General features: G+C 35.8%; 1 protein-coding gene across 1 annotated transcript; it reads right to left on the reverse strand.

The window, feature by feature from the left end:
* Positions 1-9,581: 9,581 nt before the first annotated feature.
* On the reverse strand, positions 9,582-60,531 carry LOC148942778 (guanine deaminase-like). Its single transcript, XM_089102352.1, has 3 exons — positions 60,330-60,531; positions 59,288-59,437; positions 9,582-11,600 (listed from the first exon to the last, which is right to left on the reverse strand). The coding sequence occupies exons 1-3, from the start codon at positions 60,529-60,531 to the stop codon at positions 11,392-11,394; spliced, it is 561 nt and encodes a 186-aa protein (XP_088958478.1). The 3' UTR covers positions 9,582-11,391.
* Between the last annotated feature and the right edge of the window lie 7,086 nt (positions 60,532-67,617).

Genomic DNA, 67,617 nt, shown 5'->3' on the forward strand with positions numbered 1-67,617 from the left:
GAGCGATTTTTCAAAAATGATGTTAGAAATTGCTATTGGTCAATGGTTTTGGATGAGGAGTCTGCTGATTTAACCACTTTCAATACCTCATTTGGAAGAAAAAAATTCAAAAGATATCCTTTTGGGCTAATATCAGCTCAGGATAAGTACCAAAAACGGATGAAAAAGGCATTTGAAGATACTGACATTGGACTGATTGTTGATGATGTTGCTGGAATGGCTAGCAGTACAAAAGAGCATGATAGGAAGCTGAGGAAAGTTCTGGAAAGGGTTTGTGAGAAAGGCATCAAGTTCAATAAAGAAAAGTGTCTGTTTGATGCTGAAGCTATCCTCTATTTCGGTCATATACTGACAAAAGGAGGTATGAAATCTGATCCTTCCAAACTTAGAGCAATCAAGGAAATGCCAGCTCCAAAAAGCAAAGATGAGTTGCAGACTCTTCTAGGCATGTTCAACTATCTGTCAAGATATATTCCTGCCCTCTCTTTCCACTTCGGGAATTAGGAAAGGCCAAGGAGTTTGAATGGAAAGTGGTACACAACCAGGTCAGAGCCAGAATCCAGGAAGCCATTTGCAGCAATCTTGCATATTTTGATACTGAAAGCACTGTGGTAGAAGTGATAACAGATGCATCACAGCATGGACTTGGTGCTCAGCTGATTGCGTCAATTAAGTAGACATAAAATCAAACAATAAAACAAACTTAAGCGATTTAAAACTAATGTGAAGGAGTAAACAAAACCTAAAACAAACGTAAAACAAATTAACAATAAATATGAGCCTAAGACAAACAGCAATTATCAAAAATAGGAACTTGGCTTTTAGCCCTCTCTTTAACCCCCCAAAATACACTAAAAGATATATTCCATTTGAATATGCAAATCAAGCTTGAAGCGAGCAAAAATCACTACAAACAAGAGTTTGGGTATCGCCTCCTCCTCTCACTGTAAGAGTCTAAAACCTTCTGCGTCATTGGCGATTTACTGAAAACTATATGTGTCTTGAACAGTCTTGGAAACTATAAACGTTTAATTTTGAGTCAGCAGAGAGTGTGCGTCAATTGAACGTAAAATTCAATTTGTATTCAAAAGAGTCAATCTTTACTTACTGCTAATCAAACAGTTCCTGGTAACGAACTGTAAGTAAGGAGCGACCCGGCTCAATGGCGACCGAAACTCTAGAAAGCGTGTTTTTGATAGCAATAGATACATAAAAAGAATCAGATTTAAATGCTGAATTCAAATATACTTTTCATCAAGTTTAGTCCTATCCATCAAAAGTTACGCGCCTGAGAAAATTTGGCTGATTTTCGAAAAAAGGGGGAAAGACCCCCTGAAAATTACAGAACCTTAAAGAAAATCAAACCATCATATTCAGAGTATCAGCGAACCCTACTGTAGAGGTTTCAAGCTCTTATCTACAAAAATGTGAAATTTTGTATTTTTTGCCACAAGAAAGATCACGGATGCGTGTTTATTTATTTATTTATTTATTTTTTTTTCTCCCAGGGGTGATCGTATCAACCAAGTGGTCCTAGAATATCGTGGGAGGACTCATTTGAACGGAAATTAAAAGTTTTAGTGCCCTTTTTAAGGGACCAAAAAAATGGAGGGCAACTAGGCCCCCTCCAACGCTCATTTTTTTCCCAAAGTAACCCGATCAAAATTTTGAGATAGCCATTTCGTTCAGCATGGTTGAAAATATAATAAGTATGTCCTTTAGGATGACTTAATCCCCCAAAGTCCCCGGGGGGAGGGCTGAAAGTTATGAACTTTACCCAATGTCAACATATAGTATTTGTTATTAGGAAGTATACAGACTTTTTCAAGGGGGGATTTTCTCTGGTAGTAGGTGGGTGGGTGGGTCGGGGGTTATTTGGGAAGATCTTTCCATGAAGGAAGTTGTCATGGGGGAAGGGACATTGCTATGAAGGGGGTGCTGGATTTCTCAGCATTATTTAAAAAGAGATCAGAAATTAAATATAAAAAAACAAGTTTTCCAACATAAAATAAGGAGTAACATCAAAACTTAAAACGAACAGAAAATATTACGTGTATGATTGGGTTCACCCTCTAGTCAATACCTCGCTCTTTAAGCCAAAGATTTTTTAGTACTTTCATAAGAGCTATTTATTCTAAATAACAGTCTTTGTCATTAATGATTCATTTTTAAAGAATTGGAACTAAATTCGAACCTTAACTTAAAGAGTCAGGTATTGACTAGGGGGCGAGCCCCCTAATATACGTATTAAAAATATATGAATATAGAAGATCGTTACGTAAGTTAATTCGTAAGTTACGTATATTTATTACTAATAAAAACGTTCGTAAATAAAATTAAACAAGTTTCGAGAAAGCCATTTAACCAAATAAAAGTAAAATTAATATGAAAATTTTGTTTTAATTATTCATTTACGGTGAGCCAAAATCAAACCCTGCATTAGTTCAAAAATGTTCAAAAATTAAATAAAAAAACAAGTTTTTTTAACTGAAAGTAAGGAACTACGTTAAAACTTAAAACGAACAGAAATTATTCCGTATATGAAAGGAGCTGTCCCCTCCTCAACGCCTCTCTCTTTACGCTAAAGTTTGCCTATCTCACAACTCTTATTTTTTTTAAACAATAAAGAACTTTAGCGTAAAGAGCGAGGCGTTGAGGAGGGGACAGCCCCTTTCATATACGGAATAATTTTTGTTCGTTTTAAGTTTTAACGTCGTTCCTTACTTTCAGTTAAAAAACCTTTTTTTTTATTATTTAATTGCCTTAAAAAAGAGGCTGTCCATTGTCCACCACCTGTTGGATTTTAAGAGCTTTACTTGTTCTGCGTGCCTTAAAAAACTTCCGCCACTCGTGGCGTGCATCACCAGGAGTACCGGATTTTTGAAAGTAGGCAATCTCTTGCCATGAGAGGTTTGAAGTTTCTTTCACCAAGATAGTAATTACAAGACTTTGGTTAAACATCCGCTTTTATCAGTTAATGATGTTTGTTCAAATAAAACCTAATTGCACGAGAAACCCAAACATTGTTCTGCCATAAATAACAAGATATTATTTTTTATTTCTCTTGGTCAAATAAAAAAACATAGTTTTCTACGAAAGATTACGACCAAATTTAAAAATTTAAACGACCTTTACCTACCAATATGAGATATTAAGTTGTTTGATCAATCACCTTGAATAAATCAGTTCAATGTCTGAATCCTTCGTTGGAATTAAATACAAAAACAAGTTTTTTCAACTGAGAGTAAGGACCACTATTAAAACTTAAAACGGACAGACATTATTCCATGTATGAAGAAGGCTGCTCCTTCCTCAGTCCTAGCTTTTTTTGCTAAAGTTTGACAATAAAGTTTGACACTTCGTGTCACAATATCTTAAGACAGACTGCTCGAACACAAGACAGTTGAATTTGGATTAGAGTATTTTCGAAGAACTTCAAGACCTTAGCGTAAAGAGCGAGGGTTGAGGAAGGGGCAGTCCCCCTCATATATGGAATAATTTCTGTTCGTTTTAAGTTTTAATGTTGGTCCTTACTTTAAGTTAAAAAAAACTTCTTTTAATTTAATTCAAATAAAGGATTCAAAGATTGATTTGATTGAAACATTGCATTCAAACAAAATGCAGCCTGCTGAGTTTTCTGCTTAAAAATTGATAGGGAAAAGGATGGGATGATACAAAAAGCCACTGGCCCACTTTTTGCCTCAAATGATCCGAATCCAAAATTTAAGAACGTTTCCAATCCCTACAAAATGCTACCCGCCTACCTTTTTGATAAGAAGTTGGCAAAAGGGAAGCATTGCAAGTGCAGCTTTTCCATACTAATACAGTAGTCAAATTTTTAGAATTTCCATAATGGCGTATCTCATAATTGTATTTTTTGTATAGAAAGTTCAATGTCTTGTGCTTGGATCGGCTCATCAGGGCTATTGGTCAGTGTTTAAAAAAACAAAAAAAAAGCGAATGTGCTTATTCAAAATAATATTTTTTTGTCCATGGATCCACTTTTTAAAATCACTACTAATTACGGAGATTCAGTTAAGCTCCAATTTCCTTAGCAAGCTTAGGAAGCACAAGAAATACCATTCATCCGCATCTGTCCTAAAAGTAGAAAATGCAATGACAAACTCAACCAAAAATACTCACAGCTCTTGGAAAAACTCTCCTTTATGAGCTTCTAGATTTTTCAATTGTTCTAAGTGGTAATTCTGGTAAGACAGCAAGGAAACCATCCAACATATTAAGCAATATTAAATACTACTCTAACATTAACTGAAACTGGTGCCTGTCTGCTTCCCTGCTAGAACAAAGCTTTCCACTCAAAAGCAGAAACATGGATCAAAAAGAAAAAAACAATGAAAAGCTTTATATATGATAATTTCCTGATGGCTCAAAAACAACTACTCCAGCTCACTCACATTGTGCTCTGGTTCAAGGACAATTAAAACTATCCTCTTTGGTCTAAGGTCAAAATTATATGTATCTTTCTTTAAATGTTATGCCCTATTCATCAATGCATTTGAGGTCCAAATTCTTCCTAAAAAACCCTGGGTTGGACCCTTACCACTTTTCTGCGAAAAAGAATTGACGGCAAACAGAAAAAGGAATAAAGGAAAAAAAGGACAAAACGAAACCTCTGTACTGTAATAAAGTATTTTACCGGAGTTAGAAAATCGTAAAATTACCTGTATAATCTATTTCTTAAAATGGAGAGCTTCTAAGAATCTTAAGAACGAGTTATAGTCAAGTGAGTCCATAACATATTTTACTGATAGGTAACGGAAGAACGGCGGCTTTGCCACCGGTCCCTGGGACGACTACGTGACAGGCCTGTATATATTGATTCTCATTGTCACTTGTCTTCTAACCGCAGACAATTTGAACTTCTTCTTGATGTCATGGCGTCACCATAGGTTTGAAACAACCACCCCGGGGAAAATACAAATTCTTCCTTAAGCTTGTCACCTATTTAGATCGTTCTTGAGGCCGGAAATGTCAATATGCCAGTTTTAAGAAAAAAATATGTAACCGATTTTAAGAATAAAACACATAGATACACAATTGTTGCTCGTTTAGTTAATTTAAAACAGCATATAATTCTTACAATAAGAGATTTTGTTGGAGGTTGTCGACGCTTCCTTCCACAGAGCAATATGTGTTTTTCATTAATTTTTAGGTGGTAGCAGAACTTCTTAGCAACGTTGCTTTTTATAAAGATCAACTGCCACGTACAATATAACACGATTAAAAACAGGAGTACAAAGGTCGAGTCAAAAACATTTGAAAGTTTGACCTTGTGACTTACGTAGTGTCATTGCAAGTGCAGGTCGTAGCAGAAATTGATTTTGTTGGACAATATATTCAAGCTGACATTTACTGGAGTCGACCGTAACTCGAGAAATAGGAACTTCGTTTCCTAATTTTCCCCAGTAGCCTAATTATATTCGCCTTAACTATGTTGTTACATAATTCAGTAACAATAAGGTGGGTTCCATTCCAAATCCCTTCTGAAATATCCAAGTTACGTAAAAGCATAACTATTGTATTTTTCCTTATTTTTGAGTCCTGGGGTGGCAAATCTACAGAGTAAATTCGAATTCTGGGATTCTAGAATGAATTAGATTCCTCCGTCCTGTTTGTCTTTTACAGAATCGTGACTTTAATAAGATTTATGTTCTTATGGGAGAAGATCGATAACTTTCACATTTATTTTACTAGCTTCTTTGTTGAGCGAAGCTAAAATAACGCGATCCTTCATTAAATTGAAATTTTGGTATGAAAGTCATTCTCCAAATGCTTCCTTAATTAGATTGCCACTGAAAATTGAGCCGTATATAATCGAAACAATCTGGCACAGTGAAAAGGAGTTGCACGTTTTGTGGCTGTTGTCTTAGTGAAGCAGCACGCTGATTAAAATTATCCCCCTCTTCTTACTTTTTCATGTAGCCTTTGGCATGGTTTCTTGTGTCTCGCAATATTTCTTCGAAGAAATCCATTAGATTACGAGAGATCTCGTAATTTCAAGGACATGCGAAACGTTCTTCAACAGCTTTATTGAGGTCTAAAAAGTATATTTGACCATGTGAAGGTGGTTTGAAATCACCTTTATTGGTTTGAGATGGATGTGTCTTTAAATTGATTTTGTGATACCAGCTATTTTAAAAGCTAAAGACATTACGACTATAGATGGTACGATCATTGCTTACTTTGAATGAAGCTAGAGCAAAACATGAGTTCAAGTTTCGGATTCGTTCGTGGAACTATCTAGATAGCAAGTGACATCCTAAAAAAAGGTAACCCTACTCATTAGGAAATTATTTAGGTGGCAGAGCAATTCGTCCATACAAGCAGCAATCTCAAAATGAATTACCTTTGTTTGTTACTCTTTCCTCGGGAAACTAAAGGAATCCACAGTGAATACATGCGCTGTTGAAAAGTCCCAATGACTTGTAATTAACATTTGTGAAGTTTACGGGATCTTTGTATGTTTGTACTGGTTTTCTTACCATCGGTAGTTGGCTTCGAAGATTGCAACGACGTTATTCTTCTAATCTAATATTTCTTTCTTCTTCACTTTCAATTTTGAATCGTTCTGACTCTCACTGTCGCATGTCTTCTAACCGCAAGTGTCTTTGTTCTTTGCTTTAATTATTTACAAGTTCTGATTATCACTGGCACTTGTCTTCTTACCGCACGAATCGTTGTTCTTCAATTTCGTTGGTGACATGTTCTTATTCTTCCTGTCTCTTGTCTTCTAACTGCAAGTGCCTTTGTTCTCACTTTCATTTTTAATTCGTTTTGATTCTTGTTGTTACAAGTTTCCTAGCCGCATTGTTCTTTCTTCTTAATTTGTTTTGATTTTCATTATTTCAAACCATTTTTCAATACCCTTTACTTTAGCTGCCCATATTGGTCTAGTCTCATTTGATAGTACAGGCCGTTCATTTTCACCCATTGTAAATTTATGTTGTTTTGGTCGTTCTCTTGGACTTATCTCCTTTGATAGTTCAGGTGGTTGGACAAAAATTTCTTGTTTTTACTATCAAATCATCATTTATAATGATTGTAGGTTTGCGTTTTTGGGTCGTCCTCTTGTCATATTTTTTTACAGTTATTAACTCCTTAGAGCACTGGTCACCAACCTGTGGTCCATGGACCACTGGTGGTCCACGAAAATGTTCAGGTGGTCCAAGAAGTACAGGGTCTATTATTAAGCAATATCTATTTTTTGTATTTCATAAACATAGCCTAATAAAAGGAAAAAAATTAAGAAAACTTATCATAGAACAAAAATTTTAAAGTTACATTTAATATTATAAAGAATTATTGTGACTGAAAAAGGCTAAAAAAAATTGAGATGGGGGTTTGTTGGCACATTCAACGAATTTTGCTGCTGTACATTCTTGATTCAGCACTTCTATGGCCGGATGCATTTCCTTTTGCCTTTCTATTTCTGTGAACAAATTTCAGCGAAAAAGTTTCATTCTGTTTCAACTTTCAATCCAGTCTCCAGTATTAGTTTAGTTCCTAAGAGACCTATACGTGGCTGATTTTCTGCGGCCCGGCATAATATCCTTGAAAGTAAACTAATACTTATGTGAGCAAGTGTTCTCAGTGTTGAAACATGTGGAGTACACAGCCATCAATTTGGAAATTATTTAATTATTAGACTTTCCTGAAACTATTGAGTAAGACCCATAATGAGTGAGAAAAGGCAAGTGAATATTTTGCACTTCTTTGGAAAAAATAAAGATAAAGTGATGAATATAGCAATAATACTCAGCTGATCAGTGAATTAAACTTACCAGGGCATCCATAGTCCTCGTCAGACAACATTGCCAAGAATATTCAAAAAGGAGGCGAAAAGAGAAACGCAAAATATCAAGAAACTTTGGTTCAGACTACCCGAAATTTGGATCTATTCAAGAACCTGGTAGTGAGCTGGACCCAAGGCTTGTTTGTGTTATTTATCAGGAAAGTTTATCTAACGACGCCGTGAAATGTTAAAAACTTAAAATTCCCTTGCAATCAAAACACCCAGATTTAATTGACAAACCACTTGAATATTTTTAAAAATCACTTGAAGGTATGAAAAAGCAAACAGGGGCTTTAAAAAATATGGTTGCTGAAGATAAGTCCCTATTAATGGCTTCCTAATTGATAGCACCCTAAATTGCATAGAATAAAAAACCATATACGGCAGGAGAAGACTTAACATTGCATATTACAAGCGTGTGAACATGTTTTGAGAAAACAGGCTATCCGAGAGTGAAGTTAATTCCTATATCTGCTAACACTTTAGAATTGAAGAAATTGCTGAATATATGGAAAATTAAGTTATAACAATGGGGGAAAATGCACCAGTTTATGCAATTTAACTTGATAAATTTATAGACGTCAGTAACAAAGCAACTGTCCTTAGGTTTACAAGGGTTGAGTTTCAAGGAGAATTACAAGAAGAACGTTTTTTCGAAGCAAGAGTAACTAGCTTTGAAATTTTTAAAGCACTTGATAATTATTTCCTGAAGCACAAAACTGAGTGGAAAAAATGAATTGGCATTTGTACAGACGGTCTTACAAACATGATGGACATTACTAAGTAGTTGTTGCAAAAGTAAAAATGTTAGTCACCCAAACATTTTGTCTACCCAATGCATTACACACCGTGGGCAGCCTGGGATAAAAAAAAGTCCTTAGAAATAAACATAGGATTATCCTGTGCTATAAAACCTGAGAATGAAATTAGATATAAAGCTCTGAATTCTTGGATTTTTGAAATGCTCTGCAAAGAAATGGGTTCCCAGTATATTCACCTTCTTCTTCACGCTGATGTAAAATGGCTATTGAGGGGCAAAATAATAAGCCAACTGTTTGTCATGCGTGAAGAAATTGGATTACTTTTTCAACAACAAAATAATCAAAATTTTAAGGACTCTTGTCCGATGATGAGTGAGTAGCCAGGCTGGTTATGCATGGCAGATTTTTCTCTCTCTTAAATAAGCTAAAGATATCTTTGCAAGGAAGCATAAGGACGTGTTTACGTTACGAGGCAAGATAGACGGTTTTCGAAAAAAAAATCACTGAGGTAAACCCGGTTGGTAGATGAACATCTAAAAATGTTTTCAATTGTTGATGAATATATGGAAGAAAAAAATCTCAACCGTCAAAGGATATCCATGACTATTCAACAGCACTTACAGTCACTGACATAATTTTTTCTTTTTTATTACCCAATGGAAGAAGATCCCTGACCTGGAAATATGTAGATAATAGATCCACATGTATCTAACATTCAAGAGGACAAATCAAACATTAAGGAAACAGAATGTCTAATTGATCTTTCTTGTGGCGATAGTATAAAATTAAAATTCAAGTCATCTTTATCAAGAGCTCATTTTTGGGTCTCTCTAAAAAGCTACATATTTATGTGAAAAAAATTTTCATCCGTGACAGTAATTAAAGCTCGGTACCACTCTCGGCTTGAGATTGCTGCAGCTCTTCGTCTTGCAGTAATATCATTGGAACTGAATCTCTATATCATGATGTCAAATATACAAGAGCGACAATAACACTAAAGACGTTGGTATTTTTCTATTTTAAAAAATAAGGGACCTTTTTCGAGAAAATACATACATAAATAGTTAGATATACGATTATTGCTCGTTTGAAGAGATAACATACACAACAAAACTCACTATTAATAAATGTCTATTAACTAACCATTTTGTTTATTATAGAACGATTCAGACCGATATTAATCCATTGGATGTGTCCAGTTTAATTAGGTTTAGGTACACAACTCAGTCTCATATAACGTTTTGCAGGGTGGCTTTTAAGAAGACAAATAAATTTATCAATGCAAGAATTTACTATTGGCAGGCTTATCAGCTTTTTACTGGGATGAAATCTTTTCTTGGTATAACCTTGATTTTGTGATCAATGTTTAGTTGAGTTGGTTCTTGTTAAAAGAGGTGTTTAGAAACAAAAAGGGTTTTAGAACAGTTGGTTGGTATTAGTATTTTGTCGACAATAAAGTTTGGCTTAGATGCGAGTAGCTTAAAGCGAGACATCAAGTCTCACTGTTCTAACTTAAATACCCTGAGAACATTTAATTTTGGTCACTAATTAATTATTTTGTTTTTAAGATCTTTAATTCTTATTTCAGTATCGAAGAATGAAGCAAATGTTAAGCTTATATTATAAGTTATAAAATCTCTTTCAATAAAAAAAAAATGTAATTATAAAGGTAAATTTGCAGGTTTAAACTTAAATTAGCTAGCACAAAAGTGAATCTGTCACTTGGTGTCTTTTCTTATGCTCTTTCATAATTCAATAATCGTTACTGAGGAAAATTCCACTGTGAACCTTTAACTGGGGCTCAAAAACGTAAAACAGCCCATAGTAGCCAACAGTTTAATAACATGTTTCTAAAAAGAACTATCTAGTGAGAAAAAATTGCCGTTTGTAGCTGATTCGATTATGATAATTTTGATTTGCCTTAGTCATAATAATAAAATGTTCCTGGGAACAAATTTGTAGGAACTTCCAAAAAGAGCCCGAAACCCCCAAAAATGACATCACATAAAAACTGACGTCATTCTTGGAGGATTTCTAGCTCTTTAAAATATTTTTGCAGACTTGTCTTCGAAATAACATTTTACTATCAAGACTAAGAAAAACCACTATCACCATTCCGGAATCAGCAACAAACGGGAATTTTTTTCTCACTAGCCATTTATTTTGGAAACATATTCTTCAACTTTTGGTTAATATGGGCTGTTTTGAGCTCTGTTAGGTCTTTAAGAGCTCAAAATGTTTTTTACATAAAACCAAAACAGTAATTCTTTTAAAAATGAAACTTTTACTTTTTCCTTACTCTTGTGTTGTGTTCATTTTATCTTTAGTCCCAGCAAAGACGGATATAGAGCTAAATATTAAGGCGCGGGGCAATGTGACAAAGGTGCCAGTAATGAACCGAATTGACAAGTTTAATTAGATAAAAGTAAAAAAAGAAAAAAAGCAACGAGGGCGCCAGAAAAATCTATGGGTGGGGGGCAGGTTCTTCTCCCCTGTGACCCCTCTGGATTAACCCCTGAGTCCCAGGAATGGGTTATTTCTAGTATTACGATTTCTTTTCTCAATAAATACGCCGAGTTGAAGGTCTGCCCGTGGCTCCAGTTAATTCTCCAAACACTATTTAATCCGGTCGCATCTGAAATATGGCCAGTCTATTTGAATGGATCTCAAGTTAGCTCTGTATAATCGCCAATAACCAATTAGTTAAGGATTCCAAGTAAATTTCGCGAGAACAACCTTAATTCTTAATGTTTAGAAATCGTAATTTTCTTTTAGAAGTGAAGGGAAAATAATATTTATTTGCTAGGGATACAGCTTTTAAAATTTCTTTATTACTCTCCGTCCAGCTACGTAAACTTCACGGATATTTCTGTCATCTCCAAGAAAGACAAATTTTTGGACCAGCTCTTCCATAGTTTCAAATCCAAAGATGTCAATATTTCCAGCTTTTGATGACAGATTCACTCGTAGGGCGTCAAAATCTTTGCCAACTTCAAAGTTTCCAACTTTGTCTGAAATGCCGAGTACTGAAAAAAATTTATGTCGGCTTTTATGTCGGTTATTCATAATTCGGAACGAACTGATGGCTTATGGAAAGACAACACTCAATACAAACCAAAAATAAGGGCGAAACAGTTATTTCGATATAGTTCAGTTGGAATACATAGCTTTGACACACTTATTTTGACTTTTCTAAGAAAGAGATTTTTCTAAGATTAGAATTGAACCAAATTAAACCAAAGACGAGTAGAAAATAAAGTCATATAATAATTCTAACTTAAAATGAAAAGAATTCCATATCAATAAATAAATGAGATAAAAAAATGAACAGGAATTAATGCGAATAATTAAGTCAAACTTAAAACAAAGATAAATTACCTCAAACATGAATAGCATCAAAGATGTCAATACCTGCTAAGCCTTATGAAACCCGCAGCATCCCTTGCGCTTTACTGAAACAATCTTTATTTCGAGAAATGTTTTTACATTTGTCATTACATCAACAATGACTCGTTAAAAAAATTACACAAAAGAACAATGAAGGTTTACAAATACGAGTGGTGTTCCCTGTCTCCATCCCCCCTCTTAACAGCTATAGATATCTTAGATTTTATTTTAAACAATATATATTTTGAACAATTTGATTAACACTTGTTAAACCATCAGCAACAACAAAAATAAAGAAAATTACCATAAAAAGAATATTTGTGTGTGTTTTGTTTTTTTTTGGGGGGGGGGGGTATCTGCTTAAGATTTTGTCCTGTTATAAGGAAGAAAAATTTTTGCATCAAATGTTAATAATATTTTACAGTAAAATTTTTGATGGAAGGGGAAGGGGCAATTTATCGAAATGGTTTGAAAATATAAGAAACGTAGTATCTTACATCTTGCTTTGAACGCTTGTTTGTTAAAATAAATGCACTTTAACATCACTTGCTAAATAGGTTGTTGTTCTATTGTTAAAAAATCAAAACGAAAACAGGATTAGAACACCAAAGAGTCAATAAAATCAAAATAATCAATGCATCCAGATTTGTTTTCTGATTAGGGATCGATCAGTTCAAAAATTTTAAATAAAGTGTCTTCATGATATCAATTGTTAAAGCAGGCCGAAATGGAATATTCCAAATAAAGTGGAATGTTTCGCACTAAGAATGAATAGATCCTTAGTTTTCTTCAAAAATAGTCTTAGTCCTTGATAAATCCCCTTGTTCCACCCAAGTCAAAATTTTAAACAAATAAGCCCCCTCTAAAATCCGTTAAAATTCAACTTGGTCCCTTAATCTGTTAATTTTCGTTTGCAAGATATTGCCAAACAACTTACAATTCAGTGTCCACTTGCATCCCTAGAATTCGCTAAAAATTTTCACCTTAATGTCTTAAGCCGTCTCTAAGATACAGCAGGTACGCCACTGACAGACTGGACGGACATAGTCCCAATTCTGGTCCATCTAGTATAGATACTTAACCGTGCATAAATTGTAAGTCTTATATAGGCTTATATTGCAAAAATATTTGTACCGTGAGAAGAAAATAAAAAGACTTAAGTATTTATCTCCTTAAATAAAAGAAACTTTTCCTTTCATAAAGATAACTTCCCTTCAGTCTTAACAAGAAAGGAAGAGGCATGGTGATAAAAATATCCCCAAATATTTCACGGAAAATTCTATCGTTTATCTTATTTCCCATTTTAAACTTCTTTCTAATTTCTAACGAGGAGAGAAAACCTACAATTTATACTTATCAGATACTCCTTTAAAAACACCAAAAAAAAGAGATGATTAATATTCGCATACCAACCTGATGAGTTTTAAGCAAGAACAAAAGTCCAACTTTGTATAGCTATACATCGCTTTGTTTGTTCCTGTGAACAAAAGAGATTTTAGCATTTCCAAATGTTCTTGACAGATTTCAAGAGCGGAAAATACTAGTTGATTTTGCAATACAAAAGAAGTGCGTTCCTTTGATATCTGAAATCAGAGGGATTTGAATATTCCCAAAAAGTACTTGACAAATTTCGGAGCATTGTTTAAAACAAAGCATGGAATTCTTTACGAATGTGAGGTTCAAATGATTGATAATTGTGATAAAACTATTGGACTGTGGTACAACTTAATAAGAATATTTTGTCAGCATAATGAGAGAGTGGGGGTGCCCCAAAAGGAGTTGGTCCAATGGTGAATTAATTCTTAGTGATCAGAAGCGAAATCGGTGAAATATCTTAGTGAAAGTATAATTGGTGAGCAGACTTAAATCAGACTTAAATCAGACTTAGATCCGGCGTCATTATGAAATCAGACTATATTCGATGAATATAAAGCATTGAGGTACATTTTCGTCAGAGATTCGAAGTTCTTGTCGCATATTTGTACGCTGCTGTCCATATCAATGCAAGTCACAATAAATCTATTACTTTCTCAATTGTTTTTTTCTTCTATATATGTCAGTATCTCAAATTTTAGTAAGTTTTTAGTTTTCCGTGTCCCCCGCATCACTCTCAAAAGGAATCTGATCTTCATGAAACATTAAAGGAACTTGGTAAAGAGTTGACCCTAGATATTATGGCTACGCTTCTATATTAGGTGTTCTTCAACAGTAAGATCAAGAGTCGATCATTTTCCCTCATTATTAAATAAATGATTTAAAATCTCACCGGAAGATTAGACAGAGTTGCATTTTCCCCCCATTAAAACAATCTAATAAAAAAAAACCCGGTAGATTTGGCAACTCATGATAAAATTTCCCCCCACTAAAATAAACTAGTGAAATCCCCCGGTAGATTTGGTGCTTTCCCTGTAAACTTGGAGGTAAACACGAGAACTAGTTATACTACAAAAGAAAAATTTAATCTAGTGAGAGACAAGGACTTATAAGAAAGAGTGCCATATTTCTATGCCTAGAATCCTTAAGCTAATAATAGAACACCCTCTTAGAATATCTCACATAGGAGATAAATAGTAGTTTTCCCCTTAGTAGGCTAAGTAAAAAAGGTTAACTGATTGTCTTGTGTAATTTTATAAAGTTACAGAACAAATTAATTATTTAAAAAAACTGTCAATAAGTTAGAAGAACTAAGCGAACTATTAATAGCGCAAAAATAAATCGCTAAAAACGTAGAAATAACAAAATCTATTCCTCAATATGACGGATTATCAGATATTGACGAGTTCAACATCCAATTGGCCCACTTTGTAGAGATAACTAAATACAGAGCTAAAACCACTAGTAAACATGCTGCTCTTAAGACTAAGAGGGCAAGCCCTAACCTTCTTAAAGCAAATCGAGAATACTATAGGGGAAGATAACAATCTCCCAATGAATTCAATAGACAAATTACTAACAGCGTTCCGAGACAGATTTATCGAAACTAGTTCAACAAACAAATTAAAACACGGAACAGTATGCTTTGATCAAACATAGCAAGTAAGTGAATATCTACACAGTGTAAGGGTGTCAGTTGAAGCAAAATTTGGAAAAGAATCCGGTGAATTATATGACAAAATTATTCTTCGTGCTTTCAAGCAAGGGCTTAACCCTAAACTTTATCACTTATTAATAGGTAAAAAATTGAAACAATAGACCAAGCTGTACAAGAAATAGAAAGAGGCAGTAGAAATTGATGTGATAGTCTTACAGCATTAAAAATCAACAATCAATAATATAGAAGAATCAACTACAAAACTGTCACGTGAAGTTTCCCCTGATTTCTTTTCAAGAGATAATTCACCAGTACCAAATAAACTGGATCACAAGAACCCATTAGGCAAAGAACAGTACGCTTTCAGCCTACTAAACCAATAAATTATGGAAACAATTCAACAATAATGAGATGATATACGTATAACCGTCCCGGGCATATCGCAAGGGAGTGCTAGAAACAATTACGGCCAAATAACACCAAATTATGACAACCGTTTGTTCGGAAGAATAAACTCAAATGCCTACAGGTCAGGAAATTATAGAGGATTACCCCGCAACGCCTACCAACAGGGCTTGGTGCATACAAACCCTTTCCCCAACAGACAAAATAACTATCGTTTCCCGAACTCAAATACTGGGCAAAACATATACCAGTATAGTGCAAGGACAGCACTTCCTACTAGATTTAATAGGAATACGGGCAACAATAGTGGAAATATTTTCATGTCTCCATCGAGAAACTTTCCGTCGGTGCGAAATGAAAAAATACCTCAAGCCACCGGCGCATGAAATACCAACCCGCGTAACAATACATGGCAAGCTTGAAAGACAAATGTCAATCAGTTAGCTAGGGAAATGCCTTCGGAACCTCTATTGCGAGTACCAACATACCAAATTCACGGGGAAACGAATCAGGCCCCCTAAAAGAGTAAAAGGGACCAAGGGAACCAGAATTTCTTATAATTCCCATCCAATAATGGTACCGTCTTTTAGTAATAATAATAATATGTTACCCATATTCAATGATTTTTGTGTGGCAAATATTTATTTTAGAGCACTGGTAGATTCTGGTACGACAGTTAACATTATAAAATCAAGTGTATTCAACAAATTACCCTCGTATATGAGGCGATGGAAGGATTTTAATATTCCCAATTTAACTAGTGTAACAGGGCATAAATTAGATGCAAAAGGTTCAATTTGCCTAGATGTAAAAAAATATAATAGAATTTATCCTACTGACTTTATAATATGCAAAAATTATCTATATGAAGCCATAATCGGCACCAATTTTTTAAATCAAATAAAGTGCTATTGGATGTAGCGAATGATAGGCTCATATACCAAGCAAATTTTTCTCCCCGACGAGTGGAGGAAGAGGATGCAACAGTGAATAGAATAAAATCTTTTGTACCTCATTTCTCGCCTCATAGAGGATATTGTGTCTCCTGAAATTTACCCCCCTACGAGAGTAAAGAGGTGAATTCGAATGACAAGTTGATTGAATATAAAAAAGCAAAAATACGCGATATGCAACAATATAGGTCTAATGAAATTAAGAAAATAGTTGAATTATGGAAGAAAGTAATAAACCCCAACTCGGTTCATGCCCAACCAACATTACTTGCTTCGGATATGACGCAACAAAACGCAAGTTTGAATGTAGTATCTACCGTAAGTAGTGAACTTGAACTTGAAGAAAACTATTATGGGTTTAAAGTACAAAAAACGAAAGTCCCTCCAAAATCAATGCAAAAAATTCAAATATCGCAAATGGTAGAACCAATAAATGATAAATCCGAAATATGGTTTGCGTCCGCGTCGGATGAATTTCCCGAGAATCTGTTTTGCGGAGAACAGATCATATGCTATGAAAAAGGAGAAGGTTTCATTTGGGTAACTAATACCCATGAAAATGATAAAATTACGATAAAAAGGGAACCTGCCAAGTCCAAATTCAAGTTATCTCGGAACGTGATTTAGAAAAGTGGAAAAACCCAAAAGAAACCTAGTTAACAGCATTAATACCTCAAATGACAAATACCCCCTAACTAAATCACAATTTTTAAACAAATTTAACATACTTTTTTAAATTTTACAAATTTAACAATATTACTGACATGGAAGTAAAGAAAAAATTATGTGAGTTATTATGGTATTTTAAAGATGTGTTCTCCACATCTGAAGAAGATATTGGACTAATACCGTTTTATGAACGCTCGATTAAAACTACAGGATTACCGGTCGCAAAATAGCCCTACCGTATCCCGTACAAGCATAAGAATTGGTTAGTAAATAAAATTCAGGAATTAGAAAGAAATAATATTATACGCCCCAGTATAAGTCCGTATTCAGCACCCAAAATCTTAGTCCCAAAGAAGAATGGCAACCAAAGACTTGTAGTAGACTATAGTGCCCTTAATAAGCAAGTGGTTAGAGATAAATTTCCCTTGCCAAGTACAGATGAAAGTCTTGACTCTATCTCAAGTAAAAACAAAATTTTCACCTCCTTAGATCTTACCCAAGGCTATTACCAAGTAAAAATTGCGCAGAAAGATGTCTATAAAACTTCGTTTTCTACAAATGAATGCGGATCCTATGAATACTTAAGAGTACCTTTGGACTTAAGGCAAGTTCAAGTGAGTTGTGTAGACCCTTGTTACACCTATTAAGAGGATTAAAGAATATCATTCACTTCGGGGACGATGTGATATGCGTAGGAGAAAACGCAGAAGAACCTTGAGAAACATTAGCTTAAGCGTTCTAGAAATTCAGAAAGGGCAATTTAAAATTCCGGGCCGAAAAAGTAAATTTATTTCAACATAAAATCCAATTTTTGGGAGTAGTTGTGACGCATGGTAAGATATTTCCAGATTCTGACAAGATAAAACGTGTTGAAAATATTAGACCCTCACGAACTAAAAAACTATTAAGAGGAATCTTCGGCCTTTGTGGTTACTTTAGAAAATTTATACGCAATTACGCCTAAATTGTGAAAACCCTAAGGGATTTAACTGAAGGAAATCCTCAAAATATTACCTGGTCCCAAGAAGCTCAAATTTTTTTAGACCGTCTCAAGAAGGCACTCACTTCTGAACCAATATTATCGCTACCTGACTTCGAAAATGGACATTTTGTGGTAACGACTGATGCCTCATCGAAGGAAATTGGAGGAATTCTATCTCAAATAATTCCTGTAGAAGATTTTGACCCTCCACAGGGAATCTCTGGTCAGAAAGAAAAAGAAAGAGTTATATGCTACTCAAGCAGAACTTTTTTGAAGGGTGAAAGTAATTATTCTGCCACAAACTTAGAATTACTATCTATAATTCACCACCTGGACGAGTTTAGACACTATTTAGTGGGGCAAAAATTTAAGCTACGTTCGGACCATAAAAGCCTGCATTACTTGCGCATTTTCGAAAACCCCACGGGAATTCTAGCTAGATGGATTATGATGGATTAGCTAGATGGAACGCCAAGGAGTCCAAAAAGTTCATCCTCAGAAAGTTCAGAAGAATTGGATTGTAGATTATCCCCAAAAACCCAATTCTTTGCTGATAGAATTTTTACCCCTTGTCCCCTCAAAAGATTTCCAGACGACATGGTCTCACCAGAAACCCCAATAGAAAGACCCCTATAGTTACAGGAGGAATCAAACAGAGCTATATATACACCGAGAGACATTATAAAGAAAACTCCTCCAAAGGATCCAAGAAAAATAAATCTGCGAGATGCTATGGATTTAATAAACTTCTCAATAAAAACGAGGCAAAGCCCATAGCCTTGGAAACCCCAAACTCCCAAGGACGCCCAACAAGAAAAATATCACGACATCACCGTATCTAAACTTAAGCTCAAAGAATTGTCTTCACGGAGACACGGGTGCAACAAATTGCACATCCCCCTGAAGACATGGCATTTAGACAATGGAGGAACCCTGCAAAAACATTTGATTCCTCTCAGAGCTCTCAAGAATCTTTCAAGTCTCCCAAATCGAAAATTCAAAAAGAGGAATTAGAAAGTAAACCTTCTAATTCTAGTGGAGGGGAAATATATGAAGGAAGAGCAGGTTCTACCTCAAAATTGTAAGGTGCCACCCCTAAAAGCTCTAATGTGGAATCAACAAGGGCCAGTTCTGAGGAATCTGACGGGGAATCAGACCAGAAGGCAGCCAAAGAAACATGGAAATTAAAAACAACCTCAGTGGCCCAACATGCGAAAGAAACAGAGTTAAAGGGTCGAGAATACATGAAAAAAACAATACAAAAATTTTGATCTTATATCGCTGTCAAATATAAAAAGAAAAACCGCAAGAAGCCGATGAGAAAGTAACCACACAATCGGGTAGGACGGTTAAAAAACCTGATAGATGGAAATACCCATAGTTAAGGCAGAATCAAAAAGTTTCTGGGGGCACGGGATGTCTATTTCTACTGACGGTTCAACCCCAAAATTTACTATAACCTAGAGAAAAATCCAAGGTGCGTCAAATATAAAAGTGTGCACCACCCCTTGCTGGTAATTCAATATTATAAGCAATTCTTATTCAACCCTGAATCTGAAGAATACAGACCCCTAGGAAGTAAATTATTTCTGAAACGTAAGAAAACACACCAGAAAAAAAGAGACACCCATAAGAGTAAAAATAACAAAATTAACATAACTAACAGAAGATTCTAAATTCTAACCTAACACGTTAAAACCAAAACCCTAAAAATTCCAATTCCCCTAGGAATCTCGATAATAATAAATTATTTTAAATCCTACAAAAATGTACCATTTGTTAAAATTAAAATTAAAATCACACATTTGCAGATACGCCAACCTCTGACGACCTCTTGCGTATCGTCATTGCCGGCCGAGCGAAAAATCGGAAAGAGGTAACCTACTTGGAACATTATTAACACCACTAGGTAGAATATTAACTTATTAAGAAAAAACAGGATAAAATTCCCCAGTTGTCCACAATTAAATAAACCAGATTCAACATCCGAAATATTGCGTTTTATGTCCCCGCAATACTTCTGTAGCGATAAAAATTTATGACTGAGACAATTGCGGTAATGAAGCCTGGGGCCACAAATGTAATATTATGCTTTAAGGCTGTGAACTTACACCTTATAAGTCCTCAGATAGCGCCACTTATAGCGCTAAGGACTGTGCCATATGTAATATTATGATTTAAAGCGGTGTACCGATCGCTCCAGTTCTTCCGGGGTGATTTTCTTAAGCTACTTAATAGGCTAGGTAAGCTTTAAAAATAATGAGAAAATTAAGTTTATGATCACGCCATAGCAATGGGGAGTGAAGTAAACTTATGACCTCGCCAACCTCAATTACGTAGAGAAAATAAAATGTGTAACTATATAAATTTAACCTCTTTTCCTCGAGCTATCTGGAAATCAATTACCTCTAATGTTATGTAGAAATCAGATCCCTGGGAACGTACCTTGGAGGCATACGAACTAATTATCTGTCATGCGACTAGGTACAGACATATAAAATAAAATAAACACATGTAGAAAGGCAATAGTTTTATTGTGACTTACATATTAAGTGTACAGCAGTGATTCGCTTCAACTGGCAACAATGGTGACTGAGATAACAATAATGACTGAATTGCAATGCCTGAGTGCCGAAATGATTCTGATCTTAATAATAAGAGCACGAAAAACACTTTTCATCACTATATATCCTAAGTCCTGATCATGTGCCGTGAGAGCTACCCCACGATTGGCCCAAGTCCTGTAGAGGGGGCCGCTATTTTGTAATTATGTTCGCAAACACATTATATTATGCGAACTCCTCGTCCAATAATTTGTTTTAAATATTTCTGATGATTTAAACGTTCACACCGCTCTTATAATTTAAACTTCCTGAGAAACATTGTGTCTAGCATCTTTTTTATTACCAACTATCTTAGCGAAATTCAAAACTGAGTAGCGTCGTTCTTTGGCTGAGGCTAAGATGCAATTTCTCTTTTTGCTGATTAAGAACTTTTTTTTACACTAGATTTAACTTAATTAGAGGAAGTCGGAATTATCCTTAGAAAGAAAAAGATTTTATTTTTTTGTATTTTAAATATATCACATTTTACTGACGGCACATATTACTTTTCCCATTATTTAATGACGTCCCGTCATTAGGACTTGCTTGCCCTTGGGTTTTTGAAATATTCGCTATTTATTAACTATTTATTCTATATAATTTTGATTGACATCGTATTATTGTATATTTTTATTTTAGCTTAATCAGGAGTGCTAAAATTCTCTCTATTACTTTTCTTATTTTATTATACATCCCTATCTAAAATTCATCTACCGGACTAAGATTATTCATGGTTCTAGCCTTGCTACTATACTAAAGATTTTTTTTCTACATTTAGCACTGGTTAATTTTACATTTCCAACAAGGTTGGGGCTATTCTTCCTTTACATAAGATTTTTTTTTTATTTTGCTGTCTATAGGGCACACTGCTTCCTATCTATTCTACATTAAAAGAAAAGTACGCCAACGCTACACCTAAGTGTCTGAACATCTAACACTGCATATAAGAACGATTTAAAACATACAATATTATGTTTACCACGTTCACTGGTAAGCATGAGGACACTTTCACTGGGGATGTTGGCTATGTAATATTAATGATAGAATAATGGAATTTTTGAGTTCTCAAAGTTGTTAAGAAGTAACAAATGTAAATTCACACCTATTTCATCACCTACGTGTCTCCTTAGTGTACTCAATCCTTCTGTTGTAAATTATGGTCCTTCACTCCTTTCGTCTTTGCAAAATTTTTAACGCACTTACAATATAGTTTCTTCTGGAACAGTTCGAGCATGGTTGTGTTCACACAACAAGTATTCTTCAATTGTCAAATGGGAAATGATACTTCCAACTTCAGGTCTGGGAATATGCTATCAGATTTCATTTTTACCTGCTTCTTGATAGTTCATATGGTGCCTTATCATTAAGAGGTCAAACACTGGGAGTGCGTTCATTTTCTTCTCAGAATATCATTTTTGGGATATTCTAAGGCACAAATAGAATTTATTTCTCATTTGAAATCGTTCACTCGTGTACTTAGAGATCACGGTTCACTTATAAAAGTTTTAGTGCATGGCTTGCGTCTATTAACGCTTGCGGTGATTCATAGGTTAATTACAGGGGGAATTGAAGGTTCGGTATGGACAGGGCTGATATCAAACTTTATTGACTCCTTCAACATATTGTCTTTAACTTGCGGGAGGAGTATATTGTCACTAAGGGGTTAATCACTGGGGTTAATTTTGGTTTCCGTAATTCAGTGGCTGGTTTCCAGGTCCATTTGTCAGAAATTATCTCTTAACATTTATAGGATAACAGAAATATGAACTTTTCACATAGAGGGGCTAGGATGGATTCCGAGAGATGGTCGAAAGGGATTCGACGGGTGAGTCTGTGACACACAAATAATTTTTGGGGTCATCAAATATCATAATTGTACGGTCATATGGTATATGGGTCCATAATGATTATCAAAGGCGATATTTATGTACTTATATCTTGTACTGGTCGATGGCGATATTTATGTACTTATATCTTGTACTGGGATGAAAATTGCCTGGAGTGTATGGTGAGTACTCTTCGTTGGTTGAGGTATGATGAAAGAAGATGCTACTAGGTTGTATCTGCACTGGACTACGCATTGTAATGATCGATTTCCAATATGTCGATCCAGTTCCTGTAATAAAAACAACGAGGCAGAATCAAACGTTCTTTAAAACAAATAGTCATAATATATAATAAGCAATACAATTAGTTACAATAAATGGTTAACGTTATACTACAAGGTAATATCAAGCATATGCCAATGTTAATATGCATATATTGTTTTTAACAAACTGGCATTGTTATTGCTCTTATATAAGAGATTACTTCTCTTAACTTTAAGTAATGTCCCTTATTATTTTCCTCGGCATACTTTATTACACACAATTTAACTTAATCTGTCTCAGCACTCATTTAATTCTATATTAGATTTAAAATAACCACTTGAATATAAGTTGCGCTACATTATTAAGTTTTAAGTCTAATTTTACAACATATTTCATGCCTGCATTGTTCACACATATCCGTGCTTTTTAAGAAAGATTTGTGGCAGCGTCATAACCATACGGTTTTAGGTAAACAACAATAAAATGAGGGAACAAGACATAGCAAGGACGAGTGGAGACCTATATACCCAATCGTTTTCTAATGTCTTCCCTTTTTCTTGAATTAGACGTTCTCATGGAATTCCGGGTTTAGCCTCTGCATTTCAGCCGTTTCCCCGTGTTCTTCTCTTGGTTTTAGCCTTCTTAGTCTCAGGATTTTTCTATAATTAAAAGTCAGTAAGGATCTCATGGTCAGGGAAATCGCGAATACGAAACATACGATCAATAGTATGGTTCACCAAAAATTGGTTGAGAATAATCCGTATCTATCATCCACATACGTTAATATCTGGTCTTCGTTCGTAAATAGGAGGATCTGGGAGTCTAATGCTTCTCTTAGTTTGTAAGTTTTAGTGTCCCTTTATTCTTTTCTATTTTGGACCATATTGATGTTTTCATTTCCTCGTTTTCTATATTGGGAATAGTTTACGACAGGTTAACTGCCTTGAAGTTGGTTATTTCGGGATTTATTATCTTTGTGGCCGTGGTAATTAATGGCGTTCGAACAGTTGACTCTTTAGTTACAAGTCGACATCCTTGTTTTATGGTTATCGTACCCACATTTTGTAACAGTAATTCTGTTTTGTAACTTGGGTCTATTCTTTCCGTATTATTGTAACAAGAAAAAGTTCCAACAGTTTCTCTTGGAACAGAAAATAAACAAAGATCATTTCTAAGGTGTATGACTATTTCTCGCTTAGTACTTCCTACCACGGATTCTTTCAGTTGGACTGGAAACATCGTATTGGAATGGTATGGGTAGACTTTTTTTTATTAAAGGAAATTTTTCGAATTAATCATATACAGTGTTACTTTATAATTAGAATTTGTTTTCGGGAATTGATATATGTTGAACAAAATTTCTCTACAGCCTTTTTATAATCGTATGATTTTTACTCGTAAATTAAAAGTTTTTAAATTATTATTCTTTTATGACACCATCCATTAAAATCTTTTTTTTTATGGGTATTTTAATCTGTCCGGTTTCTTAACCGTTCAACCTGACTGTGTCATTACATTTTCTTCTGTTTCTTGTGGTTTTTTCTTCTTAGGTTTTGCTAGCGAAATGAGATCAAATTTTTTGTATTGTTTTTTTAAAAATTCTTGCCCTTTTAATACTGTTTCTTTTGCGTGCGTCGCTGCTGAAGTCGGTTTTGATTTCCCTATTGCTTTAACTACTATACGGTCTGATTCGCCGTCAGACTCTTCGGAACTGGTTTCCGATGAATCAACATTAGAAGTTAAGGTGGCACTTTTTGAGGCATCACCTGCCCTTCCTTCGTAAATTTCTACTCCTCTGGAAGTAGAAGGTTTATTCTCTAAGTTATCGCTTTGAGTTTTCAACTCGGGAGATTTAAAAGATTCTTGAGAGCTTTGAGAGGAATCAAAAGTTTTTGTGGGGTTCCCCCACTGCTTAAATGCCATGCCTTCAGGGGGATGGGGAATTCTTTGCACTAGTGTTTCCCTCCATGAAGTCCACTGTTTAGGTTTGACCTTGGACACAGTTATATCATGATATTGTCCTTGCTGGTCATTCTTGGGAGTTTGATTTTTAGGCAAAGTACTTTGATTGTTTTTTATTGGGAAATTTATTAAATCCACAGCTTCTCGCAGATTTGTTTTAGTTGAATCTTTGGGAGGAGTTTTCTTTACAGTAATACCCGGAGTTTCTACAGCTCTGTTCAATTCTTCCTGCAATGACAGGGGCCTTTCTATTGGTGTTGCAGTGGAAACCCTATCGTCTGGAAATCTTTTGGGGGGACAAGGGGTCGAAAGTCTATCGGGGAAAAATTGGGTTTTTGGAGATATTGTATAATCTAATTCTCCTGCGCTCTCTGATGATGAACTTTTTGAATCTTTTGGCGTTTTTACTCTCTCTGGTAGTAGGAATTTTCCTTTAGGAATAACTAAATTTTTCATAGCTAAAAATTCTTCAAAGTTTTTCTCATAGCTCTCATCCTCAAAATAGTCTTGCTTGAAATTAAAGGGTTTTAGCTGTGCCAATATTGATTTAGGGGGCTCATTTTCCACATCTGACGAATCATTAGAGGAGGGATATGATACGCATCTCTCTGGAAATTTGGCTATTTTTATTCGGCTAACATGCGCCTTGTAAGTTCTTCCACTATCGGGGTTCTCCATTTTAAAAGTATAATCGTTATCGTAATTTTTGACTATTCTGTACGGTCCAGAATATTTGTTGGAAAGTTTCCTGCCTTCCGCTTTTGCCTCGTTCTTTAGGTAAACGCAATCTCCTATTGTGAAATCTATGCTCCCCTTGACTTTGGGTTGGTTTCTTAGCTCTTGACTTATTTTGCATTTTTCCAACTCTTGTTTTGCTATTTTAAAAGTTTTCCTCATCCTATTTATAAATTCTTGTTTGTAATCCTCCGAGTTATTATAATACTGCCGTGATTCAATAATCTCATCATAGGGGGTTCCAAACTGTCGACCAAAAACTAAATAAAATGGATTTCCCTTGCTGGTTTCTGAATAAACGGTGTTTATTACGTTAGTTAAATAAGGTACGAATTGATCCCAATCGGTCCTGTTGTCTTTTGTATCATTGCTTAACACGTTCGAAAATATATTATAACTATTTTCTATTTTACCATTAGCTTGTGGGTGATACGGGGATGTCACCATTTTCTCTATGTTAAGAAAACTCATTAAGTCTTTTGTTACTTTTGAAACAAAATTGCTTCCGTTGTCACTTAAAACTTTATTTGGAATGCCAAATTTTAAAAATAATTTCGCTATTGCCTTACTCGTGGCGTACGCGCCTTGATTTTTTAATGCTTTTGCAAAAGTGAATCCGGAAAAGTAATCAATAACTGAAAGAATACAAGTATGGCCTCTGTTGGAAACAGGTAATCCTTCACTGGTTCCATATAAATCAGATAAGACAATCTCGAAGGGGAAACTCGCTACCGGGACTCTTCCCATTGGAGGGTTAGGATAAGCTTGGGGTTTTTTTCTAAAGTTACACGCTTCGCATGTACTTACAAATTCTTTAAGTTTTGTTATTCCCGACGGCACGTAAAACTATTGTCTTAATTTATGGAAAGCTTTTGTTACTCCTAAGTGTCCACCTATATCTGAATGAAAATATTCAAATGCAGGTGTTATTATGTTTTGGGGTAATACAGGTATTATTGATGTTTGCTTTCTATTTGCCTCTCCGGTCACGATTCTACATAGTATTTCTTCATCAAGATCATAGCAAAAATTATCTATCTCTTTTCTAAGAGTTTTGAATTTATCTGGTAACGCATCATCATTCACAAAATAATTAATAAGTGCTGCACACATTTCGTCATTTTTTTGCTTTCTTTTTATATTTTCTAAAGACAAGGGACAATAGTTAACCTTATTTTCTTTTACTATGTCTTTGATTTTGTTTTTCTTACATTTATGTTTGCTCTTAGTATTGATGGCGTTAACTTCATCTTACTCGGTTTCCGACGGCATATTTTCTGGGTATCTACTCAAAAAGTCACAAGCTGCATTTTGTTTACCTTTTAAATGTTCAAAGTCGTAATCTAGGTCTTGGATTTTCATAATCCATCTAGCTAGAATTCTCATGGGGTTTTTAAATGTGCGCAGGTACTGCAAGCTTTTATGGTCTGATCTTAGTATAAATTTTCTACCGATTTAATAGTGTCTAAATTTGTCCAAGTGGTGGATTATAGATAATAATTCTAAGTTTGTGGCGGAATAACTACTTTCGCCTTTTGATAAAGTTCTACTCGAATAGCATATAACTTTTTCTATTTTTTTGTTTAGGCGTTCCCTCTAGAGGATTAGGGTTTTCTACCGGTATTATTTGCGAAAGAATAGTGCCAATTCCTTTTGAACTAGCATCGGTTGTGACCACAAATTGTCCGTTTTCGAAATCAGGCAGCGATAATATTGGTTCAGAAGTGAGTGCTTTTTTGAGACCGTCTAGGGAAGTTGTAGCTTCCTGTGATCAGGTAACCGTTTGGGAGTTCCCTTTAGTTAATTCCGTGAGGTTTTTCACGATTTGGGCGCAATTGTGCACGAATGTTCTAAAGTAGGCAGTGAGACCTAAAATTCCTCTTAATTCTTTCATAGTTCTTGGGGGTTTGAGGTTTTCAACAAGTTTTGTTTTATCTGGGTCTGGGGATATCTCTCCTTGTGTTACTACTACTCCTAAAAATTTAATTTTTGGTTGAAATAAATTTACTTTTTCGGGCCAGCATTTTAAGTTACCTTGTCTGAATTTCTCGAACACCTTAGCTAATGTTGCTAAGTGTTTTTTTCATTGTTTTCTCCCACGCATATGACATCATCGACAAAAATGAATGATATTTTTTAATCCTCTTAATAGATGCAATAATGGTCTACATTGTGCGGTTGAACTTGTCTTAAGTTCAAAAGGTACTCTTAAATATTCGTATGAACCACATTCAGCTGCTGAAAATGTAGTTTTATGGACATCTTTTTCAGCTATTTTCACTTGGTGGTAGCCTTGGGTGAGGTCCAAAGAAGTAAAAATTTTGTTTTTGCTTGAAATAGAGTCAAGAATTTCATCTATTCTTGGTAAAGGAAATTTATCGCTAACTACTTGTTTGTTAAGGGCTCTATAATCTACTACAAGTCTAAGATCACCATTCTTTTTGTTACCAAGACCACTGGTGCAGAATACGGACTTATACTGGGGCGTATAATTTCATTTTCTTCTAATTCGTGAATTTTATTTTTTAACCATTCTTTGTGCTTATATGGCACACAATATGGCTGTTTTTCTACAGGATTACCAGTCTTTAAAATTGAATGTTCATAAAATGGTATCAGTCCGATGTCATCTTCAGATGCGGAAAATACGTCTTTATAATTCCATAATAGTTGGCATAATTTTTTCTTAAGTTCTAAGTCCGTAATAAGATCCATACTAAATTTGTTTAAGAATTGCGAATTAGTTAGAAGGTATTTCTTAATTGAGGTTTTAGTGCAGTTAACTAGGTTTCTTTTAGAATTTTCCCATCTATTTAAATCATTCTCCGATAAAACTTGGATTTGAACTAAACACGTCCCCTTTTTATTGTAATTGTATCATTTCCGTGGTTATTAGTTACTCAAATAAAACCTTCTCCTTTGTCGTAAGATATGATCCCTTCTTCGCATAGCAGATTTTCGGGAATTTCATTTGGCAGGATCACGAGCCATATTTCGGATTTGCTATCCACTGGTTCAATCATCTGTGATATTTGAATTTTTGCATCGTTTTGGGAGGGACTTTTGTTTTCCTTGACGCAAATCCTTAATATTTCTCTTTATTTTCATTGTCTATTAGATTCATACTGGCGCTATGCTGCGTCATTGCGGCATCTTGCGGCGTTGCGTTGGGTTTTACTATGTTTTTCCATAATTCCGCTATTTTTTTGATTTCGTTTGACCTATACTGTCGCATATCTCCTATTTTTATTTTTGAAGATTTAATCCACTTATTATTTAAATTTACTTCACCTCTGCAATGTCTCTCAGAATAATTGAAAAATTTTTTGGTTATGCCATGTCCTCCTTGCAAGACATGAGGTTCAAAAGATTGTGACATTATACTGCTAGATATTTGATTTACTGTTACGTTCTCTTCGTAACCTCAGTTGAAATTTCTTAAGGTGTAAGTTACTTCTCCTACCTTAGCAGGGTAGACAAGCCTTTTGTTTACCATGTATAAAAGTACTCTATTAAACCTTACAATATTTGCTCCGATAATGGCTTCATACGGAAAGTTATCGCATATTAAAAAATTTGTCGGAAAGATTCTATTATTCCTTTTTACGTTTAGGCGAATTGCATCCTTTCGAATTGCGAACCTCTTGCATCCATTTTATGCCCTGTCACGCTAGTTAAATTGGGATTATTAAAATTTCTTTGTTGTCTAAAAAGCGGAGGCAACATATCAAATACACATGAGTTTATAATGTTCGCAGTAGCACCAGAGTCAATTAAGGTTTTAAAGTAAATATTTGCCACACAAAAATCCTTAAATATAGGTAACTTGTTATTACTATCACTACAGGACGGTACTACTATTGTTTTGGACCTATTAAATATTCTGGGCGCCCTCTGGGTCCAACTTATATTTATGAGGGTCCTGAAACGTTTCCCTGAGGATCTATTTCATGCGTCGGTGTAATAGATATTCGGATATGTTCATGGAATCTCTAGCTGTGGCAGCGTCGGCTGCTGGCGCTGACTTTCATTGCCGTTGGCTTGAAAAGTTTTCATTTCCCGTCGGTCAATTAACTATTTGCCGTCGGCTTGAAAAATTTTCATTTCCCGTCGGCAAATTTTCGTGATTTCTATATAGCATTCTCGCATTATATTGGCTTTGGCGAGTATTTGGGTTTTCAAATCGGTAATTAATTTGTCTATTGGGGGGAGGATTGTACAAATTTGGTTGGTACGCGTTGTAAGGTACTGATTGCCGCAATCTTCCCTGGCTATAGCCTAGTGCACTACTGGCGCTAAAATTTGTTCTTCCGAACAAATGGTTGCCATAATTTTGCGTACTACCGACAGCAATTCTTGGTGTGCGATTGGGGACATAACGGCACTTTCTCGCGATGTGCCCAGGTCGATTACAAATATAGCATCTTATTATTGTGGGAATATTTTCGTAACTAAATTGTTTGACAGGCTGAAAACGTACTGTTTTCTGTCTAGCGGGTTCTTGCGTTTTATTTCTTTGTGGCACTGGGGAGTTGTCCCTTGAAAAGAAATTGGGAGACGCCTGATCGCCCTTGAAAGTTAGGCTCGTGTTTGAATCGCCTAGGCTATTTATTTTTGCTTTACTGTGATTAGCCACCATCGTATCAACTTCGATCAATCGATCTACCTCCTGAACTGCAAGATCCAACGTCTGAATATTTTTGGATATTACCATTCTATATAGTTTTGGGGGTAGCCCTTGTAAAAAGGTATTTAGTATGACTTTTTCATACAGTTTTCCTGAACCTTTTCCGTATTTTGCATCTACTCAAATCTGTATATTATCAAGATATTCTCTTACGTTTTGTGAATGGTCAAAGCATACCATTCCGTGTTTTAATTTATTTGTGGAACTGGTTTCGATAAATCTATCTTTAAATGCCTTTAACAATTTGTCCACCGTATTTATTGGCAAGCTGGCGTCGTCACCTATAGTATGTCCAATCTGCTTTAGAAAGGTTAAGGCCTGGCCTTTTAATCTTAATAGAAGCATGCCAACTAACGTTTCTAGCTTGTTTTTGTTAATTATACAAACTGGGCCAATTGGATATTAAATTCGTCGATATCTGATTGTCCATTGTACTGTGGAATAGACTTTGGTATTTCTACATTTTTTGCGACTAACTTTTGCGCCATTAATAAATCTTTTAATTCTTCTGACATTTTTTTTTGCGTTCGAATAACTCAAAATAAATTTATTTTTTCACTTAACCTATTTTGGGGGAGGCTAATATCTCCTATGAGATATTTTAAAGGGTTTTCCTGTAATAGCTTAGCGGTTATAGGCCTAATCACTTTTTTTTATATGTCTGTATCTCTCCAATAATTAAATTTAAATTACAAAGTTTATAGCCTAATTAGTTCGCATGATTTTCTCCAATTTCCGACCGTGCCATTTGTAGCGATAAAAATTTAAGGACTTATGTTGATTGTGGTAATAAAGATTGACCACGTCACCCTCAATTTTGAGAGAAAATAAATTGTGTAACTATATAAATTTAACCTCTTTTCCTCGAGCTATCTGGAGATCAATTACCTTTAATGTTATGTAGAAATCAGATCCCTGGAAACGTACCTTGGAGGCATACGAACTAATTATCTGTCATGCGACTAGGTAAAGACATATAAAATAAAATAAAAACAAGTAGAAAGGCAATAGTTTTATTGTGACTTACATGTTAGGTGTACAGCAGTGGTTCACTTCAACTGGCAACATTGGTAAATGAGATAACAATAATGACTGAATTGCAATGCCTGAGTTCCAAAATGATTCTGATCTTAATAATGAGAGCACGAAAAACACGTTTCTTCACTATATATCCTAATTCCTGATCATGTGCCGTAAGAGCTACCCCACGATTGGCCTAAGTCCTGTGGAGGGGGCCGCTATTTTGTAATTATGTTCGCAAACACATTACATTATGCGGACTGTTCGTCCAATAATTTGTTTTAAATATTTCTGATGAGTTAAACGTTCATACCGCTCTTATAATTTAAACCTCCTGAGCAACATTGTGTCTAGCATCTTTTTTATTACCAACTATCTTAGCGAAATTCAAAACTGAGTAGCGTCGTTCTTTGGCTAAGGCTAAGATGCAATTTCTCTTTTTGCTGATTAAGAACTTTTCTTTTTTGACACTAGATTTAACTTAATTAGAGGAAGTCGGAATTATCCTTAGAAAGAAAAAGATTTTATTTTTTTATATTTTAAATATATCACATTTTACTCACGGTACACTTCGTTACACATAGTAAAAGTCAAAGTATGGATAATGTAAATTAATTATTGAGCGAATATGTCTTAGTAAAGGTAGTGGAAGACCTAAACTTTACCACACTACACTTCCTCCTAAAATCATCCAGAAGCCCCCTGGAAGACAGAGGAATCTTAAGAGTAATAGCAAGTTTAGTATATTTTATCTTCAGTAAACGGGCAATGTTGACAATAGTTGAACGCCCTAGATTAGCTGCCACCATGGCGTTCAAAGTTCTCTTACAAAAAATTCTAATATCCAAGTACCTCCTAATTGCCGAATTCATCGCAGAAAATTGTTGGTGATTTCAGGATGACAATGGTATTACTACCATTTGGTCCTTTCGACTCCTAGCCATATCAATAAATCAAGGGTACAATCTACTAAAGGGAGGAATTTTCCTTAAAAAATTGTACAATTGCTGGAACCTTAATGACATAAACCCAGAAACAACATTCAGCACTTTTGAAGCAACCGCTAGAGATTATAACGACATAAAGAAAATTAAATTAAACTTCTTCGGAGAAGATGAAAATTTCGGATGCAAAGTGTTCCCTGGTTGTGTCATTATTGTACACGAACAAAAATGTTGCAATGCGTTATATATACAATTAATTGTCCCCATCGTAAAAATCATAAACCATCCGCTTTCCTTAGCCGAATGGTGTCGCAAAGTAATTCCTGAAAAAATGCAAAAAAAGATGTATCAAATACAACTAATATAAATTAGTTGTATAAAAAAGACAATATAAAAAGCTAATATAAAAAAGACAAATTCATTTGTTACTATCACACCCGAAGCAGAGTATTTGTTTGCTGATCAGGATAGAAGAAAATATGCTTTGGCTAATCCACAAGACCTAAAAGAATGCGTATCATTCAAAAACCTAGTTTGTCGGCTAACGTTGTCTATTTATAATGTCGAATCTAGATCTTGTATGTTAAATATATTTTTAAAAGAAACCCAACAAGAAGAAATCCATAGTTCTTGTGAAGCCTTAATAGGTGGTACTAAGCAAGAAATATTCATACACCTTAAAATTGATCTTTGGGTATTATCTGTTCCAAAAGAAACTGTTGGTACTTTATCTTGTTATAATAACAATGAAAGAATAGATCCAAGTTACAGTACCGAATCGGTAATACAAGATGAAGGAACAATAACCATAAAACAGGGATGTCGACTAGTAACTAAAGAAACTACAGTGTAAACACCATTAATAGCTACAGACACAAATATAATAAGTCCTAAAATAACCAACTTTAAGGCAATCAACTTATCATACAGTATTCCCAATATAGATAATGAAGAACTGAAAACCTTATTATGGTCCAAAATAGAAAAGAATAAAGGAACATTACCGCTTACAAAAATAAGAGAAGCATTGAATTCCCAGATTCCCCTATTTATTCATGAAGACCAAAGGTTACCGTACTTGGAGAGTAGATATGGATAATTCTCAAAAAAATTCTGGTGGAATATACTACTGACCGTATATTTCGTTTTTATGATTTCCTTGACTATGAGAACCCTGCTAACCTTGAACTATGGAAAGATTTTGAGACCGCGAAGGCAAACCCCAAAGGAGGACCACATAGAGACGACTGAAATGCAGAAGTTAAACCTGGAATCCCTTGAAAACGACTAAGAAAAGAAACAGGGTGGACATTAGGAAACAAGTAGGTATAGATGTCCTCACTCGGTAATGTTATGTCCAGTCCCCTGCTCTAACTATCGTTTACGTAAAACCGTGTGGCTACGACGCTGCAATATGTGCAGTGCGTGAACAATGAAGGCATAAGAATGTATAGTAAATTAACACCTCACATATAATGATATAGTCTAACTCATACTTAAATCACTGTTTTAAATTTTGTGTAGAATTAAACAAGCGTTGAAGGACATTAAAATAAAATGTGTGCAATAAAGTATACTGAAGTGTATAATGAGAGACCTTACTTAAAGTTAAGAGCATAAAACTCTTTAAATATCGTCATTTTCCTAAATCGCTGTGATTTTCTGATGGAAATTCTATGCGTTTGAAACAAGCATAGTAATAACGTCGAAATGTTGAAATCAATATGATATTAACCTATCAATATCTGTGTAATAATATCAGTGTAGTTGCTTGTTTTTTCCTTGTAGCATAATAATCACCGTTGAGTGTACCTAATCGTATTGTTTACTATCACTTTTATATATTATAACCTACTCTTTATAAAGAACATGTGATTCTGCCTAGATATTTCTATTCCAGGAAATGGAATGACCTAATGGAAACCAATCATCACTAATACATGATCCAGTAAAGATACAACACAGTAGCATTTATCTTCATCATTCGTCAGCCAACGAAGAATACTCACAATAAATTCCAAGCAATGACGCAAGGACAATAATATTACAACGACCTATCACATACCTTGTGAATCAGGTAGCATTACCTAGTAAATTTCAGTAACCAGTATATAGAAGAAATGTATAAAAGCGGCAATCCTGAGAACCCCATTGAACAGCATGTCGTGAAACTGCGTAACATTCATAGAATAACTATCCTGGGAACCCCATCAATTTGCAAGTCACAAAATTGCAAATACTTCCCAAAATGACTTTCGGGAGAACCTCAGCAACCAGCATAAAGTAGAAAAACATAACTACCATCCTTGATAAACCCTAGAGACCAATATATTGCATAACAGTATGTTTAGGACATTTGACGAACCCCATCAATCTACATGTCGGGGAATTGCGAGTTGAACACCAAAGAAACATTAATCAAAAAGCCCTACCCCTACTATTCAGTAAGTATTACAAGATAGTTTCTGGAGAATGATCCTAAAAACCAACTTTTAAACATGGAAACCAAAAGTAACCCCAGTGACTAAACCCTGAGTGACTATATACTTCAACCATAAGTTAAAGACGATATGTTGAAGGAGATACTAAGATTTAGTTTCTACCCATAAACGTTGATTCCCATATGATTAGTTAAGAAAAAAACCCATCTTCCATAATGAGGCAAGGCAGCACGAACAATTTTATACGGGAACTACAATCTCTAAGTGCTTTAAAATCTCCCAATAATGAAATGCTGAAAGGAAACTCAACCCATCTATTAACAATGCACTCCCAGTGATTAGCCTCTCAACGATAACATGCCCTTTAAACTATTCAAAGATAGCATGTGGAAACGAACTCTGAGATCAAATTTTAATACACCTGTAAATAGAAGTATAAATTTCCCTTCTGATAGATTAAAAATAAACCAATAATCCATGATGAAAAGAGCTGCATTAGGACACTTTTATACAGGAAGAACGAACTGTAGGTGTTCTAAATCTTGAGAGATAAAGTGAAAAAGGAAAGAGAACCCCAGAGATAAACCCATTAGCATTTAACCCATCAAACGACAGAACAAGTGAGTACGATAAGAGACACGCAGAATGGTGAAATAAACGTGAAGTTACATGTATCTATTAATAACTTTGGTAACTTGTTAATAGTGCTCAAAGAGGAAAAAACCCAGTGAAGTTTTTTTAGTACTATTAACAGTGAATATGGTAAACCCAATACTGTATGTCTCAACCCATTCATATATATGTGTGTTGCTATTTACTTAGGTAGAGCTATGTATAGAACTGTTGCATTATTCCATTAATTTAGCATAGGTAGAAGGCATAATTATCCCCAAAGCAAGCGTAAGATAGAAATGTAATTCAAATGCTTATAAATAGTGCATTTTCGAATAATATGGTTATTATCATATTATAAGAAGTCTTAAAATAGTATTAGTATAGTCCCAACCACATAAAATATTATCATGGGAAATGTAGGAGTTATCAGTGTTAGAAGTAGAAATGAAAAAAAAATTGTGTAGTATCTAAACCGTAGTTATAGAAAAATCTTAGTCCGGTAAGGAACCTTAGAATAAAAGATACAGTAAAATGAGAAATGTAATACCAGGATAAAAACAAAAGAGTTGTCAGGAGTGCTTACGTAAAAGAATTACAGTGTTGATAAAGGTTGTACAAGACAATGTATAAATTAATTTCAAAATATTTTAAAAACTAAGGGCGATCAGACCTAATGATGGGGGCATAATTAAACAACGGGAAGGGTAATATTTACCGTGAGAAGAAAATAAAACTAACTTAAGTCTTTCTCTCCTTAAATAAAAGAAACTTTTCCTTTCATAAAGATAACTTCTCTTCAGTTTTAATAAGAAAGGAACAGCCATACTGATAAAAATATCCCCAAATATTTCACGGAATATTCTATCGTTTATCTTATTTCCCATTTTAAGCTTCTTTCGAATTTCTAACGAGGAGAGAAAACCTACAATTTATACTTATCAGATATCCCTTTAAAAACACCAAACAAAAGAGATGATTAATATTCGCATACCAACCTGATGAGCTTTAAGCAAAAATAAAAGTCCTATTTTGTATAGCTTTATATTGCTTTGTTCCTGTGAACAAAAGAGATTTTTAGGATTTCCCAAAATTCTTGACAGATTTCAAGAGCGGAAAATACTAGTTGATTTTGCAATACAAAAGAAGTGCATTCCTTTGATATCTGAAATCAGAGGGATTTGAATATTCGCAAAAAGTACTTCACAAATTTCGGAACATTGTTTAAAACAAAGTATGGAATTCTTTAGGAATGTGAGATTTAAATGTTTGATAATTAGGATAAAACTATTGGACTGTGGTACAACATAATAAGAATATTTTGTCAGCATAATAAGAGTGTGGGGGTGCCCAAAAATGATTTGGTCGAATGGTGAATTGGTTTTTAGTGATTAGAAACAAAATCAGTGATATATCTTGGTGAAAATACGTTTTGATGAGCAGACTTAAATCAGACTGAAATCAGGCATCATTATGAAATCAGACTAGATTCAATGAATATATAGCATTGAGGTACGTTTTGGTCAGAGATTTGCAGTTCTTGTCTTATATTCGTTGGCTGCTGTCCATATCAATGTAAGTCACAATAAATCTATTACTTTATCAATTGTGTTTTTCTTCTATATATGTCAGTATCCCGAACTTTGGTAAGTAATTAGTTATCCGTGTCTTCAGCATCGCTCCCAAAAGGAATCTGATCTTCATGATACATTAGAGAAACTTGGTAAAGAGTTTGACTCCACATATTATGGCTACGCTTCTATATTTAGTTTTCAGAGTGGAAACATCTTTTTGGATTTACTCACTTTGGACTTGAATTAATTAAAAGCTTTGAACATGAATTAATTCAGTGACCCTAGCTAACTCATCTTTCATCAGCGATAATATTTGATAATATATCAAAACCCATTCCGGTTCAAAAAATGGCAAAGAGAGTATGCCAGGAATGCAGATTAAGATTTACTATTAACTCTATTCAGTGCAGTAGCTGTGAGTTTTACCTCCATGAACATTGCTCCGGTATAGAACGTTCTAAGTGGTCAAAAAATTGGCTTTGCCTAGATTGTACTACAAAAGAAGATACTAATGACAAGGTAGTACCTTTTGATGACTCTTTGTTTTGTTCCACCCAGACCCCATCTACTGTTAAGATACCTCCACGTCACCCATCGGGAAGTGACCTAGTCAACATTTTGAAGGAAGTTAGGTCATCACCCATATCGTCTCTCTAAGTAATTCCTTGCCAAACCAGTTTCATGCCCCAGGACGGTCCCCCCTCAACCACGTCCAATGTGTCCTGTGAAACCAATCTCGTAAAAAAAAAACTGATTTCAGTTGTCAAACCCCTGACCAAGCTACAGTATTCAAGACCTGTGCTTCCTGCCAGTCCGACTTGTTAAACAACGTTCCTACTGCACCTAAAACAAGACACCTCCTCCCTCGAATGCAGCAGTTATTATCATTGATGAGTGAACTTGAAAATGTTGTTATAGAAATGTCTACCCTAACCACTTCAAAAAGTGTTAGAGTATGTAGCCCCCAATCTTTTCCAATCCAGGAAAAGGAGAAATCCCCAAGTTCTGTTAAAACCAATATTCAAACAAGACTTATTGATGCTAATGTTGCTCCTGATAACATCATCAAAAATCAAAATTTAACAGATGACAAGGTCAACAACAAAATTATATATACGAATTCAGTGATCTCCGGTTCAACTGAGATAAAAAAGACAAGTTTGTGTGTTTAAAGGATTAAACTATCTTGGTTTTAATCCCCTCTCAGGCACAAGTGTTCAAGGTCAAGTTCATTCTGAAATTGACCTTAATTATACATGTAAAACCGGGTGTGAGTTCAATACTAGTGATGAACTATCCAGGAAGCAAGTTAATGCTAATAAAGGTATATGAAAATATGCCTGGAGAGGGGTTTGCACAAAGGAAGAGTCGTGTTAAAAAGCTCTTAAATAGTGCCTGAAAAATTTAAACCCACAGTCAGCACCCCCTCCAATTCCTTCTCTCATCAGTTTGGGCCTGTTAAAAAACGATTTACATCAAACCTTCCCACCATTACATCAAAGGTCACTGAGATACCGCAAGCAGTTCAGCTCAACGAAAACAAATTCTCCCCCCTCCAAGAGTGCCAAGAAAACAGTGTCAAAAAACGAGAGTCACCGATCCTGTCAAGTAACACACCAGTGTCCATTGAAGTACCAACACCAGCTCATCCCGGGGAATTTAAGACCCCCCCCCCCCCCGTATTCCATCACCACAAAGAAGACCCTACTTCCATCCATTCGTTCCCAGGTACTTCGGGTTATGGAAGCATCGAATTACGTGACTCTAGTGTAAACCAGTGTTTTAGTTCTAACTTATGTCCCCCCAAATCCCAAGTTAATATTATCCCCATAATTTTTCCAATTTCCTCCTTTTCTCTCAAGCCCGGTCCAGCCCCGCCTTTTAATCCTGCCTCTCAAACGAATCCCAGCCTTCATCCTGAAAAAGATGCCTCTCCTCTCCCAGATCCACGTTCTTCCCCCCCCCCCACTATCTCCCACAGTTAACAATCGAAAACTTGTCCCCTTTAGTAACCGTTTTACTTTCCCAAAGCTGCTTGTTACGAACGCCGAAAGCCTCAATTTTGACAAATTGATCGAGCTAGAGACCCTCTCTCAAGTACACAAAATTCATGAAATTGCCGTAACTGAGGTCCAAGCACAGAACCCTGATTTATTGAAATTTAATAACCACTCCCAATTCATAAAACTTTGTCCTCATGATCACCCCCTAGGTAAAAAGGGAGGTGGAATACTGTTATTTGTAAATAATTATCTCTTTCCTAAATTAATTCATGCTCCCAACCTTTCAGATTACAATGAAATCATTTGGTTAAGTGTAAGACTCAAAGTTTTACCACGCCCCTTTAATTTGATTGTGGTTTGCTGGTTCTATTATTCCCCAAACCAAAACGCTGCACAAAGACAGCGATTTTACCAACAACTGCATAGTAGTGCCGACTTTGTCCTATGCAAATTTTCGAACGCCGGTATTTTCTTAGTAGGTGATGCTAATGATCTAAAGTCAAATTCCCTTTGTAGTTCCTCAAACTTAAAACAAATAGTTAATACCAACTACAAAAGGAAATTCTACCCTTGATTTGATTTGCACCAATATGCAGGCTTTCTATGCCCCTCCTGCCCCCTTTCCCCCGTGAGGAGGAAGTTACCATTTATGTCTATTAACGAAGCCTCTCAACAGCTTTAATCATACTTTTTCTGTTACTGAGTTCTCTTATCGCCCAATTTCTAATGATGGCCTTTACGCATTTGGATCTTGGATTACCAATGAAAACTGACTGGGTGTCAAATCAAAAAATAACATTAATTTTAAAGTCTCCGAATTCCAAAATCTGATTAAAACAACATACATAGATTCCTTCCCTGTGAAAAAATTAAAAACATGTTCTAATGACAAACCATACATTACTAGCCAATTGAAAAAATTAATTAGAATTAAATTATAATTATTTAGAATTAACTAGCCAATTGAAAAAATTAATTAGAATTAAATTGAATCTATTAGAGTGGTAAAACATCCGAAGCGAACTCACTGCGTAAACATATACAAAAAGAAATACGTAAATCTGCTTTTTCATATTACAAATGCAAAGTCCAGGATTTGTTTTCTACAAAGCCAAAACAATGGCATAATAGAATAAAGAAAATTTGTGGGAAAACACGTAATAATATAGATTTCCATTTCCATGAAGACCCTTCAGTTACAGCCAATGATCTGAACAGGTTTTTTTCTTCGATAATTCAGAACCTCCCTCCCCTTTCTTTTCACACTCCTTATGATTTGTGATCTCTCAATTTTCCCATTATTTCTCCCTCGGATGTGGAGGCAAAAATTAAGAACATTAAAAAGTGTAGTACTTGTCCACTAGACATCCCGATTGTACTAATTAAAGTCTTTGCCGACTATCTCTCAGAGCCTTTGTCCTTCCTTTTTAATGAAATTACCTCTAGTGGTAAATTTCCAAATTGTTGGAAATTATGTTTTATTACTCCCGTAAAAAAGAAAGGTATCAATCAAGATTTTGATGGTGTCCGTCCCGTTACTCTTACTCCAGTTTTTTCGAAGTTATATGAAAGCTTTTTAGCTGAGTGGTTGAAAGTAAAGTTTATTTCAAATGTTGACCAAAGACAGTTCGGAAACCAACGATCTACATCTACTTCCCACTATTTTGTTCACCTTATGGACACAATATGTAACACACTCGAAAAACCTGGCTCAATGTTATCACTGTTGCCTTGCAAAAAGCTTTTGATTTAATCAACCACAATATACTATTAGAAAAGCTATCTAATGACTTTCAAGTTGACCCTTATTTAATTAGAATAATTGTGTATTTCCTCTCTAATAGAACGCAAGTCGTGAAATACCTGAATGTATATTCTGATCCCCTCCAAATTTATAATGGTGTGCCCCAAGGAACCCTCTTAGGTCCAATTTTATTTCTTACAATGATAAACAACCTTGGTGTTTATTTTTCGGATGGATGGAAATTCGTTGCTGATCTAACTGTCTTAAAGACAGAATGTTTAAAAAATTCAAAAAGCAACCCAATAGACATCTTGGAATCGATATCAGCTGAAACTCTTAATGCCCACCCTTCATAACCCTGGAATAAATCCACTTTTCCCTAGTCAATATTCACCCCTTCGACCCCGCCTCCCGCGTTCTGTGTCAAGAAAAATCCCCCTTCTTGCCCCAATAAGAGTTTGCACTGAAAGATCTAGAAGAACTTTTATTCCTTACATAGTTGACATTTTCAACCAGTGAATCTCCGCAGCCGCCCTCCCCCCCCCCCCCACTCACTTTTACCTCATAGTTATTAATTTTAATGCCCATTTTGCAAATTTGGAGGTTTTTTATCTATGTTTTTAGTCACTGACTAACTTATGTTTTTATTTTGATTTATCCCCTTGTTAATTTTACGAGTTTTCTTTTTTTTTTGGCATTTTTGCTGACTTGACATTGGCCTTATAATTTTATAAGTTTAATTTGTTTTTGTTTTTAACATTTTTACGTATTTGACATTGACCCTTTTATAATTTTCTGTTGTTGTTTGATTGTTTGTTTTTGTTGTTCTTTTTTCGCTTTATTTAACGCTAAAGTGTGAATTCGGCCCTTTCGGACTTGTGATAGCCGTTTTCAGCAATAAATCTTATCTTATCTCTTATCTTATTAAGAGTTCTTCAACAGTAAGATCAAGAGTCGATCATGTTTCTCAATTAGTAAATAAATAATTTAAAATCCCACCAGAAGATTAGACAGAGTTGCATTTTCCCCCCAATAGAAGAATCTACTAAAATCCCCCCGGTAGATATTATTTATTCATAGATTTGTGGCAAAACTGGCTATCCCTTTCCTCGTTCCCCTAGAAATTAATTTGATTTGTCTTGCTTCACCCTCCCCTTCCTTTCTCCAACAGTGCCTGAAATTTTTAACTCAATCTCCCAAGCCGTTCCGAGATATAGCTCACATTCTATTTTGAAGTCAGAAACATATATTTTTTTTATATACCTTCCCCCTCCCTCAATATAAATCCTCTCTAAGTTTGAAAATCCTTTCAGAGACTAAATCCAATCCCTTTGGCTCTCCAAAGATACAGTAAATAGTTTAAAAAAAATAGGTGTACATAGCATTTTTTGATGTACTTAGGACCTGTGTCGTTTCCAGAGTGTACTTTTGGGAGTTTCTGGTAATCTTGACTCAGCAAACGATCTATCACAACTCATACAAAATACAATGTATTAGGAACGAATAGTTCGTTGGCCAATTTGATACCTCTCCCATTACACCCAACAAGATTCTTAATATTCTTGGCCTATAGAATGTTTTCCGACAGTCTTTGGGGCTATGGAGACTGGGTAGGAAGACAGACCATATGAGCGGGACTAGCTTCCCTCCGAACACTTTGTACTCTTAAAAAGGCCAACTAGAACTTTTGAAATTTATTTCAATGACTGTGCAGACATCACAAAAATATGGTCTTTTACGTAGACACTGCAGTTTCAACTTGTTACCCTTATCCATTCCTTTCATATTGCTGATACACCCTTTTTACAACCTGGATGTATTTAGTGTATATTGATTTGATTTAACTCCCTCTTCAACATCCCCTGATAGCTTCAACTTATTGCAGATGTGCCATTTTTTAAACCTGGATGCACATACAGTATTTCTATTTAGTTCCTAATTCTCGAAAGATTTTTTTTTAAATTTTCAACTTCTTATCCTGAGCTAATCCTGAGACTTAGCAGATACGTCATTTTTTTTATCCTGGATTGACATATTTTTTTCCATTCAGTCAGCATTCCACTTAACATACCCTGAAGATTAAACTGAATTCCCTTAGCTGTTCCTGATATATTATATATACATCGATGGATACATACAACATACATACAACTTGGATAGGTATAGTTTTTTGAATTAGTTTAACAACCCCTTAACATACTCCGAAAGTTTCTACATAATACCCTCAGCAGTTCCCGAAGTATTGCTGATACGCCCTTCTGAAGACTGGTATGCGCATAGTGTCCTTAAATTTAACTCAACATCCCCTTTAAGTTTCCTTGAAAGTTTCAACTTAATACCCTTAGCTATTTCCGAGGCAGCCATGGAAGATTTGGATGCAGATAATGTATTTTGATTTAGTTCAATTATCCACTTAACATACTTGACAGTTTCACACATTTCACGGTTCTTGAGATATAGCAAATACGCTCTTCTGATTACCTGAATGCACCAGGTGTCTTTTGATTTAGTTTAACATACTCATACATACTAACATACTCATAACATACTACGAGCATACAACTGTATACACGTAGTATCTTTTGATTTAGTTCAAAATTTCCCTCCATATAGCCTGAAAGTTTTAACTTAAAACCCTTATCAGTCCCTGAGGTATTACCGATACGTCTTTTTGTAAACCATGATAAGCATAGATTTTTTTAAATTTAGTTCACACCCTGAGAGTCTCATACTAATACCGTCGGGTTTTTATGTCACCCATGATGAAAAAAAAAATCCCTCGCTTACTGTATTAGCAGTAGGAACAGACTTTTCCACCACACCTCTGAAAGATCGTCTGCTACGATGGTCGATCTTATGCCAACCCTTCGGTGAACCTCAGCCAGCATTTGTCCCATCTTTGGCCGAATTCTGGAAGCCTCTAGTTGGCTCTAGACATTACCTAGGGTTCACCAAGTCTTTAACTGTCCTCCTAGTCTTCTATGTCTTGTTGGTACAGGTTGAGCAAGAAGTAATTTTTTGATAAAGCGATTGTCAGGGCAACGCAAAGCGCGGCCAAGCCAGTAAAGTCTAATGATGCCTTAGATTCAGTAAATATTGTAAGAGCACCGACGAGTTCTGTCATTTGAAGACTGAACTGACAGTTACGGGCGTAATATTTAACCCAGGAAACTGTCATCGAAGATCTCCAGAGCTTCCCCATGAGCTACTTTAATTGACCAGGATTCGACACCATAGAGAAGAACTGCAATCACTGTCGACTCAAAAATGCTCGTCTTTGTTCTTATGCTTATCTCTTGATGAATACAGAGGTGCTTAAAGAGTTAGGCAAGGACTGTGTGAAGCGTGGATATACTTCCGTTGACATCTTGATTACACCCTCCTTTCGAATTAAGCTCAAATCCCAGGTAGACGAAGCTGTCTACCTTTTCAAGTGGGAGACTATAGAGGTGTAGCTGATCGTTTTTTTTAAAGTTCAGATCAAGAATTTCATTTTCCTTGTGCTTATCCTTAGGGCAAGGCAGGCCAAGAAATTTGCCACTCTGTCAAGTCTTTACTAGGCTGATTCTGAAATCAGGGCCAGAAACTTTACATCGTTTGCGTAGTCAAGGTCTTTCGAATTTATATTTCTACTTGACACCCCATTCCAATTCAAGAAATGAGGACTATTTACTATAGAATGTGACTCTTGATGCGCATCCTTGGTAATACCAGTGTCTCGATAGCAGCAGAACAAAAAAAGGAAACATCAGTGCTTCCTATGCAGAAAAAAAAACAATTATTTTTCTTGTTGTTCAAGCCAAGAGATTTTTCTTGCTGTCCTAGCCAAGAGACTAAGTTTCCTCTGTAGGGTTTCCGGCCAAGAAGATTTCAATGGTGTACTTTGTATTCCGATACCAAAGCCTTTCTAGGGGGTTTGGGCTATTTTTTGGGTTACTATGGGCGATGTTCGTCCTTTACTAGGTTGTACCTATTGCAACAACCATGATAATACAAATAAGATTTTATAAGGAACGTTGGGATACGCATATATTCAGGGGGATGACAGCGCCCATTTTACTGCAGACAGTCTGTTTCTGTGTAGTCTATATTTTTGTAGTAGTCTTTGTGTGTCCATGTCTGTGCAATGGACTACTGTGCAGGGTGTGTGTGGAGTGGTATGTAGCTCCTTTGTGTAATAATATATATATTATACATAACATTAGTGCTAGCCAAAATTGAAGAGAGAAAAAAGGCGTACAATTTAAATAAAACAGTGGAACAAAAAAAAAGGAAAAATAACAACGGAACTCTAAATGTTAAGAATCCGAAAAGTTTTAATCCACGTCCGGGAGCCTATATCAACAGAAAAAAAAAGAAAAACAAAGCAAAAATTCTAATGAGTTAGATCATCTAAAGAAAAAGACAAAAACAATACAAGAGAAAAAGCAAAAATAAAAAAAAAAAAATTTTTTTGTTTTTTTCATTCTGTTTTGTTTTTCTTTTTCTTTAAATGATTTAACTTTTTTTTCCTTTTTCCTTTTTTTCCCGCTGATATACGGGAAAAACCGTGATTCCCGTTTTTTCCCCTTTTTTTCTCCCGGACGCGGAGTCGAAATATTCGGATTTTTATTATTAAAGTGTTGTTTTTGGTTTTTCTTTTGTTTGGTTCCACTGTTTAATTCAAACTTTACCCGTTTTTTCTCTCTTTAATTTTGTAAATGGAAAAGCAGTGTCAGGCACGTGCACAGGAACTTGTTTCGGGGGAGGGACAATCCTTCGAAACAGATGATAAAAGGCACATTATAGCACGTAACATCTACAAAAACCAAAAGAAAACATATCAAGAAATAGAGACTCACCCTATATTGCAAATTGCAACCTAAGAGCAGAGCTAAGAACAAAATTTTCCAGAATCTCATCTAATGATACAGATACATCTGGATGGACATTCTAAAGTGCAAAGCCATTTAGTCGGCCTTCATCCATTTGGCTACGGAAATAGATTGTTAGCCTTTTCACTGAAGAAAATTACCTTTCAACACATGCTTTAGAAGCGGGAATAAAATTGAAAATGCAGAGTAACATGTGGACGTTAGGAAATATGCCTCGTTAACACTCAGCCATGCTCTCCACTGCCGTCTTTGCAAAAAAGACAGGGACCTATCTTCAGCCACTTATCCCGCCATAGTTGAAGCTCAGTCTTCATAGCGGACTCCAAGCTTGTTAGATCTGAGGCATATAACTTTATCAGTTCTTTAACATCGCCAATATACTCTTTTACGACAAAAGATGGCAGCATTCCAATGAGGTCTTTCAGAAATTTTGTGCTATTGGAATCAAGATCCGAGTTATTGTATGAGTTGGTTCACGAATGGGATGAAAAGGGAAACTCGATAGTAAAATTCTATATTGCTTTTCTGCCGGGATATCATGTGCGATGTTGACAACATTTTTCTTGAGTGGCATGGCAATGGTGATTTACAGTTCTTGGCATATGCACATGACTTCCGAAAGCAGCAGACTAAACTTCTCCTCCGCCTTATTTCGTGTATCTTGAAAAATTTTTGTCACATTTTCGACAAACTGAATGCACATAGCCATATGAATGTCTTCTAACTGCAGCAACTAAGACAATTTCAGTGTGTATGCCAGAAAAAATCCATGACAATAAGGGTCACTATATAGTCCAAGCTCAGGGTGTTATTGAGCAGACTCCTGGCTTTTGACGAGGCCACGTAGTTCCCATTTGTCTCTATATCTTCTAGGGCCTTAAAGATCGGAAGAACTAACTGTTTGTATCTATATCGCATTGTTTCTTTCGACACATCAAGTTTCACACACTCCTTTCAGATTGACTTCAGTAAAAGTTTTTAAGACAGCGTTTCACTTGGCACTGAAGTGAAAGAAATTAACTGTTTCACGAATAACCATCACACAGTGCTTGATATCAGGGATCTTGCTCGAGTCTGTCAATACCAATTTCAAGGAGTGGGCGACACAGTGAACACACTTGGCGAGTGGCTATTAAATGCCCACTCATATTTGCAGCCATATCATATCCTTATCCCCTGCACAGTTTTATATCGAGATCAAGTTTATACATTCAACTTAGGATAAATTGACCGAGGCTTTCACCTCACAAGTCTTCAACAACAGCAAACTCAACAAAACCTTTCCTGATCTGAAAAGTTTCGCTGTCCAAAAATCGAAGCCCTAGAGAATCGAGAAGCCCTTTTCTGTTCCTGCCTTGATATGTCGGTTGTCGCGTCCGCCAGGATGGTGAAAAACAAGCCGATTTCACTTGATCAACAATCTCTACAGTAATGAGCGTCCACAAATATCAACTAGTTCGGTCTGAATTCTGGAGCTGCAGCACTGGGCATTACCCGCACTTTTCTCAAACACCTCTTTCACTATTGGATCGTCTTTCCTCCGATAGCGGACGGTACTAACATTTCCATCGTTTTTTACTGGTTATAAAAAACGGTCAATTTCCCCGAATCCTTGTCCCCACACAGTGCAAGTCCTTGCCGTCCACACAATAGTATTTTTTCTATGATGAGACGAAGCATTGTCTGTTTATTTCTATTTCATCTCTTTTCTGAGTATTCAAGACTTCCAACATACAGGACTTTCGCCTGCTCACTGTTGCCTGAAAACTTTCCCCCCAAACAACAGCGTCTGTATGGTAGGAGTTTGACTAATGTTTAGAAAAGTCTTCCTGGTCGTTTTTCCAATTCAGGTGAGGCTCCATGACAAGCTGTCCTAATTTTGGGTGAGACCCCTTTCTGGCTTGATCACGAGCAAACAGAGCACAATATTTGCAGGAACACCCTTTTTTCACTGAAGAAAATGCTAGCCAAGCGTACTTATCCGTTCAGCTAACTTGAAACTTCCTTGTTTTTGAGCCTGTGACATGAACTGGGAAAGGATAGTCCATGTTTGTTTTAAAAGGCCCTTTCAGTAAATTATACTTTGTTTCATCGGAAACTGAAACTCTTCTTTCAAAAAAGGTTCCAATTTCAAGCTCAACGTCAATGTTTATTTCATCACGTCTGTCTGCTACTACCTCAGCATTTGGTATTGATTTTTTGAGCTGAAGTCGAAGGTTCAGTCACAACGGCAATGTTGGGCTGGTCACTATTGCCACTTTTTTCCGAGTCAACCTCACTAATTCGTCGTTTTAACCCCAAAGCTGGAGAACACTCTGTTGTTTTTTCAACATTTTCACACTTGTCCTATCTTTAGCAACACTTGGTTTTAGACTGTCAACTAAAACTTCCTGGGTTTAATTGCAAGAATGGCCACTTCATCTCTTAGAGAAAGACCATCTACGAACAGATGATCTTTAAAAATTAACAGTTAGCTCAAAGATTGCTTGACAGAGGGTGAGAAGTTGGACAGTATATGGATTAATACTATGCTGGTGACCCCAGCGGGTAATTTACAGGCCGAAAAATCATCGAAAACGATGATTACATTATGTTTAGATCAGTAATTAGCCACTATCCCTTATTCTGTGAGTGAGAAGTACCAGAAAATTATGCAAAAAAAATTGTGAGATTTTGGGGAGGACCCGAGCCCGGTGGCCCCCCTACATACGTGCCTGAGCATTGTGGTCTAAGTAGTTATTTATATAATAATAATGCATATGCATAAATTGTTGGTTGTTTGTCGCATTAAAAACACTAAGAAAACAAGAAACACGTCAGTAATCAACTGTCACATCCATCTACAATGTTTATCACTTTTTGTTTGGGATTGGCTATAGACCTAGTACATAGGTATATGTGAGTTCCTTTGCTAGATATTTATTGATTGGCCTCTTTTGGAGGGAACTTAACCAGAGAATTAGAAATTTCAGTTTCCAGTGAGCCTCTTCCAAAGTTTATACGGCCATCCTTTTCATAATAAACTTACATGCCCCCGGGGCATAACTTACAGCCTTTGCCCCTGGGATCTGGGGTTTTCGTCAATCCCAGAGGCACTTTTATATGATCCTCTGACTGTTTTGAACAAAACGGCTATCTCAAAGTTTCGATCAGATGCATTCCGTAAACAGAGTTCGTCAGAAGAGAAGGGCTAATTGCCCTTTGATCACTTTTTATCGTAAAAAAGGAACTAGAACTTTCAATTTTCAATCAAATGAGCCTCCCCAAAAGTTTTTTCAATCACTCCTTCAATAAAAACCTTATATGTCCAAGGGTTATAGCTTACAACCCTTGCCCCTGGTTTTGGGGGGGGGATGCGTCAACCCCGGAGGCACTGTTGTATAATCGTTGGAAAATTTCAAAAAAAATAGCAATCTTAAGATTTTTATTGGATTCATTTCGGAAAAAGAGGCAAGGAGGGAGGAGGGTTAGTTTCCCTTTCAACTAGAACTTTCAACTTCCAATCAAATGAGCTCCATCCAAAGTTTATAAAACCGACCCTTCCATAAAAACCTTATAAGCCCCAGGAGCATAACTTGAAACCCTTGCCCTTGGCCTCCGGGGGCTGTTTCAACTTCGGAGGCATTGTTATATGATCTTGGGACTATTTAAACAGAATGGCAATCTCAAAATTTTGATCGGATGTATTTGGGGGAAAGAGGACGTGGTGGAGGGCTAGTTGCCCTCCCTTCCCTTTTGATTCGTAAAAAGGGAACAGGAACTTTAAATTTCCAATCAAATGAGCCTCTTCCAAAGTTTATACAGCGACCCCTTCAAGAAAAAAAACTTATATTTTCCCCGGGATCAGGGGGGGGGGGCGTGTTGACTCCAGAGGTTTTGTAAAATGATCTTTTGACTAATTGAACAAAAAGACTATCTCAAAATTTTGACTGGATGCATTTGAGGAAAAGAGGGAGTGGTGGGATAGTTGTCCTCTGATCAATTTTGACTCTTAAAAAAGACCCTAGAACTTATAATTTCCAAAAAATAAACCCCCTCCAATGTTAAAACGACTACACCTTCCATATGTAGTGCCTCTGGGAAAGAAATCATATAACACATTCAAGCCTTATGGCATTTACTATTGGGTACTAAAGCTTTCAATTTCCAATTGAATGAGCCCCCTCCGAAGTTAATTTGACTACCCATTCCATATTGTGCCTCTAGAAAAAAATAAATAATAAATAAAACATTCAAGCCTTATGGCTATGTTTTTTTCTCAGTGAATTACTTTGGAAATGAATATATTTTTGTCCAATATCTCGTCTCTACTCTCTTGTCATATTACCCCTTTTTGAGTCTTTCTACCTTTCAGAATACTTTTATTTGAACATTACTACAAGCTTTTCTACTAATCCACTTAGAGGCAAAGTCTAATGAATTGGTATCTTCAGGAAGACTCTCGATAGGATACTATTCCTGTTTTTTCTGTAAAGCCGTAAATCATTTAAGCCAAATGCCTTGAAATCATAAATAAGAAATTCTAATCTTTATCATTTGTTTATTTTATTATACATAAGATTATCATCTACGTAATTATTGCAGTATCAACGCAATTTTTTTTAACTGGCAGCTCTCCTCCTAATTAAAAGAAAACTGTTCCACAAAATAAGTTTTTCAAAGAAAAGTAGAGGTCCATTAAACCAAAAATGAGTAGAAATTAAGTCAAATAATCTTCCAAGCAAAAGACTTCCACAAATCGCCGTCAACGAATAAATGAACCCCAAAATGAACAGAAATTACAATAAATAATTGAATCAAATTCAAAACAATCAAACATTAAAATCAGCAGGGCTGACAACCCCCTGCCCTTCTTAAGACCAGAAAATAATTTGCACTTTACTTAAAAAAACAACAACAAATAAATGAACATGAAGTGTTAGTTTAATAACGTATACTGATATTTATTCCTGAAGGTCTTGATAATTTTCTTATTTTTTAAAGTTAATAAAGTGAGAACATGTAAAATATATTTTTTTTTGAGTAAAGAACAAATTATATTCTGATCTTGAGAGGGCATGAGGGTTGTCAGTCCTACTCATGTTAATTTCTGCTCGTTTTGAGTCTGACTCGGTTATCTATTGTAACTTCTGTTCGTTTTGGATTTCATTTATTTATTGATGGATATTTGTGGTAGTTTTACACTCGGAAGATTAGTAACTAAATTTCTAGTAATTTTTTGGTTTATTGGAGCTCTTTAGTTTTCTCTGAAAAATTTATTCTGGGGGAAAAGTTTTTAAAATTAATTTCTGTTCGTGTCTCATTGAAATAGTCTTTCATAGAAAAAGAAAATAATATGTTTTGTATTTTTATTTATTTTTTCTATAAAAATCCATAGTTTGGCTTGCGATTTGTACGTTGAAGGATGTTTTTCAACACTTTTTAATAAAATACACCCTTTAGGAAATCTTGACAAAATGGTATTGTTTAATTTAGTTTTATATCTCCTCATGTTGATCTGAAAAAGAAAATTCAATACCATTTTAAAAAATTCTATCCATTTTGATTTTATCTATCTTTGACAACCTGGATATTCTTATGCTCTTTTGATTTGGATAAATTATAAGAACAGAAGTATTAATAGCAGCATTTTTGCAACTTTCAAATCATTACCGCTAATTACTCTTGGGATATAGCTTAGATATTTTTTTGGCGAGCAGCATACATAATGTGCCTTTTTATTTAGTATTAAAGCATAATGGACTATTTGCATGGCCGTGGGGGTTGACATACCCAATATCTTTAGAGAGTTAGTTACTAGACCGTTCAACTATGCTGAACTAAATGTCTGTCTCAAAATTTTAACTGGATCTATCTGGAAAATTAATGGGTTTGAGAGGAGGGATGCTTGCCTTCCACTCACTTTTGACTCTTAAAAATGACACTAGAACTTTTAATTTCCAATTGATTGAGATCCTTTAAAATTTTCAATAGTATTGCTAGCTATAATAGAGCAGCTCTGTGTATGATATTGCTTATATACCCTTTTAAAAACCTGCATGCATACAGTTTTTTTCGTTTATTTGAAACTCTCCTAAGCGTTTCCTAAAAGTTTCAAAGTTTAATAACCTTACTGTCATCAGTTACAGTAATCGTTGAAATGGTATTAATAGTACACACATAGTGCCTTTTGGCTAGTTCAAAATCCACCACAACTTACCCTTAAAGGTCTAACTTAATAACGTAAGCCGTTATTGAGACATTGCTGTGTGACTCTTTTGACAATCCACATACTCATAGTTCGTTTTGATGTAGTTCAAAGTCCGCCTAAATATTCCTTGATAGCTTCACTTTAATACCCTTAGCTTGCGTAATAGCAATAATTGCAGTAGCAGTAGTAGAATTAGTGACAATATGCGTATAGCACCTTTTTTTTTATCAACACCCCATTCAACACAAGCTGAAAGTTTCAATTTTATCAACTGTTTAACTGTTGATAATTGATTCAATCAATCATCAACTGTTCCTGAAGTATTGTTGATATGTCCTTTTGACAACCTGTGTGGGCATAGGTTGTTTCGATTTAGTTCAATGCAGTTTCAACATTTTCCTAACTTTTCGCCTTAATAGCCTTAGCTTTAGAATCAGTGGTAGTAGTACTAGTAGTAATAGCAGTAGTAGTAGTATGAGTAGAAGTAGAAGCATTAGGATGCAAGTATTTTCTTTTGGTTAGCTCGGAATCCCCCACAACAGGCCTTCAATATTAACCAAATTTTTCGCCTTAATGCCGTTAGCTTTAGTAGCAGTACCAGTAGCAATAATAGTAGCTGTAGCAGCAGTAGCTGTCGTAGTAGTAGCAGTAGTAGTAGTAGCTTTAGTAGTATGCGTAGAAGCAATAGTATTAGGATGCAAGTATTGAACTGTTGAACTTTGAACTTTGACTTTGTCGAATATAAACACACTAATAAACGACAACTCCAGGGACCGATCAATGAGCTCTAGGGCCTAAATGTAGACCCTGGAGAACTCGAGTGTTCATATAAATATAATCACTGATTATTGACAAAACAACAAAGTGTTAAACTTTGAAAGAGAAAAAAAGAATGCTGAAAAAAGGAACTGTGCTCTACATGAAAAAGAGAGAATCCTCCTAAACAATATTCATTTGTACTAGAAGAAAGAAGATGTTTCTCATAATTGCACCGAAACGACGGAACTGAAACAAAATCTTTTATTTTCAGGGGAATACTGTTCCATAATTTCACTCCAACGTAATTGATAGAAAAAGCTGTTCTTTGTGTGTTACAAATATCCGAGATAAGAGAAAAATGTGTAGATGACGACGTTGGAAAAGCATGATATTATGACGATAAATGAAAAAGGACAAGTTGTGTTAGTCCTTGGGGTGCTAGATTATTCAAGTATTTATACATGAAAACAGCAGTGTGGAGCCGGAAAGTTTGTCTTACTGTTAGCAACTGAGATTTAAGAAAAACTTCTTTAGTATTAGGTTTATTAAAATAAATTGACCTTACAGCTCTATTTGGTAAGATTTGAGTTCTCTTTAAATTATAACAGACAGAATTAGCCCAAACATAACAACTATATTGGATATAAGGATAAACAAGAGTAAAATAAAGGTCTCGCAAAACTTTTTGTGGAAGGAAATTTTTGAGTCAATACAAAATCCCAGCTTCTCTTGCAATTTTTATAGATAATGAATTTACATGTTCTTTCCATGATAAAAATTCATCAATGATTACACCTAAATATTTAAATTTTGAAACCCTGCATATCAAATATCCATTCTTTTGGTTAGTCCAACATCCCTCCCAACAGGCCCTGTAGATTTAAAATTCATACACAAATTTGTTCCTAAGATATAGCTGATGCTCCCTTTTGTCAACCTGCATACAGACGGCGATTTGTGATAACTCCATAATTGTAAATTTTCAGAAGAGCAAATGAAAAACTTCATAACTTTCTTTATTTCCCCTCTGATACTAATCATAAAACAAAAACAGATTGATATGTAAAATCAATGCATATCAATCTGTTTTTGTTTAACAGTTATCCGAGGGGAAATGAAAAAAAAACTTTGAGGTTTTTTGTTTGCTCTCCTGATTCTATTTTACTTTTTTAGAGTCGAGAGAGATCGGAGGGCAACTAGCCCCCCACGCCCTTTTTTCCCCCAACCCATCAGATAAAATTTTGAGATACCTATTTTGTTAAAATAGTGCAAGCATCAGATAATAAAAACTCTGGGGTTCACACTACTTCCCAGGGCCAGTGGGTAGGCGTTGTAAGTTATGCCCTGAGGTTTCTGGTTCTTATAGAACAGATACTCATATAAACTTCAAAGAGGGCTCATTTGATTGGAACTTGAAAGTTCTAGTATACTTTTAAAAAAAGATCAAAGGGCAACAAGCCCCCTTCCCGTCGACACCCTTTCCCCCCCAAATTCATCCCATAAATTTTTGAGACAGTCATTTTGTTAAAAATAGTTCAAACATTAGATAATTAAAACTCCGGGGTCGATACAAACCCCCAGAGCCCGGGGGCCAGTGTTTTAAGTTATGTTCCGGGGGAATATAAGGTTTTTATGTGAAGGGAGGTTGTATAAACTTCAGAGGTGGCTCCTTTGATTGGAAATCGAAAATTCTAGTAACCATTTGACGAGTCAAAAGGGATCGGAGGGCATCTACCACCCCCCTCCACACACACGCACAAACACATCCTCTTTTCCCAAAATACATACAATCAAATTCTGAGATCGCCAGTTTGTTTGAAAAGTCCAACGATCAGATAAGAAAAACTTTGGGGTCAACATACTCACCCTCAAAGAGCTATGGGGAAGGATTGTAACTTATGTTCTGGGGGCATATAAGGCTCTTATGGAAGAAGTGGTCGTATAAACCTCGAAGGAGACTCAAATGAATAGAAATTGAAAGCTCTAATTCCATTTTTAAGAGTCAAAAGTGATCCGATGGCAACTATCTCCCCCCACCAACTATCTTCCCCAAATGTGTCCGATCAAATTTTTATATAGCCATTATATTCAAAATAGAACAAACATCATATAAAAAAGAAGTAGTACCCCTTCTCGGTTTTCGTCGGGCCCAATAGCAGATTGACATGGGATTTTCATGAGCCCAATAGGGGGTGTACAAGTGTAGCTCCTAATCCCTCGCACCAGTGCAATGCCACCCCTGAGTCAAAAGTAATCAGAGGGCAAATAGCCCCCGCACAATTTTTTCCAAAATACACCCGATAAAAATTTTAATCCTAGTTCAAGGATTAGATAATATAACTCCGGGGTGGACACAACCCCCCAGGGCCACGAGGAAGGCGTTGTAAGTTACGCCATAGGGCCATATACGGTTTTTATGAATGGCTTCTCGTATAAACTTCAGAAGGGGTTCATTTGATTGTAAATTGAATGTTCTAGTTCCCTTTTTAAGAGTAAAAATAAATCGGAAGTCAATTAGTCTCCCTCCCCATTCCCTTTTTGTCCAAAAACCCATCCAATAGAATTTTGAGACGGCTATTTTATTCCTTTAACAGAAAGTAAGTAACCCTTCGCTTGTCAAGGTCATCCCCTAAGGTACTCTTGAGGATTAATGATCTTTTATATAACTGATTTCTCTAGTCTTGAGTTTTAGTTCTATAATGGCACTTCCCTAAGGTACTCTTGAGGATCAATAAACTTTTACGTAACTGATTTCTCTGGTCTTGGGATGTAAGTCACGCAATAGATACTGAGAGTCTTTTGAATCTTCCCGGCAATGAATTCTACGGGTGTCATGCATCACTGCGTCGTATGGATAAGAATAGCATCATGCATCATTGCACAAGAGTCAATAAACTCTAGAAAAATCGATTTCTCAGGCCTTGAATGTAGATACTGGGGACTCCTAAGAACGAAGGAATGACGTGCTAGTCAACGGAACTAACAAGTAAGTGCTAATAAATTGTTCTTAGAAATATATTGACAAAAACCCTCAACCCTCAAGTATCACCTTATGAACTAACAATTAAATGAAACGAGTAGTATCCTATTAATACTTCCAACTACATCCATTGAATTTATGAATTATTTGTCTGGTGTAAGAATCAGACGTGAGACCTGAGATTTCCTACGATATAAGAACGATGTGTTTGCCATCTGAAACAACAAGTCAATGATATTATTATTTTCTTAGAAAAACATTCTAAGCAATATGTTTCATGCACTTGCTATGCCATTGAATTGTATTTTGGTTTTATGCTTAGTGGAATGGGTTGTTTTTCATACAGTTTTGTTTTATCGAAACACATTTACAATCCGTTTACTTACCAAGTTGCAGATAATTGTATGTTATATATCATCTTTCATTAAAAAAACGTCCCTCCCTACTAGTTATTCTTAAACTTTTGAGTTCAGTCCATGGATTATTTTTGAGTCCATGCCTTAGCATGATTATTAGTAGAATATGTATTATGAGTAATACAAGGTCCCTCTCCCCTTAAAATATTTTTTCTGGTTGTAAACAAGATATGGATAGCCACGGTATCGTAATAAATATGACTAGACGCCATATCCTCCCTTTTTTAAAAAACGTCCCAAAGAAAAAAATATCTCGAAGTTGAAATAACGCCGCGAAGAAAAAAATAAGTCACGACGAAAAAAGCGTCTCAAAGTAAAAAACAAGCGTCTCGAAGAAAAATGTTACGAAGAGAAAACGTCTCAAAGTTAAAAAACCTCTCGAAGGCAAAAAACGTCGCAAAAACGTCACAAAAAAACAAAAACGTCGAAAAGTTAAAAAACTGTCTCGAAGAAGAAAACATCACGAAGAAAAAAAAAACATCTCGAGGTTAAAACAAAACGTCACGAAGTTAAAAAATTGTCACTAAGAAAAAAGTCGCGAAGTTAAAACAAAACGTCTCAAACTTAAAAAACGTCACGGAGAAAAAATGTCTTGAAGTTAAGAAACAACATCTTGAAAAAAACGTCACAAAGAAAAATAACGTATCGAAGTTAAAAAACGTAGTTAAGAAAAAAATTCTCGAAGTAAAAATTGTCTCGAAGTAAAAAGAAGTCTAAAAATAAAACAAAATGTCACGAAGAAATTAAAACTTCTCGAAGTAAAAAAAAAATCTGGAAGAAAAAAACGTCTCGAAGTTGAAAAACGTCTCGACGTAAAAACAAACATCTCGAAGTAAAAAACCGTCTCAAAGTTAAAAGAACCATCTCATGAAGAAATAAAAACGTCTCGAAGCAAAAAAACGTCTCAAAGTAAAAAACATCTGGAATTTAAAACAAAACGAATCAAATTTAACAAAAAACAAACATCACGAAGAAAAAATATCTTGAAGTTTAAAATAAACCGCGAAGAAAAAACAATATCTCGAACTTCAAAAACGTCACAAAGAAAAAAACGTCTCGAAGTTATAAAGAACATCTCTCGAAGAAAAAAATGTCTCGAAGTTAAGAAAAAAAAGTCTTGAAAAAAAGTCACAAAGAAAAAATAGCGTCTCGAATTTAGAAAAAAGACTCAAAAAAAAAAATGTCGATAAGAATAAAATGTCTCGAAGTTAAAAAAAAGTCAAAAAGAAAAAAAACATCTCGAAATTACAAAACGTCACGAAGAACTCTATTTCTAGACTTATTACCAGAAGCAATCTCACTGATAGTTTCAAACAAAGCCATGATTGATGACAATATTGAAATAAATTATCTTTACTGCATCTGTAGCATCTGTAAAGGCCGTTACCCTTAAAAAATCAGACACAACACAACCCCCAAAAAGCGGAAAAACGACAAAACAACCACTAGTCTGAAAATTCCAAGAATCAAGTCCTTTAATTGACGGTTGAATATTCAAAAAATTAAATAAAAGCACTTTTGCATACAACAAACTCAGCTACTAGATAAATTCCGAATATTTTAGCTGCTGACTAGTATAAAAATTTAATAAAAACACTTTTCACTACAACAAACTCAGATAGTTGTTAAATTCTGAGTGTTTTAGTTACCGACTGCATATAAATTTTTTTATTAAAAGCAATTTTGAGTACGATAAATTCAGTTACTTGGTAAATTCAAAGTATAACAGAATTAAGTAAAAACACTTTTATATTTCCCCCGAACAATTCCCCCGGAACATTTACGCATGTACAATTGAGTCACCAAAGAAAAAGTAAGACAATTAAAATGATTTTGTCTAAGAATTCTCGTCATTTCCCTGTGCGTAAAATTTTCCTTGGAAAGTTCACCTTCGGAATGGGAAATTTTTCCCGTGAAAACCCCCTCCGGAAAAAACCCCCCCCCCCCCAAAAAAAACGTATGTGTACATTCCAGTAAAGATACGGTACTGTATTTAAATAATGGACAAATTTCATAACTTACAGCCCTTTCCCCAGTGGCTCTGGGGGGGGGGGCCTGTCATACCTGGAGGTATATCTATTGGACCATTCAACTATGCTGGACAAAATGGCTATCTCAAATTTTTGATCAGATGACTTGGGAAAAAAAAGCGGCAAGGGAGAGGAGCCAGTTGCTCTTCAATCTTTTTGGTCGCCTAAAAAGGGCAATAGAATTTAAAGTCACCGTTCAAAGCCCTCTCTTGTTCTTTTAGGACCATTGATTTGGTACGATAACTCCAGGAGGAAAACAAACAAATAAGCCCACATTCACAATCTTTCTTCTGGCAAAAAAGACAAAATGTCACATTTTGCAAATAGGAGCTTAGTTTTCTGATACGCTGCACCTGATGTTGTGATTTTCATTAAGATCCCTTACTTTTTGGGGTATTTATCCCTTTTTTCAACAATAAGGCAAATTTTTTCAGGCTCGTAGATTTTAAGGGGTAATATTAAACTTAATAAATTTTATGTATTTGAACGGAGGATAAAAACAAACAATTCTCTTGATGTGTCTATTGTTTTCGAAATTTCGTTTTTTAGAGTATCGGTTAATATTGGGCCGAGTTACTTCTGACAGTTCATTTCTACGAACTGTTTGATTCCCCTCTATCGAAAGTTAACCATGATTGGACGTCGGTAGTGACACAGTAATTTATTTAAGTTGTGACGTATTTTGAAACGTTTAGCTTTTTCTTTATTGTGTTTTTATTTAGTTTTTCTTTTTAATTATTGGTGTGTCTTCTTGCATTTTGTAGAAAACGGTTGCAAATAAATAAATAGTTATATCCGGTCCATACAAAGTAGTAATAGTAGGCTAATACCGTTAATTTTAGGATCATTTATCCAATAATACTGAACGTTATATAGCATTGCATAGCTGCGTACCCTTTTGTTTGGGGGGGGGGGTATCAGTGGACCTCTCATTAGGGGTTCAGAGGTACATTAAGCCCCAAAAATCATTTTTGCCCTCAAATTTTCAAAATCTTCACGGGAGGTGGCTCAGACAAACAGAGAGAAGTGCAGGGCAATATGCCTAACCTCCATTCATACGGAGCAATAAATTGGGACTAAACGAGCAATACATGTTTTGAAGGGGTGAAAAAAAAAACTACCCTCTTGATGCAGGAGTGGTAGTTTGCGACAAAAAAAACATTGGTTTTTGAAAATCGAAGCAGTGAGAGAAAAACTCGAACTATAGTGCGAAGAGTAAGGTGTTTAGGAGATGACAACCTCCCTTATAACCGAAATATCTGGTTTATCCCTGTACAGCAAATAATACTATATTAGCCGTTATTCTCAAAGCATTGATAAGAAACAAAAATAAAATAAAGAGGATACAGGGAGCTAAGGGCGGAGTAATTTTGTTCTGTAATTTTCGTTCGTTTTATGTCTGACTTCATCGTTTCAGACTTTATTAATAACAACCTCTGTTAGCTCTAATTTTGACTTATTGTCAAAAAGTAGTAATACTCGACTCCTTCTCAATTTCCATTCTATTTTGTTGAATATTATTCTTTGCTTTTTCGACTATAACGGTGGATAACTGATAATACATCTAATGAACAACTTCTTGGATTGTCAATCAAACTTATATACCTAATAGCAGGAATTACCTTCGGCGCCACCGATTGTGGCTAGTCTTAAAGCATCCTGATAGCTAAATGGTATATATCCGCCATTTTTTACAGAGGCAATTATGTTTGAGACAGTTATTGAACATCTCATGGCATCTAACATAGAAATGCTGTATCCTCCGGAAACATCTGAAAGGGATAATTTGCACAGTTTCACATTCAGATACATAAATTCAAAATTGAATAATGTAAAAGTGTATTTTAACTGAATTAGGGAAGCAATGAGAGAGAGCAAAGACTCAGACAACTGAGGGGTCATCGGACCTTACCTTTATGTACAAAAGCTATACCTATTTCATACGGAAATGTTAGGAGAAATTATTTAACAAGTAAAACCGTTCTGAAATAAATTTTTTGAATTAGTAGGCATATTAGTTGTTTTTTTTACTCCCATTTCAGCCAGGCAAACAGGAATTTATTTGGCTAGATAGTACAGGGATAATGAGGTTTGACCAGGAACAAATTGATAAAGTAATGCTCTCTTCACTATCCAGACCAGAAAAAATCGCTGAACAACAGATCCAAAATCCCCATCTCTAACACGTTGCGAAATTTGTTTTTTTTGCCGTTTTTGTTTATTAATTTTTTATTTTTTTGGAAAAAAATGAAATGTCACGAAACTTGTGTTTGCTATGTCTTTTTGTGTCAAATTTAAAAGCTGAAACAATATCCGATGTTAGTTTCTCCGAAACGTCAAAAAATTAATGAGAAATACTCTGTTTTTGAACAAAAATGAACAAATTTTAACGTTTTAGGTAAAAAAAAACAAGCGTTCGATAGAAGTTTCTAGATCAGTTTTGAGTTGACAAACTAGGTTTTCTGAGATACTTCAAGATCTTTTTAATACCCATCCTCCCCATTCTTCCCAAAAAACCTTGCTCTTCGCAGGCATTTGAGATCAAAATCAGTTCACCTTCATCACCATAAAAAACGACGTGGTAAAAATTATTTTCAATAAAACGTAAGACATTTGCACGTCTGATTGATCAAAGAAACAAAATCACAGGGAAAATTAAATCACAGGTATAAAGCTCATCCTCAGAAAATTCATCTTCTTGACACATCACGTTGTTGCACGAAACTCCTCTACATACAAGACAAGCTATGGTGCATTCCAGGCCATTTTTCTTGCAGGAGTATCTCTCACTGTCGGAACCATCAGCTTGGCAAGAACATTTCACTTTCTTTAGAAGATGAGGAGGAACAGCGGGGAGGTCCGTCATTTTTGGCTCTAAAACTTCGTTGCCTTGAAGGTTCCATCCCCAGCTTAGGGGGTCAACTGTATTCCCTAGTCAAAGCTGAACTGGGCTGTAGACTCGGAACGAATGATACTTCGCTGACATTATAGTCGGAGGCAGCTCTTATGGATGTACGAATGAGGTGGCAGTATTTACTTTCCTCTGGAAAGTTTGGTTCCTGGCAGTGTCAAGACTTGGCAGATCCTAGTAGTTGTAGAGTATGAGCAAAGCTTTCTTTCCAGCCGCAGGCATCTCATCATGAGAAGCAGATTTTTTGGTAAACAGGGTACCGGCGTCTCTGAAAATCGAGCTGGATAATAATAGTTGAAGAGCTTTTCCTTTTCCGATGCCATAAAGGTGCGACATTGTGTCGCAAACCAGTATGGCGCGACAGAACGGCATCAGCTGGCAAACTTTTGATCCTAGCTTGTCTTTTATGTGACAAACATCACAAGCTGAATATTCACTTCCAAATTTCACTTCCGGCGAGAAGTGAACTCGATTTGAACTCGTGTCTACATGACAGATGAGGAGGACGAGAACATCCGTGTCATCAGCAACCACAATGGTGTCGATATGGAGTACAGTTTCTGTAGCCTTCTTCACTATGTCTAGATCAGCATCTCCTTCAGAGTGGTATACATAGCAACCGCTGGCTACTGGAGCGTTTCCAAGAATCTTCAGAAAACGCGATTTGTTCTTCTTGCATCAAAAGAAACTCGTCTTTCTTCATGCAAAGATTCATGTCTTCGGGAAATAGCACTTCGCAGCCGACAGATCTAGCTTGACGCAACTGGATTGCATCTTTGATTGACAGACTGCCGTCGTAGCCGTCGAAGACGACAACTCCACGGGGATACTTTTTTTTGACGTAATGAATGTACGAAGACAAGATAGCCTTGTATTTGGAAGCGACCTTCCACGAGATCCGATGGAGAAGGGCACCCCCGTCGAAGACGAAGCTGGTAATTCCCACTGGTCTTGGGGACTGAGCATCAAACCCACAAGACTGATAGACTGCTTTTGCTGGCTCGGGCTTGTTGGCCTTTCGCATAAATCCGTTTCTTTCGAAAAGAGCAGGAGTAATGGTACAGAGCTCACACTTGAAGTAATCTTCCTTGAGACCTGGTCTCTGGGCAACGATAATGAATCTCTGAAAAAGTAGCGCCGGGTCGATGTGCACCACTTCAGAAGAGCCCAACTTTTTTGTGGTCATTAGAGTCACTTGGTCTTTCTTTGTAAAGACTTGTTCCTTCAAGGTCTTTTCTGACATCTTGTCTAAGAGTTTCTTCCCAGAAGATTTGGCTTCGTCAACATTCACGCCTGGAGATGAAGTTACTCCATTTGCAACTTTTCTCAGTTGTACATTGCCTTTGAATGGGGATGAAATTTCGAAGAAACCTACCAACTTCGTGGTATCTTCACAGTCACGGGTTTGTCTGTTCAGACTCAAGTCATGATGCTGCTCGCTTGTAGAGTAGCCAATATTCGTCAGGTTCTCCATCAAAAAGTTGACTTCAAGACACGACAGCCTCGATAGGACCCAAATCACTCTCTGTCAGTCATGCCACCACCACTAGTGAGTCCTCCCCATGTCTTTAGGCTTCGTATGTACTCTTGTTCGATAAATAAGTCTGCTGAGAGGCCAGCCCAGTGCCGATCTGACCTTCTAATCGTGTGTCCTTGCTCACTGAACATCTGAAACATGTTTGGGTGATGACTGGGAAGTTTAGTCATCTCTTGGATGTACAACCAGCCAGATTTCACGTAAAGGTTGTGCCAAGATGCGGCTAGGTAGGGAAGCATTTCTGCTGCAACCTGCAAATGCAGGTCCCATAGGCCCAGTCTCTCCGCAAGATATAAACTTGGGAAGCTTTTCAACCATGTCAAGGTACTACAGCCAGAGCTTTGCTCTTCGGTGATCTCATAGGTCTTCAATCTTCTGTTTGATAATACTTTCCAGTAGTCCCAGCTCTGATGCTTCGTCAAGGTCTCTGGGGGACATTTTTTCCTCAAGGTTGTATTTGTAGAGTTTCTTAAGGCCAAAAGTATCCAAAGTTCCCGCATCTTGTCCTTAAAAATGAGCGTAGAGAGCCGAGCTCACGAGAATGTAAGCTTTAATAACTCTAGAAATCGCTTTCCCAAATAGTATATGTAGCACCGTTGCCGGTGCGTATACTATTTCCAAGATTTCTGTGAGCCCACTGTCTTGCATCAGGTGCCCTATGCATCCGACGAAGCTTATCATCAAGTGAAAGTCTACAAGGCTGATGATAATGTTGTCCAGCTCATTTGGCACGTCGGACTTGATAATCTTCATTGCCTTCCACCAAAGTGGCTGATCGAATGTGACGACTGGCGTAAATCCGTATTTCCTCTCTTGACAGGCAATGAAGCACAGGGTTGAGTATAGGCACGACTCATTGCTACAAGGCAGATCGATCATGGGAAAAAGACATAATACTTGCCTTGTCGCAAGGGGTTTGTGCATCTTCGTTCAGCGAGTGCGAGAAAATCGATTGCCTAAAACCATTCCAGTTAGGTCTTGGGCTCATGAAAAACCACGATAACAAACAGAGCTGGTCAAGGAATGCGAATGGATCATTCACAATGGTCTGTGATATTTTCTCATACCGAATCTGGTCTATGAAGGGGAGTATGCAGAGAAGAACTTTTGTTGATGCAGGCCATGTCCTAATTAAGGATATGTAATTCAGCTTATTTACAAGTTCGGTAAGAAAGAGCCTACCCCTAATATTTATATCAATAAACTACAAACGTCAATGAGATTCTTTGTACGATCCGGAGCTGAGGTAAGTTTCTTTTTGCATAAGACTGCATCTCGGTTACCACATAATGGCTTTGAGAACGTGTGTAAATGTAATAACGTTAGCTTGAAAAGATATGGATGTATACTGAAAAAAGACAAACAAACGGACAAAAAAAACACACAAAAAAAGATATAATGGAAATCACTTATTTTTTTTTGCCAAAAATAGCGAAATTTTGCTTTTTTTTCTAAAAATGGATTTTTCATTTTATTTGACGTTTATAAGAAAAACGAACGTCAGAAACGGTTTCAGCTTTCAATTCTAATACAGATAGACGCATCAACCACTCATATCGTGGCACCTCATTTTTTCATGAAAAATAAAAATTAATGTAACAAAAATTGCGAAAATAGAACAAATTTCGCAACGAATTAGAGATGAGGATTTCGGATATGTTGTTCAGCGCTTTTTTCTGGTTCGGATGGTGAAGAAAGCCTTACTTTATCAATTGGTTCCTCGTTCGGGCATATTTTTTCCGTATTATAACTGAACTAAGAGAGGAAAGAGGGTATTTGAGAAATTACGAAACAGGTAAAATATATAAAACAAGCTAAATTGTAGAGAAAATCCTGAAAACCTTGAGATTTAAAGAAATAGTTGTCCCTTACCTATTTACTTCCCCAAACTATCTTTTCTGCCCTTATTTGTGTGTCCATACTGGCGAAATATAATATCTTCCTAAGCTTAAAATGTTTATGTCGAGACAAAAAATGTACTAGCAAATCCATCTACTGCATGCTCTTAATAATCTCTATTACGATTTAAGTTTAACTGCAATAGAAAAAGGGGGAGGCAGGGTCCAAAAATTGCAAAACTCAGTTGATTACGAGAAGTTTTGTTTTATAATTTTGGAAGAATCATTTGAAACTAAGGTCAGCTGTTTCTGCTTAAAACCAAATTATTCTTTGTTTCCTGATATCCGATCAATTTTCTTGCTTTATTTTAAATTCACCTGTATGCTTTCTTTGCTTACGGGAGTTTTGTATACAATCTTATGTTTGATTGCTCTGACTTAGAAACAGAACCTTCCATATTTTAATAAAGTTTAAAAATATCCTTTGGGGGGAAAATTTTTCTTAGAATGAAATGAACATCAGAAATAGGCAATAATAATAATAAAAACAGTTATATATTATCACCCTCTGTACATAGCAAAAACGTAGTAATAGGTGTATTTTAAAAAAGGAAAGAAAAACGGAAAGAACACTGCCAAAAGTTACACTTAATAGCTTCAACTTTCAAGCACTCACTCAACATGGGTCAAATACTTTGAGAATTTACAACTTAGGACATTTGGCACTTACTACGCCACTTGGCTTAAAACAAGTCAATGGAGAATCGACAATTCTAGAGCAGCGCCAAGCAAACTTATTTGAAAGACTATCCATTATTTGAAAAATCTCCAAACACCGTGCCGTTGGGAAAGGTAGGTCTTAGGCCCAAAACACACTTGTCGTTTCGTACCGAACGTTTGTTTACCGGAAGGCGTCAGGACATCGACACGTCAGGACCACTACCATCAGGACATCGACAAAATTCGTAATAACATCGACAAGAAATCCGTCAGATCATTGACACGTAAGGACATCGACAGTCAAAGCATCGACACGTCAGGATTTCGACGGTCACAATCGCTACCCGCCAGAACATCGACAGTCATAACATCGACACGTAAGTTCATCGACAGTCACAATCGCTACCCGTCAGAACGTCGACAGTCAGAACATCGACATGTCAAAACATAAAAAAAAATTTTCATAACGAAATCTGTCAGAACCACTAACCGTCAGACTGTCAACAGTCATAATATCGACCCGTCACAACATCTAAAAATTTTTCATAACATATAAAATAAAATTTTAAAAGTTTAGTTTTTTGGTGTTTAGGACGGAAAGCTACCTACGTTAGATTAGGTCACGTATTTAATATATGTTAGGCTTTACCCCCCCCCCCCCGCCCCCCTGATGTGCAATTATATAGCCGAAATTTGTTTCTAAACTATTATATACTTATTACTATTATATAAACCTATCAATTTTTTTACATAACGAAAATCCGTCAGAACCACTAACTGTCAAAACGTCGACAGTCATAATATCGACATGTCATAACATCTAATTTTTTTTTAAAGGTTATGACGTGTCGATGTTATGACTGTCGACGTTCTGACGGGTAGCGATTGTGACTGTCGATGAACTGACGTGTCGATGTTATGACTGTCGATGTTCTGACGGGTAGTGATTCAGATTCCATGTGAAAACCATCTTTGAGACCTAGTGTCTTTCAGTGAAGTTGAACAACGAATTTTCGAGAAAAAGTGATACGAAAATGGTTTCGAGTCCACTTGACACTTAAGATTCTTATGGAGCCTGATAGTTAAATCAAAATTCCCTCAACCCCAAAAATCCCAGAGGCATTTTTTCTCTCATTATTGTTTATCAAATTCTTATTCAAAACGAAATTATATTGCTTATTCAAAACGAAAGATTTTTCGTACTTTAATCCCCAAGTTCGTTTCATTTTCTTTTGTTTTCGTTTTTTCTTTAAACTCTTACTTGCAATAATGTTTTTAAAGAAATTGTCGGCTTTCGTAATCTACTGGCATCTCAGCACCAAACAGAAGTTGTACTTTGCAATATTTTCTCATGTGAAGAAAAGTTTTACATATAATATGGAAGTTTTTTGGTTCATACTGATATTAAGCGAGTAACTGAAGGTTTGGAGAGTTGAGGACTGATATCTTTCGAAACGCGGATATTTTGACCGTTCTGCCAATAGTCCTCTTTAACGGCTTATGCAGGTCAGTGTGGGCAGCAGTGTGAGGGGGGGAGGTTAGTTATTATAGAACCTAAGACCCATGCAAACATCTGAACTAGAAGATCGAATCGCGGCGTCTAATTCTCCCCTTCCCTTACTTTTTACACAGACTGAAGCATCCTAGAGGCCACACTGTAACAGTACACTCTATAACTTACACAGCTAGGTGTTCCAGATACTTTTAGTTTTAGTCGTACGGTCAAGCTTTAGAGAGAATTTGCCAATAGCTGTGTTAATTCTGCCGACGACGACCGGTTCGTTACCCCTTCAAAAGGGAAGTCAAGTTTCTTCACGAAAAATATTAACTCTATGTTTTGCCAGATTTCCTCCCAAAAGAATAAGTCAGTGTTCCAAAATTATGATATGGATTTATAAGGTACGTGTCAGCGTTTATGCTATGCAAACTTGCGTCTTCATTTCGGTATATATATATATATATATATACATATATATATATATATATATATATATATATATATATATATATATATATATATATATATATATATATATATATGTTGTTAGTAGTAGTGGTAGTATATATATATATATATATATATATATATATATATATATATATATATATATATATATATATATATATATATATATATATATATATATATATATATATATATATTATATATATACTACTACTACTACTAACAACTCATCTCAGCACCAAGCTGCCTGAGGCCAACACAGCTACGCACGCCCCTCCTCCACTCCCAATCTATTCAAAGCCTCCCTTTACACCCGCCCACGAAGTTCCCATTTCCTTTAAATCTTTCTCTATGACGTCCTCCCACCCCAGACGGGGACGACCTGCTTTCCGTTTAGCCCTAGATGGTTGGCCGAAAAGAACGATCTTCGGCACCCGGTCATCCTTCATCCGCACAACATGCCCTAACCACCTCAACCTTTCTTTCATTATAGACTGAAAGCGGTATTGAACCATATTTTTTGTAGAACCAATTGTTTCAAATACAGTCAGTCAGCCAGGTATCCAGAACAATCCATAAGCAATTTCTGTCATCACTGTAGCTTCTAATATTCTAATCTTGGTTTGCAGACTTCCTATTCTTCCAAACTTTTTTAACTATGAAAAAGTACCATGAGCCTTGGCTATTCTACTTTTAACATCTTCACTGGTCCCACTGTCTTTACTAATAGTACTACCAAGGTAAGTGAAGCTGCCCACCTGATCAATCTTTTTGTTACCCAACATTATATTTTTACATTCATTTAGGCTATTCCTAGCCTTATAAACATTAATTCTCAAACCTACTCTAGCACCCTGAACTGGCAAAACCTCTAAAAGTTCATTCATTTTGATCATACTTTCTTCTAGGATGCTTAAATTGTCAGCATAATCTAAGTCCAGGACTTTTTTCCCTCCCCATTTGATTCTGTGGTCTCCTGT

Source organism: Artemia sp. Qi Xiang Cuo, chromosome 16, assembly GCF_049724085.1.
Source record: "Artemia sp. Qi Xiang Cuo chromosome 16, ASM4972408v1, whole genome shotgun sequence".
In the NCBI taxonomy this organism is placed as follows: Eukaryota; Metazoa; Arthropoda; class Branchiopoda; order Anostraca; family Artemiidae; genus Artemia; species Artemia sp. Qi Xiang Cuo.

What these genes read in the sequence shown, in the direction of transcription:
- LOC148942778 (XM_089102352.1), bottom strand. Translation starts at nt 60,531, where the DNA reads ATGACGGACCTCCCCGCTGTTCCTCCTCATCTTCTAAAGAAAGTGAAA. An exon ending in TGAGGATGAGCTTTATACCT is followed by an intron (nt 59,438 to 60,329) that starts GTGATTTAATTT and finishes TATCCCTTTCAG; the next exon opens with ATGTTTCCGGAGGATACAGC. An exon ending in CACAATCGGTGGCGCCGAAG is followed by an intron (nt 11,601 to 59,287) that starts GTAATTCCTGCT and finishes AATTTTTTTCAG; the next exon opens with TACTCGGCATTTCAGACAAA.